Consider the following 70409-nt stretch of genomic DNA (forward strand, 5'->3'; position numbering starts at 1 on the left):
ACGCCTCTCGCCCCCCCCCCCCCCCCCACATATATACACACACGCTTTTTCCTTTTTCCTCCTACTTGGCTCCTGTGTTTCCCCATCCTGGCTTTTATCCCAAGCACAAAACTGTGGGAACACTGATGGGGGTAGGAGATTAAATTTGGACATGAAATCTGGAAAGACTTCAGGGAGGAGGGAGAGTTTGTCCCAGGCCCTGAAAGAGTGACAGATTGTGAGGCGAGGGGCATTCCAGGCAAAGGAAACAGAATGGGCAAACTCCAGAGATGGAGTGACACAGGCTGACGGGGGGAGATGACAGAGAGCGTGGGAACACCCGGAGAGAGACCTATAGGGGGACGGGCCAGGCAGTGTGAGAGGAGGATGGAGAGGGGTGGATGGGAACCTGGGCAAGGTAGGGGAGGGGCTACCACGTGACTGGGCTTCTAGGAGGTAAGGCTATTCAGGGCAGGGGAGAGGAGGGTGCTGGTGACAGCCGTGACCTTGGAGACAAACAAGCTCCCTGCTCTCGTGGAGCTAACCATCTATACATTCAAACCTTCCTACTGGGCATCTTCCCTCTGTCTGCCCACAACTCCTTATGTCCAGCTGCACACCCACAGCCCTTCCACCCACTTTCCACTCATCCGCTTGCTTGTACACCCAACCTCCCAGAAGGCAGAAACTCAAACTATGCAGGATGTTTAGAGCTCCACTCACTTGGTGAGCAGACTTGGTTATCAGGACTTTGCTGATCCTATGCTGGGCATTGAGGACATTGAGAATGAGTAAATGTCGCAGAGCAGAAGAGACTGGGGAGGTGGGATAACTAAACGCAATGTGGTAACCTGGACCCTGGAGTGGATCCTGGAACCGAAAGAGGACATGAATGGAAAAACTGGTGAAATAGAAATGAAGTCTGGAATCTCGTCAACAGGAGTGTGCCTATGTGAGTTTCTCAGCTTTGACAAAGGTACCCTGGTCATATAAGATGTTAACACTGGGGAAAACTTGAGTGAGGGGTCCACACGAACGCTCTGCTATCTTTGCAACTTTTCTGGAAATCTAAAGTTATTCCAAAATAAGAAGTTTATTAAAGTGAACCCATCTCCTCTTTAATCACTGCCATCTGCTTGAGGTGCTCCAGCAGCCTCACTGAAATGACAACTTGCAAGTTCAAGGTCTTTGATGAATGACTTCCAGGGAAGTTCGTAAAAATGGAACACAGATGAGGTGTTTCTTCGGCTAAGCACACACGTGCACACCAGGCAGACAGGAGGAGCAGAGCAGGGGTCCACTCTGCCACCCTCTCCTCCAGAGCCTACGTGCAGCCCCTGCACCCCTACACCTTCCAGCTGATGACTGAGCCCAGAAGCTCTGTGTCTAACGCAACGTATTCCGCACTCGGCTGGCAGTGCCTCGGTGCTTTCTGTTCCTCAGCCCCAGCTCGTTGCTGCCTCTGTGTAGATAGGAGGGGTGGCGGGGTCAGGCAGTTCTCAACTGAAGCCCACAAACTCTTTGCCTGTACCTGCCACATCAGACCCCACACCAGAGCCAGGTAGAGTTGAATCATCCTTGCGGTCACTTCCTGAATATATACCGTGTGCCAGGAACTCTGCACTGGAAGGAAGACCCTTTCCGCATTTTGCAGATTAAAAAAACTACATCTGGGGAAAAGGATTTAATTTGCCCAACTAGAGAAGCAGAACTGACCTCAAAGCACCCTCATTTCGATCCCCTGCCTCTCTTAAAGAAAGGCCCTTGAATATCAATTAGACAACCTGCCCATTTTACAGATAGGCAAACCAGGACACTGAAAGGTAGGTTTTGCATGAGGCCACACAGCCTATTCTGGTCTAGTCAGAAAAGAAACTCAGCCTTCCTCCTCGTACTAATCCCAGTCTCTCTCTGCTACCTCTGAATTCCTGAAAATTTCAGGGCACCTCTGGTCCATGCCTAGGAAGTCCAGATGGTCCCAGACCAGACCAGTCATTCCTCCCAGGAAGGTACAGATTCCCCACCCCCACCCCCCCTACCTGGTCTGGTATCTGCAGGCACAGCTCAGCAGGGGGTACAATTACCATCTGTGTGGCTAGAGTCTTCACAAAGGCATATTTAAGTCTCTGCAGTACTCATGGGAGAGAGCAACTAAATGGGCAGCACAGCAAAGCGTTGTAGCCAGCTGCAGGTCTGAGCGCACGGAGAGGGCACCAGTAAGTCAAGGCACTACTATAGGGGAAGAAAGCAAAGGAAGACAGAAACTGCATCCCCTTCTTTTCCGATGTTGCCAGAGGTTGTCTCGCTCTCTGAACGATGCTTGCTCCAATGATGCAGGGTTCCACCAGGGGTGAGAGGCAACCTCCACAGGCTCCTCTGGGACAGTCAAGTCCACGTCACCCTGCCAGGGTATTGACGGAGCAGAAGCCAAGAGCTAGGTAGTCAGAGGAGGAGAATGCTTGGATGCAGGCGCTTGCGGGTATCGGAGGGGCACCTGCTTCCGTTTCCCACCACAGGGCCCTGGCAGGGGGACGCGGTTCCATGAGCCCTCCACACTCTCCCTCCTGGTCTCCCTGATGGTCGGTAGAACCCGCTGGGCCATTGTAAGATGGCCAGGCACAAACATGGATCTGTCTGTGGACCCGAACTGGAGGAAGCAGTCTCTGAGTTCTTGGGAAGACACATGGTGACTGCTGGAGTTCATTAAAAATATGTCATGCTAGGCACATTGCATTTTTAAAAAAAAAAACAATTAATTATGTATTTAATAAATATTTAATGGGCATGCCGATGTGCCCAGAATAAGCTAGGCACGGAGGAAACAGTTCTGAACGAGATAGAAACTCGCGTGGCTTTGTGGGGGCTGAGAGGGGGCTGGGAAGAGAAGACAGACAATAAACAAATAAATCCACAAGGTGAGGATGGGGCAGTATGCTTTATGCAGCCTGGGAAGCGGACAGGGAGGCGGGTGCTTCAGCTGGGACGTCTGGGCAGGCCTCCGGGGAGGCGACATTTGAAGGACAAGAAATCCCCACAAGCCTGTGGATCGAGAGAGCATTGCACAGGTGGTATTTCTGGATTGTAGCAAAGCCTTGGGAGAAAGCTCTTCGTATCATGTTTACTAAAAGGCATTACTTGGGTACCCTGCGGCAGACAGTGTGCTCTGAACTCACCAGGCATTTTATCTGATTGTCACAAAAGCCCAAGAATGGGTGTGTTTTCTCTAATTTGCAGATAAAGATGGTGAAGGCACACACCACTTATTGTGAGTTTTAAGTGAGACCACGGGCAGTAAAGAGTTTAGGGCCAGCTTCACCAGCACAAGAACTGTGCAGAGCATGGGACCCGTGCTCAGAAGCGTTCCGCACTGGGTTTAATGTTCTGTTCTTGTTTCTTTAAGTTCTTATTCATTCTTGATCAAAGGGCCCACATTTTCATTTTGCATTGGGTCCCACAAATTATGTAGCTGGTCCTGGAGAGGACTGCAAAAATCAAAAATGTACAGTGGGTTATTGTTGGTGGTAATAATAGCAACACATCCATTCACACTCTGACAGGGACGTGAATGGGGTTTTTTCTGCAAGCCAGTGACACCCCGCACTCCCTGTGCCCTCTCCCAGTTCCCCCGAGGACTCCAGAGCTCCCCACCTTCGTCCCAGGGAGGAGGGCTGATTCTCCTAATTGGGGCACTTGGCCTGACAAACTTAAGCGCGTCCCTTTCCCTTCTGGGTGCCCCTTGACTGATTACATAAAGCGGAGCTCCAACTGGTCTCCAGGCTAATCCTCTCCCGGCCCGCCCTCCACCTGTTGAAAATGGTCTCCTCTGAGCCTTGCCAAGCTGCGCTGCCCCTAGCGGGAGTCGGAGGCATGAAACTCCCTTTCAGGAAGACCGGTTTCGAGCCTTGCCATCGCATCCTACTCTCGCAGCCTCTGCTGGTCCACAGCCTCCGGAGCATCTCCGCAGCCAGCCCTGGGTGAGGGCAGGGGCCACTGATGCACCTGGCAGGGCAGGGGTAGCACTGTGGCTTGGGGGCTCCCGGGGAGCAGGGGTGGGGCGTGGAGGGGAAATCCTCAAGGTTGGATCCAGCCCTTATTTTAAGAAGGGGATTGTGTACAGCAGTGTGGTTGTACACCTGTGTGTCTGTATCAGCGCCTGTCCGCCTCAGTGTGTGTGTGTCTCTGTGTATGCCTGCAGGCCAATGCCCAGTACGACTCTCTGTACAACAGTGTGTCTGTCAGTGGACTCCGGTGCGTGGGCGGCTATACCTAGGTGTGGATTTGTCACCGTAGGTCTGTGTGGGGCAGTGTAGTAGCTGGCGGTAGAGTCCTGAGTGTGTAGGCATAGGAGATAGTGTCAGTGTATTTGTCTGTGGGGTAGTGATTCTGTGGGTGACTGTCTCAGACAGCGGTGTGTGTGTGCGTTTGTGTGTGCATGCGTAAGGATGTGGGTGTCAGTGTCTAGCTCTGCATGGGACAGTGATCCAGTGTGTGTCTGCTTCTGTGAGTTGGTATCAGAGCGCTACAAACTGGGTGGCTGGAGGTACAGGTGTGCCTGTCATAGTGCCCCAGCAAGACAGAGCCCAGTGTGTGTGTGTGTGTGTGTGTGTGTGTGTGTGTGTGAGTGTAGGTGTCAGGGTGTCTGTGAAGCAGTGATTTAGTGTGTTTGAATCAGTGTGCGTGTGTCCTCGAGGGTTTGAGCGAGTGTGGCGGCGTGCTCGTGCCCTGTGTGCTTGTGTAGACGCGTGTTGGTGTGAGCGCCAATGCATTCGCCTGGTGTGTGTATTTTACGGAGAGCGAGGCTCTGTGTGTGTGTGTGTGTGTGTGTGTATGGGAGTGAGTGTCAGCGTCTCTGCTCCCCAGCAGCGCGAGTGGCAGCGCCAGGTGGGCTGGTCCCCAGGACCTGGGCTGGGGGTGGGCGCCGCGCCGCCCCGCCCCGCCAGCCGCGACCCCTCCCACGTGCGGCGGGCCGAGGGCGGCGGTAGCACGGCCGCCTCTAGGACCCGGCGGCGGCCGGCCGCTGTCCCCGGGCCGCGCGAGTGAGCATGTGCAGAGCCGGGCGCCCGCTCGCCCGCCGCCCGCCGCCCGCCGCCCGCCGCCCGCCGCCCGCCGCCCGCTCGGCGCCCGCTTGCTCCGCCGCCGCGGCTCAGCCCGGACGTCCGCAGCCCAGGGAGCCAGGTGGCGGCGCCCTGTGCCCGGGGCGCGTCGGGCCGCTCCTCGCCGCGGGCCGCCCGGGGGCTTGCGGGCGCCAAGGGCGCCTAGGCTCCGGGCACTGCGGGGTTGCGGGCTCGGCGCCCCAGGGAGGCGGGCGCGTGGCCGCCGGAGCGGCCGCCCCAGCTGGTCGCGATTGCGGGGTGAGTGCGATCTCCGGGTGCCCCAGTCGGGACCCCCGCGCGGGCTGCGGGCAGGGTTCCCCCAGCCGCGGGCCAACAAGTTTGTGTAGACGCGGCCGGGAGCGCGGCGGGGCTGCACCTGCTCCGGCTCCGGGGCGCGCTGGCGGGGGGACGCCTCTCGCGGGGCCACGGCGGCTTCGCCCGGGAGTGTGTGCGCGTGGAGCCGGGCTGCGGGGCTGCTTCGGCACGAGCGGGATGGGGCGGGGGTGCGCAAAGCAGTTTCCCAAGCCGCGTCCGCCTCCTGGAATCCTCAGAGACCCTCCGTTTCCCCGGAGAGAGCCGTGGATCTGGGGAGGGGGCGAGGACAGGCTTTGGGGTGCGCACTGCCTCTTCTAAGAGGAGACGGTGGCAGCTCCCTCTTGTTCCGCCACCACGCCAGGCTTCCGGTCAGCGGAGGGTTTTCTCTGTCTCTTGGTGAACTTGAGGCACGGGTAAAGGCAAAACGCACGTATTTCGTCCAGAAAAATTACTCCAAGGAGAGCTCTGCATTCTCCTAAGAGTAGACAGAAACTCACGACTGGAGGCTACTAATTGCGTTTTTCATGCGAAGCCTCCAGGGGGTCTTCTGCCTCAGGGTAACCAACCTCCCGGGGGTCTGTTTTCCTGAGCATCTGTGTCCACCGATGATGCCTGCTCGGTGCTGGCTAGCCCGTGGGGAGGCGGGGGAGGAGAGGGAGACCTCTGACCCTTCTCTGAGCAGTGGGAGGGCCGGTTGTAAGGGTTCCAGCCCCCCACCCCGTCCTGTCCTGGGATCCCGCTGCTGCCCACGCTCGCCTGCTCCCCACCTGCTCCCAAGATGGACAGACTCGGAACTCCTCTCTACTTTTCTAACAGCGGTAGACGCTGTCCTCCCTCTTGCCGCTGGAAGGGCGTGCTTCAGTTTATGGAGCACTCGGGTTATCCCATGTTGGGACGCCGTGATTGGGGTCAGGAGCTGGGGGGGCCTTTTCTTTCTCTCCTCTGAATAGCCTAGGTTATCGGGCACAGAGAGTGAGGGCTCGTGGTGAGTGGAATACAGGAGGCAGAAAGCTGGCTGGCTCTGCTCTGCCTGCAGCCGCCCCTGCCTGCTGGTTGCAAGGGCTGGAGAGAGGGCAGCGGGGAGGGCAGCGGGGAGGTTTCCCTCGAGTATTCCCCTCACCGCCCCCAGCCCCACGCCATACCCTTAGCTCTGGCCTCAACAGTCCCTTGGAGAAGATGCCCCGGTGGGCCATCAGAGCCCAGCAGTTCCATGGGGAGGAGCAGCCGTGTTCATCTCTGATGCACACTCGCTGAAGGAAGCGTGGCAGGCAGCTGGGCTGGTGCGCTGAGCCCGGCAGCCTCATCTTCCCCCAGGAGAAGCCCCCTGGCCCTCACCTGCAGCTGCATCCCCCTGTCTTCAGCAGGACCATTGCCACAGCTCCTCTGGAAGAATGCCTTGTTTGGGGGGGGAGGGGATCCCTTATTCAGTGGGCGTTGGAGCCCTGCGGGGCACTGTCCTGTGGCCTACAGCATGTCTGGCTAGGAGTGAAGAGACGCTAGGATTAGGCAGAAGGCCAGACCCCGCCCCTTTCTTCCTGTCTGCCTAACCAGGCAGAAGTGGATATTGTGGGCCACCAGTTAGTCGGCTACTAAAGCCTGAGCCTCTGAGCGCTGGGCAGTGAGTTGCAGAGCTGCTTGCCTGTACAGTCTGCCTGAACAGGCAACCCAGAGCCTCTAGACCAGGACTGAACCATGTCTGAGCAGCGCCTCTCAGGAGGGCGTGTTTCTCTTTGTAGACACGCGCAGCTTGCGATCCTATCTGGCTCAGACCCAAGTCAGCCTTAGTGAGACCAGTGCCCCAGACCCAAGTCAGCCTTAGTGAGACCAGTGCCCCAGACTCTCCCTCCGGAGCTACACTGAGGCCAGGGCAAAGCTCAGTGTTATAGACCTTCGGGGTCTTTATCCATAGGATGTGAGTGATGATCAGACCCACCAGCAGGGGCAGAACTGGGTTGGAGGCAAGCGCTGCTCATCTGAGGCGTGAGTGCTTGAACGTGGCTTTGGACTACCTTCTCCCTGGGCCTCTTTTCATACTGCGGCTTTTAATCTCTCTTCCTCGTGGTTTTGACAAACAGCATGTTGACGTATCACCTGGAAAGTTGTTAGAAGGGTGGCACTTTTGGAGAACGTATTTAGGGAGGACCTCTATCTCCCAATGCGGAACTGAGAGTAGTTGGAAGAATGGGGTGAATTAATTGTGTACATCATAAAACACTGTGTGCCTCTTGGTAGCTGTTAAGGCTTTCCTCCTCCACTTTGATTCTCTTTCTCTTGCTCCTGGAAACTCATGAGGGGGCCAGGAGGGTGCTGAGGACAGGAAGGCGCAAGGTGTCTTGGCCTCCCCCACCCCCGGCATAAGTCCCCCATCCCAGTGACCTGAGGCACGGCGGGCACAGAGCCAGAGAAGGGCGAGGTTCACTTTGGCTGGGTACTCCACCCACTTGCCCAGATTTATCCAAATCACTCAGCGGGGTTTGGACAAACCTCGAGAGTTTGCCACTCCATGGGAGAAACATACGAACACATGAACAAGATCGGGTTCTACTAAAGAGGTAGGCCAGAGATAGCCTAAAAGTGTCTGTGATTGGCCCTTGCAAGAGTGGGTTGGGCTCCAGATCAACCAACTAAAAAGGCGAAATGCCTTTTAGCGCATTTGGTCGTATTCTGTCTTTCTTTGCAGCCCTGGCCCCTAGAGGGGTGCCTGGAGGCATCTCCATCCCTGGAGCTGAACAGATGAAGACCATGTGATATGGTAGATGATGCCACGGACCTGGAATCCGAAAACTTGAGTTCAGTCTAGCAATAGCTATTTGTCTTTGGTCAAGTTAATTTGCCCTCTGTCTTCCTCAAATTCTGCATCTCCACGATGGAGATGATAATGGTTTGACTTCACCAGTTCATGGGAAGGTCATTCATTCATTCGATGATCTGTTGATACATTCAGCACACTTGAGAGTGTGTGAAAGTACCTTGCAATCTCTAATATGGTCCATAAAGATTTATTCTTATTTATATGAACCCCAGCACTTTGGTTTGCTGGCGGATTCCCCCCTCCCCCCACCTCCTTTGCATTGAATGGAGTTTCAGCCTTACTATTATGTTTTATACCTTTTTAGCAATATTTCTTATTTCGGACCTTTTAAGTTCTGAAGTTCAGAAGACCAAAAGATTTGCCTCCTCAAAGGCAGGGACCCCACCCCATTCCCATTTCCCAGACCTTGTCCCACCCCAGGGCCCAGCAGATCTATATTTAGTGGGCCCTTTGCTCTCTTTCTGAATCTCCAAGAGCCAGAGGCGTGGGACCCTGGGATGAGGGCAGCATGGCCCTGAGCCTTGGAGGGTGGCCAGTGGGCACAGATTTCTGGGGTTTGCCCTGTGCCCCACCCAGAGGTGGACAGAGGCACTGCCTGTGTCTGTGAGGGGCTCATAGGCTGGGAGGAGAAGTGGGCAGCGTAGCCGGGACTCAAGGCAGGACACGTCGCCCAGAGCATCCAGCCTCGCCGTCGAGCGCTGGGGAGTGGCTCTGCTCTGGGGATCAGGAAACCTTCCTGGAGGGGGTGGCGTTAGAGCTGAGCCTTGGTAGCCACAAAGCCTTTCAGAGCCACAAGATGGGGCCCACGTTGGCATCCCTGGCCGACGGAAGAGTATGTGTAAGGGGGCATGAAGCATTGCACGCTGGCCAGTGGGGCGTCGAGTTCTGGAAGGAATACTGAAGGGAAGTTGCTGGGAGACTGAACCAGGAAGGGCCACTGAATGCCAGGCTGAGGCGCTTGAACTTGGTCGTCTGAGTCCTGGGGAGCCACTGCAGGCTATAGCATTGCTCGTTCTTGGTGTTAGAAAGATCTCTTTGTTATGATGCTGGGAGGGGACAGCGTCTCGGAGAGGGGGCGGGGTCCAGATGACAGGGACTGAGCCTGAGCAGGGCAGAGGCAGGGGTTGAGGGTGGGAAGAGACAGGGGAGGGCTAATTCAGAGCACTGAGCCCAGCTGGAGGCTCCCCGGTGTGGCTTTGCTGAGGTCCTGAGGCTGAGACAGCCGCCTGCCCCGACCCCAGCTGCCGGTCACGCAGGCTGGGGCTCCCAACTGCTAGAGCACGAATGCCCACCTCCTTGTCTGGGGAGCAACACGTTGGCCCCTGTTCCTTGAGCTTAGGGCTCTCACCCTGCTAAGAGCGCACCGCTCTGAATCCCCAGAGGGTTGCAGCCCTCACCGCAGTGGCCGCAGTGGCCGAAATGCTTCTGGGGCAACTGGAGTTGTTCTCCCCTCACCTGCCTGTCCTCTCTGGCGGGGGGCTGAGGGGTGGTGGAGTCATATGACTGAACCCCAGTGGCCACTGGTGAGGCCCAGGCCGTCTCTGACCTCTTTCTCCAGCCCCCAGCCCCGAGGGTCTGCCTTCTCTCCTCTCCCGGCTGTCGCCACCCCTCTCCTGTTCAGTCCCTTGGAAACCCCAGCCTGGTGCCATCTGCCCAACCCTCGCCCCTTCAGGCTGAGCCGCAGCTGCCACCTGGGGCCCAGATAACAACAGAGTAACAGCCAAGGGCTCAAGTTGTCTAAGTCCCCAACTGAGACCCCCAGAAGCCCCTCCGTCCCAATATTCTCCTCTCATTCCTGGGAAGAAACTGAGGGGCTCCCTCCCCTGGGCCCTGGCCTCCTCTGGGGTGACACCTGGGCCTCTGGCAGGCCGCCAGGCAGGACAGCTGGCGTCCACCTTTGTCCAGCCTGAGGCTCAGTGCCTCGCTGGTGCCTCCCCCCTCCCGACAAGGCCGGAGCCTCAGGTAGGGGTGGGCCCCTGCCCCCCATCGTCCCCCTGAAGCACTTTGCATGATTCCCAGACAGGCGGTGTCACATGGGAAGAATGCCTGGGGGAAGAATGGTCTAGACCTGCAGAGGAGGGGAGGGGCCCAGGAGGCTGTGACGCTGACCACATGGCAGCATCTGGGAGGTCTGACGGGGTGGGGCGAGGGGGGGTGACACCGTGTGAGGCACCATGTCTGGGAGCTTCATCCTGGCATGTTTTCAAAAAGGTGGTGATGGAGGCACGCTAAACCCCTTTCAGGAATCAATCTTGCCTCGTGTGAAGCTGGTGTGGGGAGAGAGGCGGGAAGCTTAGTGGGCATGGGGTGGGCTCTGGGAGCAGGGAGCCAGGTCTGAATTCCGGTCCTGGTTTGTCTGGCCTTGGCCAAGGGGCTTCACCCAGCTGAGCTTTAGAGACCGGGGCTCTCGGATGGGGGGTGATCAGGGCATCTGCCTCGGCGGGAGATGGGAGTAAATGACGTGGTGCACCTCGGCGGGAGATGGGAGTAAATGACGTGGTGCAGGTGAAATACACAACCAGTCTAGTTGGATTATTTAGCGCTGCCAAGGGCTTCATAAACGGTGGCATTGAAAAAGCAAGCAATTGCTAGCAGCTGTCTTAGCATGGGGGCAGCTTCAAGTAAGCCTGGGTTAGTGCGCCCACCCCAGGGAGTTGGAGGCTGAGAGGAGGTGTGGGTGGCTGACTCCCCCCACAGCTCAGCTGCTGCAGGCCTCTCTCCAGCGTCTCCATGTTTTTGCCTCTTTTGCGCTGGTAAAGCTGAAGGCTGCAGGTAACGGAAGACTTACTCCCTGATTCGCTCCCAGGACAACACCTACTTACCCCCATTTAGCATGAGGAGCCTGAGGCTCTGCCCTGTGCGGTGACTTGATCAAGGAGGATTTGCTCTAATGGAGGGCCTCCTGGCCTCGGGGTACAGCCGGCACAGCTGATGGGCCGCGTCTACATACGCGCCCCAGGCACTGGCTGCTCCCGCTGTGCAGCTGCCTTGTGGCTTGGCTGTGAGCCCTTGTGCAGATGCTGCACGTAGCCCAGCCCCCCACGCCCACCCCAGGCCTCTTTCAGGTTCAGTCACTCAACAAACACTTGTACGGGCACTGCCCTGCCGGCTGTGTGCTAGGATCTGGGGATGTGGCGAGAATGTGAGAGCGGGTGTCATCTGTGCCCTGGGGGAGAGGTGAGCGTGCTAGAGAGTGGGGGACGACTGACAAACGTGATATCAGTGGGAAGTGGGCTGGAAGTCGGGGCAGGGGGACAGGTTCCTGATGTGGCAGGTGTTCTGGGCTGGGAATCGGCTTCGCGACGTTGGAAGTTCAGAGCGGCAGCCTGCCTTATAGGAGGCCAGGGTCGTTGAGCGCTGGCGTGAAAGTAGCTGCCCCCTGCCCCCACGTCCAGTGCCCACCTCCCCAGACCAGGGGAGGCCCCTCTGGGAAGGGGTGGCTCTAGAGAGGACTTGGTTGGCGGGGGGGGGGCTTGGGGAACCCGGGTGTGATCGCCCTGACATTGCTGCATCCCACTGTGCCCTTTGTAGTGTGCTCCCAGAGCCTGTATACAAATGTGTATGGAGTTCTGGCCGGGTCTTGGCTTCAAAATTCTGAACAGCTGATCCATTGCCCACCTTGTGGCTCCATCTCATCAGAGCCTTTCTCCCCACAGTAGGCGTCCTCTCTCCCCTTATATTTTAGTTTTATAGGATTTTTCACTGATAGAATCCCAATCTTGTAACCAGAAGCCTTTTGCAAGCAGATCCAGAAACCTCTCTTCATAGAATGACACAGGAAGGATAACATATAAAGCTCAGGCACCCTTATTAATTTCCGTGTATCTGTAAGACCTGAACTGGTGAAGCGGTGTCCTTTGTGCTTACGTATTACTCCATCTGCCGTGTTTCCAGCGAGGCTTCCACAGCTCTGAATAACTGGAATTTGAGATTTCATTGCCCTGACCCCCACAGGAGGAGGTTTCTGATATCATGTTTCGCCTATTAATGTTATCTTCTCATTCATTTTTAAAAAATGTATTCAGAAACAGAGATGGCTGAGCATCTATGCTGCTGGGGCTCATGCTGGGGGCCAGGGTTACTAAAATGCATAGGGCATGACCTCTAGCCTTGAGTCAGTCACAGTCCTGCAAGGATGATTGACAAGTACAGGGACAATTAAAATCATCTCGGGGTGGTGAATGCTGGGATGGGGGTCAGCATCCCCATGGGAAGACAGAGAAATCTACACCAGTGGGTGGGTGGTGGTCAGGGAGAGCTTCTCGGAGGAAGTGGCACCTGGGCTGATTCTCAGAAGATACACAAGGATTCACCAGGCAAAGAGGGAGAAAAAGACATCAAATACATTGTGTACAAAGGCACCAGGGCAGATGTGCTGTGTGGTCGCTCTGCTGGACTCTGTGTGTGTGTGTGTGTGTGTGTGTGTGTGTGTGTGTGTACACGCACATGTGCACACGTCATGGGGAAGCAGAAGGGAAGGGCCTGGCGAGAGGTGAGCTGGTTGGGCTGGATCAGGAAGGGGGCCTCGTATGTCATGCTAAGGAGCTTGGAGTTTATCCCAAAGCCATGGGGAGCTACTGAAAAGGGTTTTAAGCAGGGGAGTGCCATGATCAGATTTGTGTGTTAGTAGGATCACCCTGGTGGCCTTGCAGAGCATGGATTGGAGGGGCCAAATCTAGAGGCAGGGAGATCAGTCAGGATTTCTTGGCATTTTCTCTGCAGTTCTACAAATCTGACGAGGCTGGCTGGGGTGGGCCTGGCACACACCAGCTTAGAGAGAAAATAAAAGCTCTGGAGACCCGTCTGGAAGGGCTCCCAGACTCAGTGTTTAATTCCACCTTCCTTTGCTGATTCCCTAGCCTGCCACCCCTGCCCCAGCCTAAAGGACCCACCGGATCCCCATATTCCCAGATCCTGCCCTCCCCAGAAGCCTCAGAACCTGGCAGCTCTCAGGATTGAATCAGAAAGGGTCATGCTGGTCTGGGCCCCTCCTGGGCCCCTGGAGTGCCAGGCCGCAAGAGCCCAAACGTTGTCTTTCCTCTCACACCCAGCCGCCGTCCGTAGGGCACAGAGCAGCCATTGAGGGGCCGTGGGGCCCTGGCGGAGGTACCGGGCCCTGTTACAGGCAGCGGTTTAGTCACGCTCCTAGGAGTCTTTCTCCCCGGGACAAGCCTGTCCTTGTGTTAGGGGCCGTCCTCACCCAGCAGCCCGGCTCACAGCAGCTGTGGGACCCCCTGCGAATCCGCGACAGTGCACTTCAGAGGCGCCGCCAAAGGAAACCAAAGCCCAGCGTGAGAGCTGAGTCCTGGGGAGCAGAGGGGCACCCGGGGCGGCTGCTCGGAGAGCCCTCCCCGCTTCACCTCACCAGGTGCCCAGCCCCGCTGGCAGGTGCATGGCCTGGGCACTCTCCTGCTCTGGCCTCCCGCCTTCAGGAAGCCTGGAAAGACTATGCAAGCCCACTCTCTCCCCGTGTGCCCTCTCCTGTGTTAAAACCGATCCACGTCTGCAGAAGCATTTCCGAAAGACAGTTTGCAGCCCCAAGGCACCCGGGGAGTCAGCACGCATGTATTGAGCACCTGCTGTATACTCATGCCTTGGGCTGGGTGCACACGTAGGTGGTGGGGTCTCGTTATAGGCTGGGCCACGTGTCAGTTCAGAGTCCAGGCTCTGAATGCAGGCTGTTCCAAACCTCGGTCCCTCTGCTCACCAGCTGTGTGACTTTGGGAAAGTTACGTTGGCCTCCTTTTGCCCCAGTTTCCTCATCTGTAAAATGCGGATAGTACTATACAGTATCCACCTCGCTGGGCTGGTGTGAGGATTAAATGAGATGATACATAAAGCGTTTAGATCAGTGCCTGGCATGAAGTAAGGATTCAGTACAAAGACACTGCTGTGGGTTTTATGGGTTTTTTTTTTTTTTTTTTTTTTTTTTGATGGGAGTGGAAGGTGTTTATTTCTTTCTTTTTTTCTCCCCCGACTCCCCTCCCATCCAGGCTGCCACATAACATTGAGCAGAGTTCCCTGTGCTGTACAGTAGACCCTTGTTGGTTATCCTTTTTAAACATACTCTGCTACTGTTTTTCCTCCTTACCGCTATCATTATTGGATCTTCCTGCCGCTCTGGGATAGAGTGTTAGCCCCCTTTTACAGGTGAGGAAGCTGAGGCCCAGTGAGGTGAAGTAACCCACCTGATGTCACACAGCCATGCAGTGGCAGAGCTGGGACTGGAACCCAGCTCTCTGTCATGTGCTCTTGCAACACGGCGGTTCCCTTTGGTAAACAGAGCCCCGGAGTGCAAGGTGCCTGACCCTGGGGCAGCGGGAGAAGTGGACCCTCCTATGGCATCTAAGTGCCCTTTCTCTTCTTTTGCAGATTTATAAGCTGGAGATGAGGGTCGCTAGAGCCCAGGGATGGCAAAGTTTGTGACACTCGGGCAGAAGCTGCAGCTGCAGGGTCCGGGCCGGAGTTAAGTGATGGTGTCATGTGAGCACCTGCTGAAAACCAGGCGGGAGGAACAGTAACCCCAGGAGAGCACAGGCTGCCGCTGGGATGCAGGGATGACGCCTCCGCAGGCCCCGGCCTCCCTCCCGCCTGGGTGCTAGGAGCCGTCCCTGGGCTCCAGCCGGGAGCCCTGCCGCCCAGGGGCATGGCCAAACCTTTCTTCCGACTCCAGAAGTTTCTCCGCCGGACGCAGTTCCTGCTCTTCTTCCTCACAGCCGCCTACCTGATGACCGGCAGCCTGCTGCTACTGCAGCGGGCCCGCGTGGGCCTCCCGCCAGGCCCCCGGGCCCCCGGCCCCCTGCAGGCCCTGCCCGTGGCCGCCGTGGCGCTGGGCGTGGGCCTGCTGGACAGCCGAGCCCTGCACGACCCCCGGGTCAGCCCAGAGCTGCTGCTCGGCGTGGACGTGCTGCGGGGCCCCTTGGCCCGGCCCCGGCCCGGCCCCCGCTGGCTCCGCAGCCGCAACTCAGAGCTGCGCCAGCTGCGGCGCCGCTGGTTCCACCACTTCAAGGGGGACCCCCAGGGGCCACCCGCCCTGGGCCCCGAGGCCCGCAGGCCGGCCGCCAGCAGCCAAGGTAGGTGCTCAGCCCTGGGTCTCCTTGCCTATATGGGAGCTACTCCCAGGGGCCCCATTCGGGGCACAGGACTGGTGTCCCCTCTCTCTGGCCCTGGCGGCAGCCCAAGAAGTAGGCGCCGAGAGCCCAGGGCCTTCCCACACCGCCCCTTGCCCCGGCTCCGAGGCAGACAGGAGGGGCCTGGGAGGGGAAGCCCTTTGGAGTTTTGCTCGCTCCCCAGCTGGGCTCGCACGTGGCTGGAGGTTGAGATGTGCGAGCATCTTGGAGCTGAGACAGACCTCGGCTTGAATCCTGGCTCAGCTCCAAGTTTGTCGGGTGACCACGTCTCTTAATTTCTCTGGGCTCCTTGGAAATGGAGGTTGAGATACCTGCCCCAGGGTTATGGTGAGGATTAAATGTGATCATACAGGGCAGTGGTTTGCGAAGCAGAGTCCCAGACCAGCAGCCTCAGCATCACCTGGGAGCTTGTTGCAAGCGCAGGTTCTCAGACCTACCGAGTCCCAGACTCTGGGGCGGGGGCCGGCGGTCTGGAGCAGCAGGGTCTCCAGGTGGTCCTCGTGCACGCAAAAGCTGAGGACCGCTGGGCTAGGCGTCCTGATGTATTCGCTGGCACTCAGGAACTGGCAACTCTTATTATTTAAACTCCCCCAAGGTCATTCTCTTAGTCTGGGTTCCCCGGAAGCAAACCCTGAAATCAGGATTTAAATGGACTTGGTTAATTTGGGATGTGATCCCGGGAATACTGGTAGGGGAGTGGGAAGTGAGGCAGGGAAGAGAAGGTGGTCAGTAAAGGGTACATTAGGGAGCACATGGGGGCTTGGAGCGAGGCTAGAACATGCGTCTTAGGGTGCAGCCTGGAGGCAGCAAGGCCGCGGGGACACGGGCGGGACGCTGATCAGACCGCCAGAGTCATGCAGCTGGGACTCCATCATGGGGTCAGCCTGGTTCCAGGTCGGGACTCTTTATACCAAGTTATCCAGACTATGCAGGGCCCAGTTGACTGAGCCTGTGTGAAGTGAGCACCCACCGAGTGCCACAGCTATTGTTGGGTAGTGACTGATCTCAGCCAGTGTCCCAGCATCCCTGTCACCACCCCATGTGGTCCTGTACCACAAATCACAGGAGAACTGCTATCCTGAGTATAAGAAGTATAGTTGGAGCTTAGAGTCCTCGGTGGCAGGATATGGAAGAAGATGAGGCAAGAGCCTTATAGGAGGATGAGTCTGGTGGCCCAGTACAATGAAGACTGGAGGACTCTGCCTTCTACAAGAAAGAAACTTCCATGGAATGAAGTTTCATCTGAAATCCTCTAGGTCGTAGCCCTTGCGTGGGATTCCTCAGCAAGGCTTCCACGTAAGAATGAGGGAGAATTGAGGAACTGGTTCTGTAGCTCATTTCATATAGATACAATTTCTGTAAACTCTCCCCAACACATCTAGAAGCTGGGTCTCTATGCAGGCTATACCAGTGTAACTCATTTAGACTAAAGTGTAAGTGACTAAACAAAGTTGCCATGGATTTCTTGGAAAGAAGGCATGGAAGGAGCACAAGTTTTGAAAACAGACCTGGGTTTCTCTCTTGGTATTGCCAGTTATTGGCTCTATGACCTTGGGCAAATTAGCCATGATTCCTCTTTTTATTTCTCTCAGTCCACACTTACTGAGGACCCACGTACGAGTCTCCGTGTGTGCTATTCACTGTGCACTTGAGGAGCTCAGTCTGGTGGTGGAATCAGATGTGCACCCAAATGATTACCCCACAGTGTGACTGAGGCATCATAGAGGCACGTGCAAAGGGCTTGGGGCTCATTAGACAGAAGTGACAGGTTCTTTATAACCTGGCTTCAGGGTGACTGGGCAGCAGAGGAGAGGACTCAGGGTGACCTGGTTATAGCCCTGTGTATAGAATACGTATATCCAGGAGAACCAGTGGGTACCCCTTAAGTCATCATTTAGAGAGGCGATGGAAGAGGCTGCCATGAACGCTGAGGAGATCATGGTGAGATGTAAACAGGACCGATCGTCACCCATTATACACCACCAGTTTCTGCCCTGAGCCCCTGAGTGCCCTCCACACTCTGATGCTCTGGCTGACCCTCCCTGGTGACCCCCAAACCTAGCAAGTGAAGGGTTAATGCCTGGTACAGCGGGAACAGTCGGTTCCGGTTCCGGTGTTGAATGGTGATAATTCTGACAGGTTGGTGCCCCGCCCCAATAGGTTATTCAGTATTTTGAATATCCCCCAGGATTGGAGGAAGAATTCGCCCTCTGGGAGAGGCCGTGGTATCCTGGCTGGAGATCTTCAGAGAAAGTGGGGAGAGGCAGGCACTGGCCTGAGGGCCCTCTGGGAGCCCCCTTCCCTTCTTGGGGCTCTGTGGGCCCCGCACAGCCAGGGGGGCCTCCCTGGTGGCGGCTAGCTCGCAGGCCAGCCCTCGGGACAGCTGCTGGGGTTGCAGACAAAGAGAGCGTCTCTTTGCGGCCCGGGCAGCCTGCCATCCCCCTGTAAGGGGATCCGGCAGGCAAGCCTTGGAAGCTGCAGGAGGCCCCATCAATCACTGAGCATTTCATTATACCTTGGACAACATCCATAATGGAATAAAATGTCAGTAAGTTTACTAGGGGAAAAATAGTAACTTCTCCATAGCCAGTTTGTTTTTTATTGATAGTAATTTGCAAAGACATTGCAATATCTCCAAAGCCATCGTTAAGAGCCTCACGGCTTGTCCATTTTGATGTGCAAATGAGCAGATGCGGAGTCACAGACAATAATATATCGCCTCCGTTTCAGCCGAAAGTAATAAATCCGTCTCAGAGTGTGTCCCAGTGCATCCCTGGGAAGTCCTTTCTTTTTGCACATTCTCTCTTTCTAACTCTGTCAGGGAGTTAGAAAAGCCATTCATTATTTTTCCAAGAGAAGGGGCTCCTCTCCTCCTCACAAGCAGAGGGGGAAGCGCCTGCATCTCAGGCCTTTGCTACAAACTGAGATGGGACCAGCGGGGCATGGGCGTCCCCTCCAGATCGGTCAGTTCCACCCGATGGCCAGCTGGTAGCTGGTTAGCCTCTTCTTGTTTTTGAAGAACCCAAGCCTGACTGCTCAAAACCATTTCTTTCTCTCTTATTAATGTGTTCTGCTAATATTTACGGAGCCGGGACTTCCCTGGTGGCGCAGTGGTTAAGAATTCGCCTGCCAATGCAGGGGACACGGGTTCGAGCCCTGGTCCGGGAAGATCCCACATGCCACGGAGCAACTAAGCCCGTGCGCCACCAACTACTGAGCCTGCGCTCTAGAGCCTGGGAGCCACAGATACTGAAGCCCGCATGCCTAGAGCCTGTGCTCCGCAGCAAGAGAAGCCCCTGCAATAAGAAGCCCGCGCACCGCAAGGAAGAGTAGCCCCCGCTCACCTCAATTAGAGAAAGCCCGCGCGCAGCAACAAAGACCCAACACAGCCAAAAATAAATAAATTAAAAAAAAAAAATTTACGGAGCCATTGTCACACTCGGCCCCCAGGTTAGAGTGTAGGATCAGAATAATTACAGCTGTTACTTATCTGAGCATCTGTGATGTGCCCAGATGTACATCTGTTATTTCATTTAATGTAATCTTTGAACAGCCTTAGGATGTCCGCGGTGCTATCACCATTTTAATGACGAAGGATTTTGCATTTCAGGGAAGTATAGTCATGTAAAAATATTTATTGTTAATAATGACGTATAAACAATAAAAACAGTCACCACTGAGCCTGTACTACATGCCACGCCTGCATTAGATACTTTCTGTGTTATCTCGTGGAATTCTCACAACCACCCCATGAATTCCATGAGACCATATCCCCATTTTACAGATGGGAAAGTGGAGGCTCAGGAAGGGGAAGCTGCACATGCCAGGTCACGCAGTCAGGTAGTAGTGGAACCTGGATTTGAATCTAAGGCAGCCCATTCCCTAAGGCTGTTTCCCCACTCTCCCTGTAAAATGTGTATGCGCCGGTCTCAGCCTTCAGGGGTCTTGAGCCCAGGCACCTTTAGAACCTTCTGGTTAATTTCCCATCAACGGTGATAAATGTTTAGCAACCCCTGAGCTTGTTTTGGATGTTTACTTGAAAGTTAGAATTTCTTCTTTGCTGAACAACACACATCAGAAATTTCTTAAATGCTAGTTTTTTTTTTTTTACTAAGTAGGCAGGCTAAGGAGAGCGATTGATTCTCACGGACCTGGGTGACAGCTTTCTGGTCTTGGTAGTCCTGAGATTTATATAAAGAGAGAGAAGCTTGTGGGGACTGGGTGTCTGGGGTCCCGAGTAGAGGAGTGGAGCCTGTGTCCATGGACAGACACTGGGTGTGGCCACGTGTGTGCTGCTGGGCATCCGTGATGAAGGTGACCTCAAGAGGTTCATAGCCTGGAAGGGGGAGAGACCCTTTGGCAGACATTGGGAAGGTGACTGTTGCTCTCTCCTCAGCCCCAGGTCCTCTAACCTGAGGTCTCTGGGTCTTCAACTGTTCGTGGCATGGCAGAGAGTCCCATCTTCCAGCATCTTGGTCATCTTCCTCTTACCTTGCCTTTCTTAACCTGGGGCCCCCCATCTTGGGAATCACACATTGGTACAGCCAATGGGACCAGCGCCTCCTTGCATCTGGGCTCTCTGCTCCCCCTCTCGCACCCTCGCAGGATGTCAGTGTGGGTTTTAGGAGCTCTGACCCACTGTTGGCATCATGCCTGACCCTGCGCGGTGAGTCACCAGCTAAGGGGAAGGTGTGGTCCCTGCCCTCAATGAGCCTTAAGTCATGGTACAGAGACAGGATACACAGGTGTACACGATTTTTAACAACAACAGTTAATGATAAGGATTTGGGTGACAGCAAGGTTTTCAGACACTCACTGTGACAATTCAGAGAAAGGAGAGGCCATAGTGGGCTGGAGTGGTCAGGGCTGTAAGTTGTCAAGGACAGGTAGGAAGTAAAGTGTGGACATGCGGGAGGGAGCAGGGACATGTCCAAATGTGGCAAGAGGAATGAGCTTGGGTGGGGTGGTGGGTTGCATTTATGCATTTGAAAGTTGAGGAAACTGAGGCACAGAATGTTGAAGTGATTTAGTCAAGGTCAGAGGTGGATTTAAATGTGCTGTTGACACCCAGGAGAATCACTCCCTGATTTGGGCCCCAGGAATGAAGGCTGGCAGACCCACTCCTCCAAACCACTCAGCAGGCGGCCCTGAGCTTCTGCTTTGGGCCAGGTTCTTGGCAGCAGCAAAAGCCAGTCTTGCCTGAACAGGGAGCTCCTGGACCGGTGGATGAGATCGCTACTCCTCCCCGCAAAGCCGTTTGGGAGCTGGCAGGCTGTTGGGAGGCCTTGGGTGTGCTGCTTCCCAGAGACAGCCTAATTTCCGGAGGCTGCAGCGTACCGCTCAGGCGCCACTTGAGACATCCTGGAACTGAGTGTAGGCGTTCCCCTGGAGACGAGAAGCATCTTTATCACGGGTGCCTGATCCAGATCTGGGCACAGCTATTGAGGGTGTGCATTCACAGCTCGGACTACGTGATGGCGTGTTTGCAAACTCCCAATGCACAGTTCCTTCAACGCGCTGCGATGCACATGACATTTACACACTTGACACACCTGCTTAGTGCTCGAGTTCTCCAGGCTTTGCTGTTCATTTCTGGGAGGCAGCTCCCTCTCTTGAGGTGACAGGTCAGGGCTGTTTCCCATTGACATGTGCACGGTTGGGTCAACACTGTCGCTGCTTTGTGGAGTCTTGTCCCCTAGTGTCCCTTTGCAGGGATGTGCCACAGATGCCCTCACTGGGGAGGGCTCAGCTGTCCCTTGGTCGTAATGATTCCCACACAGGACAGCTCTCTTACATGTTAACAGATACTGCTTACACACCTGCAGTGATGGGGGCTTACTCCCTCCTGGGGTGGCAGATTTTCTTCTTGATATAACTCTCCCTGTTTGCAAGATCTTTATGTTAGCTAAGATCAGACTTTCCATAACTCATTTCTTCCCTCTGGATCACGAGGAGGTGACAGAACCTGCCTATCGAGACATTTTTGGAGGCAGAGAGACCTTTTCCAGCCTAGGAAGGGGAGGGATGGGGAGGAGAGGGGTCCAGGGGAAGAAATTAAACGAGCCAGACTCAGTGGGTGCGGGTCAGTGGAAGAAAGTTGTATTCTGGCTGGTGCCAGGCTCCTGGCAGGGTGTCTGGAGGGACAGTGGGCCATTAACTAGGAAAAGGGGGAGGACGAGAACAATGTGGAAGTGTCCAGAGGCGCTTCAGGGAGGGTTGGACCACAGCCTCATCCCCTGGGCTTCTCTGAGAAGAGCCTTAGCCAGGAAGGGCAATGCCAAGGGTGGAGCCAGGTAATCTTCCCTCTCTCCGGGGCCTCTGAGTCTCTGCTGTTCTTCCCCGCCTGCAGGCACATACATGGGATGCTTCAGTGACGACGGCCAGGAGAGAACTCTGAAGGGGGCTGTGTTTTTTGACTTGAGAAAGATGACCGTCTCCCACTGCCAGAATGCGTGCGCTGAGCGGTAAGTGTGGGACCCTGACCATCAACTCCACTGGAAATAAGGTCCAGAAAGTGGAAGTGGTGTCCCTGAGGGGATGCGTCGGCTTCCAGTTGGCTGTCATAGTGTAAGCAGAGCTCGACCGATCAGATCCCAGTTGTCCGGAACAAAGAAAGTTTACTGACGGGACGGCAGGGCGTTATGGAAAGAGCTCTGGGCTCAATGTCAGGAGACCCGGGGTTCACTTCCTGCAATGCCAGGACTCACCCTTAGCCTGGCCCCAGACCCAGCTGCCATTCCTGGAACCAGACCTCAGTGCCCTGGGCCAAGGTCGGGACTCACCCCAGGCCCCACTCTGCCTGCAGGTCCTACGTCTATGCCGGCTTGGAGGCCGGGGCCGAATGCTACTGTGGAAACCGTCTCCCAGCAATGAGCATGGGGCCAGAGGAGTGTAACCATGCGTGCAAAGGGGAGAAGAGCTCCGTGTGCGGGGGTGTGGGCCGTCTCTCCGTGTACCGCGTGGAGCAGCTGCAGCCCGGCTCCAGGAAGCGTGAGTGTGCCAGTCTGTCCCTGAGCTCCGTCTGTCCCCTGCTCTGCCACCACCCCCGCACCTGCAGCCCCTCATCCAAACCACGTGGGACCGAACCTGTGCTCCGCCTTCCTCACCACCTTCCCCAGACAGGCTCGCGGCAGGGGTGTGGGGTTAGGCTAAGTTCGCTCGAGTTCATGACCGAGGCACATCTTTCCTTATCCTCTACAGGAGAGAGAAACTGATCAGGAGGCCCAGGGCCTAGGTCTAGGTGTGTCTCAGACATGCTGTGTGGCCTCAGGCAGTTTGCTTCCCCTCTCTGGGTTCCAGTCTAGTTTGTGAAGTGCAGAGGCAGACTTTGATTTCTAGCAAGGGGGCAGACCAGGTAGTCTGAATGTTTCCTAGCTATGAAACACCTAGAAATGCTGGGTAAAATTGTTTTAAATGCACAGCTGAACTAACAAGAAAGTAAGGAAATTCCTGGCTCCAGGAAAGAAGTGGGAACTAGGAATCACAGTGGTGAGATGAAGGTAATCAAGGATGCTGTGCAGCTCTGGGTCTCCGCCAGGGGAAGTTGGTCATCTTGGTGATCACACGGCTTAGGTTTTCATGTCCACAGAGGACAGAAAAGGAGGCTTTGAGCCTGTCAGGGTAGGGAGTTGGATTGAAACTTCTGTATAAAGTTGGATCCAATTTCACTGAAGTATAAATCAGTGAAATTTTAGATTTAAAAAAAAAAAAACTGCCAGCAATAGAAAAACTTGTCTGTTTTGACCTGAGCTTCGGGTGAAAAACAATTTTCCTAAGAATTTATAATCTAAGAGTTTATAATTGCAGGCCTGCGTTTGTATGAGCTTTAAGGTTCAGATTTCTGCCATCTGCCTGGTCCTGAAAGCTCCAACATGAAATTTGGCTCTGGGCCATCTGGAGGTACCAACAGAGGCACATGCAAAATTCTCTCTTGGGAGCTGTGCCACCAACCCAGGTGTAAAGGGTTCCTGTAGCTAAATTCCCACTGAAGATGAGTTTACAATTCAAAATTATAGAACTCAGGGGGAAATAATCGACCACGAGGGAGAGTAAGCTGATGCATCAAACAGCAAGACTGAACCTCCCAGAATTTCACCTGAAAGTGCTACCAAACAGAGATGACAACTGAGGGGGCCCAGCTAGATGTTTGTGAAACTCGGATTTGTCCTCATTGCAAGATGAGCTGCAGATCCACTTGTTGTCATTATAAAAGGCCCTTTTATAAAGTAATATGTCTGTGTACATTTGCACATTTGGGGAGCCATCCTCTTCCTGACTGGGAGGGGCCAGGCTGGGAAACAGTCAGAGCGTGGGAGACCTCCCCCCACCGCTGGCGAGTGTGGGACTGCAGGTGATGGAGGCACAGCCCGGCATCCAGGAACATCAACTCATGAACTCAGCCACCTCTGGCCATGGACCAGGGCTCCGGGAGAGCTGATGGATTAGTTCGAGAACTGGACAGAGCTCAGAGAAAGGTGTCAGGTCAGAAGCGAAGACTGCAGAGGGGTTTCTGGGAGAGCTTTCCTAGGGACGAAGGAGTTTGCTAAGCAGTCCAGAAGCCCAGCTCAGAGAAGCATGGGTGAGCTGCAAAGCCAACACTGGCTACCATCTATGGGGTCAGAGTGATGGGGAGAGTGGCTCAGTGCTCAGACCCGGCCAGCTAGGCTATTCCAGTGCTTTCTGTATTCAGACAGGATTGTCTGGGAACCAGGGCTCCAGATGGGGGAATGCGGACAGGGGTGGAGACCCTGACAATGCACTCTACGGATTCACTAATGAGCCATTAACTCAACAGATACTCATTGACACCTACTCTGTGGCAGGCCCTGTCCTGGCTCAGCAGTTTGCCATGGTACATGGGTGTATCAAGTCCCGCCCTGTCATCTGGGCATCCACATGGGCTTCCTGAGGACCAAACTGCTCCAGGAGGGCTTCTTGGACCTTTGATTTTCCTGGGTTCAAACAACATTAGCCCCCCTGACTCCTCAGCCCTGCCCGCCAGGAGGATCAGGTCTGTATGTGGGCTCTGGGCTGCCCTGGCAGCTCGTCCTGCCTGCTCAGCCACTGACCCTTAGAGATCAGTACTTGGCTCTAGGTTGCCCACTGGTTAAGGGTCAGATGGTCCAGTCATTCAAGCCAGCCTCAGATCTCAAGCCGGCTAGACTTGTTGTCGTAGTTAATGTTGAAACGGTGGAACAGCCACCCCTTGCGGCAGGCTGGGGAGCCTGCACGGCTGACCTTTGCCGGCCTGCTCCCCTCTCAAGGGCATGAACCGACAGGATCTCTGTCAAGAGGTGACCAGGTGACCGGCCATCTGAAATTTCAGCTTCTCACTGGCAAGGAGCTCTCACAGGAGTAAGAGCCGTGAAGGTGCCCCCCGGGTTGGGACCAGAGGGAGGTGCAGAGCAAGTCATCAGTGGCTCCATCTTGGAGGTATCTTTCTGCCCTAAGCGCCCCTGGAGCTGTCACCTGGGGAGCGGGAGAGAAGGGTGTGGAATGGACTGCCCTGGGTGACAGCCTCTTCCCCGACAGTCACAGCGGTGAAGTCTAGAGGCAGCTGATACTGCACTTCTAGCAGCATCCTGACCTGTTACGGCTTGTGCCGCGCCCTCACCTGCCCTGTCGTGCCCAATTCCTTATTCTGTCGGCACATATTGGGCACCTGCTGTGTCAGGGTCAGGGCCGGGTGTGGGGAGCATTGGGGTGACCCAGATGCAGCCTCCTCCCAGGCCGCAGGGAGGTACTCACCGGAACGCTGCTCACCCTCCCTTGCCATGTGGCCCGGAGCCTGTCTCCCTGGAGTCTGTCCCACCCCAGTGCAGCTGACCGAGGACCACAGCCCAGTCCATCTAGATATTTGGTCCTTTGGGGGCCCAGTCATGCCACAGGACAGGACGGAGTTCTGTGGGTCCTGCACAAGTCATCACCCCAGGCCCTTGCACCAAAATCCAGGGCAGGAAAGTGGCTCTGGGAGATGCAACCCCATGGGGGCTGGCATGTGGGTGCATGTCATCCCTCAGAACAACTCTAGCTGCCAGGCGTTACTTAGGTGAGAAAATGGAGAGTCTCTGAGTCCATGACACGCCCAGATTGCTGACTGAGTCCCTGGCAGTGCCGGGGCTTGATCCCAGGCCGTCGTTAGGACGCTCCGCCTGGACTCTTTTCCCAGCACCAAGCTGCTTTCCTTCATCTGTGCCCTGATAGGTCCGTGCCCTGACGCCCAGACCACTGGTGCCATGGTCGATAGGATGGGCTTCCAGACCCAGAGTTTGGTCCTGCTTTGTCGTTTTGCGTGGAGAGAGCCTCCCGCCATGGTGCCGGCTGGCTAGAGGGTTTCTACTCTCTCCAAGAGGTGTGGCAGGCGGAGAGAACCGGGAGAGATGCTGAGCCCCGGGAGATGTTGAGTTAAAAGGAGCATGGGATGAGAATCAGGACGCTATCCAGAGAAACTCTGAGGAGTCTGGAGGAAATAGGAACAGTTGGTGCCGGAACATTCCAGAAGGTTTGTTCCCCACACCAAGGAAGCCAACTAGGGAGCTGAACTTCTCCACCAGAAGGTCTGTAGAACAACTTGGCAGCCTGTGTACCACGGGCTTGAGGAGTATTCCTAGAATTTGGCGGGAGTTCAAGATCAGAGAAAGCAAAGTAGTGGTGTGACTCGACGGCACAGCAAGAGGGAGTGTGGCAGGATTTCAGGTTTCCAAATCGACTTTTCTTTTCGCGCGTGCGTGGGTAGGACAGAGTTTTCCAGAGTATCAATCTCTTGGGTCACCTAGTGCAGAATCTAGCACAGAATGGATGCACAATCCCGATTTGTGGAAGGAAGGAAGGAAGGAAGGAAGGGAGAGAGGGAAGGAGGAGGAGAGGACGCACACTGTCCCCCGAGGGCTGGCAGGAGAAGCAAGACATGAGTTCAGAAGCTTCAGCCAAATGGTCCCTTGTCGGAGACCCCGGCGACCAAGGCTAACGAAGGTTCTGGTGCCTGGTTTCTCTCAGGGGCTTGGCTTGACCACAGCCTCCACGGGCAGTTTGCCCTCTCAGATTGGAAATCTGCCTTTCCTGAGTGTATTTCCACCTGTTTCGGCCTCTGAAGCCACCGTTTTCCTCTGTGACAGGCACCAAGAACGGTGGGCACCATTTCTCACCGGAACCCCATTTCCTTCCCCACAGGAAGGACCGTCACGTACCGGGGCTGCTTCCGACTGCTGGAGAACGTCACCCACGCCTTCCCCGACTCCCTGGTACAGGCCAACGTGACCGTGGAGACGTGTTCGGGATTTTGTTCCCAGAAAGTAAGAGCAATTATGATCTCACAGCCCCGTCCTTTAACCATCCAGCCTGAGCGGTGGTCTCAGGGAGGGGCAGGTGCCCGTGCGGGGCTGCGGCTGTCTGTCCGCGGAGCCTGGGTGGGAGCTGAGGAGGGAGGTGTGGGAGGGCGGTGGGCGATGACACAGCAGAGTCGCCGAGGATGCCAGCAGGAAGCCCGCTAACGAGGTGATCCGGGGCTGGGTGGGGAATTGTCAGAGAAGGTTGTAAAGCTGAAAGAATCGTGCCTTTCCCGATGTGAGCTCTTGGCACGAGTGTCAGATGTTCAGTTGACTTGGTTTGGAAACAGGAAGATGCTGGCTTGGGACTTGGGGAGTGCAGATTTTCTGTTATTTGCGCTGACGGCGTTGGGCCATGAATCTGACTTTCGGGGGCTGTAGTCACTCATGTGCCTTTGGTTCAGCCTGGGCTGAGGACTGGAGTGTGACTCTGTGCAGGGGCTGGGCTGGGCACCAGAGCCTACTGTCCCTGCATTGCATGCCAGCTCCAGGGTGGCAAATGTTGATCAAGGCCACGTGGGGCTTGCACAAAGCAGGACCTGGGACGGGGTGTGAAGCGAGGCTGGCGGGACCGGCGGGCCGCCCAAAGATCTTTGAGAGCGGGGGCTGGAGACCCGTGGTCTCCAGATTGGGCTGGATGCTGGCCCTGGAAATAGCCCCAGGTGGCAGTGGGCTTGGATTTGGGGCTGCTCCGATGTGCTGGGGTTCGGTAGCCTTGATGGGACTGTGATACGTGGCAGTGTAACAGAGTAGGGCTAGGAGAGAGGAGGGCCTTGGCAACAATGATGGTATTTATCAACAGAAGCTAACAGGTATTGATCATTTATTCCAGGTTCTGTTCCAACTTTACATGGGTTAACCCATTTAATCCTCTTGACAACCATAGGTGCTCTGATAAACTGCATTTTGCAGGTGAGGAAACAGAGAGCTCGGGCATCCTGCCCGAGGTCACACGGCCAGGAAGGGGGAGATCCAGGATTTGAGCTCTGCCTAGCTCTGTAGCCTGCTGATTGTTAGAAGGGTATAGGGCGTGGGCCTCAGCCAAAGCACATGTAGTTGGACACAAAGAAGCACTCCCTCCATGGGGCCCCGACCCACAGGGAGCTGCCGTGCTCTCAGCCCTATTGAGATGCTTCCCTTGGAGGTGGGAGGAGACAAAGTCTTTTTCCTACTCGCTTCCCTCTCGCACAATCGCGGCCTTTGAAGTGGCTCTCTGACATCTCCGGCATTTCCAAAGCCACTGCCAAGGATGTCTTAGGCATCAGGGCTCATGAGACACAATTCTGGGAGCCGAAAAGACTGTTTGTTGATTCACAGACATCTGGCCTGGGAACCCCTTCCGCCCCTCTCCCCCTGGTGGGATCAGAGCCAGTAGAGATGGCAGGGACACCTGCTCGCCCAGCAGGGAAGCAAGCCGCCCTCTCTGGGCTTCCTTCACACCTGCAGTTCAGAGCGGCTCCCTGGAGAGCCACGCACTGGAATCAGAGGAACTCAGCTGATCTGGGCCTGCTGAAGGCGAGCCTCCCGGTCAGCAGACACAGAGGCGTCTTCCTGTGTGCCGGGCGCTGGGTTGCAGCCTTCCCACTGGTGGTCGGCTCACGGCTCTCAGTGCTCCGTGAGCGGGGATAGTCTGACCCCTGCTTGCTGCGGAGCCAGTGCAGGGTTTGCAGGAGTGAGAGCTGTCACACGCAGGCACAGAGCGACGGGGCTTTACATCCCACTCTCGACACCATGCCCCGTGCTTTTCACGCTGCTGCCGCCTCTCGGTGTGACATCGGCGGGGGAAGGGGACAGGCGAGTTAGCCGGAGGAGATAGGAGACAGGAAAAGAAACAAGACGAAAGGGAGCGGGCAGCATCACGGCGCTGCCTCTTTGATGTTTTAAATTATTTTCAATAGATAACATGCTCACGTGGAACACAGTAAAAAGACACCAAAGGGGGTCGAGGGGAAAGTCTTCCTCTCACCCCTGTGTGTCGTCCACCCAATGTCCTTCCTTGGACGCAGCTGACGGACCTGACCTCGGCCAGCCACTCTCGGAGAGATTCTATGAATATTCAAGTGGTTGTTCCTTTACAGAGTCACGATGCCTTTACAAACCCCACAGATGGTAACGAGCCACACACAGTGCTCTGCCCCGCGATCCCCTCCTCTCTCTTAGAGATTGCTCCACGTTGGCACAGAAAGTGCTTTCCCACTCTTTTATTCAATTACATGGATGTCCTATAACTTATCTCACCAACGCCCCGCTATTAAGCATTTAGGTTGTTTCCAGTCTTTTGCTTTTACAAACAAGGCTCTGATGACTATCCTTGTAGGTGGGTTGTTTTGTGTCGGTGGTGGACCTGCCAGATGAAATTCTTAGGAGGTGCCAGGTCAAAGGCTGCCTGTCCTTGTCCTGTGGGTAAACTTTGCCATGCTGCCCTCGGCAAAGGTTGTGTTAATTTTACGCCCCACCAGCTCTGCATGAGAGGGAAGCAAGGCATCCTTGTGCCTCTTCTTTTGGAGAGGATGACTTCAAAGCAGCATCCCGGGTAGACGGCCCGGTATTCTGGGGATGCCTCCCCTGGGGCAGCCCACAGGGGCCCAGAGAATTCTGCCTTGTGGTTACAGACACAGAACTTGAAGATTTTAAACTCTTCAACTCCCATTTCCAGCCATTCTTCATATTTACTGACAGAAATCCAGGTCACTGCAATCTCACATTGCAACGTGTGCCAAAAGATACCCGAGGGTTGTTGACAGCTTATGCCGTTTTGCACCTTTGCATTTTGTATGTCTCCCCTCGAGATGCGTTTCAAGGTCTGGTTACTTGCTTGACTCTGGGCAGCGATGCTGCGAATTGTTGAGGTCAGAACAAGGATGAAAGGGCGTCCAGGGTCCTCAGAAATGGCCTTTGCCCTACAGGCGTCAGAATCTGTGCTGACAGCTTGGCGCATATCCTGGCCTCCCCTGTATTGTCAGATGGGGCAGGGACAGTGGCTGTTTCCTTGAATCCCATTGTTTCCATCCACGGAATGTTGCAGCTGTGAGGATCAGAGTCACCATTTCCAGCTTTCAAGTTGAAAGCAGTTCTTGGCGGGACATACCTGTGGGACAGGGGCCAAACACATACACTGACACTTATGGGGGGGACGCCAGCTGCCCCAGGAGATAGAGCTCACCCCTGAAGAAGGGCTAAGACAGGAACTGGGTGATTCTGACGTACAGCAGAGGAAGGTCAGTGCCTGATGGGGATGAAGGAGGCTTGGAGGGAGGCTTCAGTAGGAGGGCTGCAGCTTTTTGGAAGGGTTAGAGCTGGAGGATGTGGGGCGGCGTCAGCGGGCAGGGGAGGGGCGTGAGGAGTGCATCATAAAACTAGGCAGTGGCTGGGCAGGGGTGAGGTAGTGGGAAGGCAGCCGGCCCGCCCAGGGTGCAGGGCTCCGTGGTGTCATGTGAAAGGTAGGACGGGGACAGACTGCAATGCCCGCCTCCAAGCCCAGATGTTTTTCGGCGGGTAGGAGGGAGCTACTGATGGTATGGCAGGGAGGGGGCGGTGTGACTGGTGTGGGGCTTCATAGCTGTGGGTAGGATGCTCTGGGGTGAGGGGTGTTCTCTGTGGATCCCTTTGGGAGACAGCAGTCCTCAGGGCCACCCCCAGAGATGCCTTGGCAAGACTGTGACTGAAGTCCACCTGTGACCTGGCTCTGGAATTAGGAATCCCAGGTAGGGCAAGGATGCTGCCCCAGATGTCATGCTGGTGAGCCGCTGGTTCCCAGAATGTCCGTTCCTCGCTTCTCCCTCCTTCTGCTCTGTGCTTGTTGGTATGACTTATACTCAGGCCTTCCGATGATCCCTGTCAGCTCTCAGGTTCCCAGTGGGAGCTAGGATGGGACCCTGACCTCACTCTAGGGCAGCTGTTGACATTTCGACTTGGATAATTGTCTGGGGATCTGTCTGTACATTGTAGGCTATTTAGCAGCATCCCCGGCCTCTACCCGCCACATACCAATAGTACTCCCCACTCAGCTGTGACAACCCAATCTGTCTCCAGACATAACTAGGGGTCCCCTCCAGGGGACCCACTGTCCCAGAGGGCCACCTGGCATGTGTTGGCTCAGCCATACCAGGCCCGGTGCACGTTCCCCACGCATCTGAATCCGGGTGGTCGATTCTTTTACAGCTATTTAGGGAGGATGGAGAAGCAAATTCCGCCTCCAGCGTTGAGGTCTGGTGGATACAGGAACAGGTGGAAGTTCAACTGACCCAGGCCTGCAGAGGCCAGGGATCTGTTTGCAGGAAGGGTCTTCCCTCTCCTCTCCTGGACGTTGAGGGTGAATGAGAGAGGTGAATTTGGAGATTTCTGGCTGTACTTTCCTGACCGACGTGCCAAGCGCTTCCTCTCCGGAAAGGCGGGTGGCACCGAGGCTGCAGAGACGTCCCAGTGGCAGCTTCATCTCATCCTAATTTGGCTGCAAGACAAGCTCGGATGTCCCACGATGTGGGAATGGTTGCATTATGCCACGGCCATACAGTGGACTATAATACAGCCATTGAAAATGTTTTCAATGACTTTTATGATGGAAAAGGCTCACAGCAGACTGTTAAATGGGGCGGAGCTAAACCTGAGGGTGGGGACAACAGGCTTAATTAGGGCTGGCTGGGCAGAGGGGCCGGAGGTGGGGCACGCAAGCAGGAAAAGACGGGGAGCCTTCTTTGTGCCGTGCCCCGATTTCGAGTACCATCAGAGATTTATTTGCGGCTCCCGGTAAAAATCTCTACTGTTTTTTTGCTAGTTCGTTACAACGGATTTGGGGAGCTCCCAGAGTGTAGCTTGACAGGGAAAGAACATTTGGGGCCACGTCAGCATCTTAATGATCTGGCTGTCTGCCAGCAAGGGCGACTTGACCTGTGTAATGTGTTTTGAAACACAGTAAAATGATCTTGTCTGATTTTCTGCGATCGTGCTGGTGATGGAAGAAAACCTGCTGGCCTCTAGGTGTTATCACCTCCTTCGCTGGAACAGAAGGTGAAAATGATCTTAGATGTTTGCACTGCTGCCCATTCGGATGCGGGGTCGTTAATTTTGAAGCCCCGTATTGCTGTTCGAGTAGATAGGCCATTCGTGGGGGTGTGCCGTTCCTGCGGCGGGACTGATGGGTGAAATCTGGTACCATCTGCAAATAGATTACTAACGTGTGAAACTTCGGCTATCACACCTTGTGATCCAAGGCTTGCTCTCCCAGCAACTGCTAGTGGTCCTACCGAGAAAGGCATCGCAGGGAGAGAGGTGTTAGCCTTTCTGCCTGCCCTCTTTTGGCCTCTTTGGGGTGTATACGTTCTTCATACGGAATAGTTATCACCTGGATGTTTTCCCGTCGACATTTCCTCTGAGGTTTTTCCTTTGTCCGTTTAAAGGAGGCACTAACCCAGCTGCCTGTGCGCATTAATGTGGAGCAGGCCTGTTCTCTGCTGGGCGGCGGCTCTGGCCACGTCCCCTTGCATCCCGATAGATGCAGTCCATCCTGCGTGGGTCTGAGGTTTGCGAATTACTACCTCTGTCTGCTGTCTGGGGCTCCAGTTTGCGGAGAGCCATCGCCCAAGGGGACATCCCCTAGGGGCCCCTGGAGACACTCTGACATTTAGGTCAAAGTTATCCTGAAGCAGCACCTTTGAGGCTGGACATGTGGAAGAGGGCTGGTGAGTTAGCTCTTCCTGCGGAGAAGAGTGAATACAGAGAGATGGCCTAATGCCCCCACCCCATGCCTTTGGCCTCCTCCGGACTCGGACCAGCCAACTTGCTGAGGGTCTGCTCTCTGAAAGGCCCCGTAATAGTATAGCTTGAACTGCACTTGTCCACTTATGTGTGGGTTTTTTTTCAATAAATTCGTACCACAGTATACATCATCAGCCATTGGTTGAATCCACGAACACGGAACCACAGCCTTGAGGATCCACGGATTTGGGTATCTGTGCCAGGTCCTGGAACCCATCCCCTGCAGATACCAAGAGATGAGAGTATTTCATTGCATCCTAAAATCCCCCTTACAGCTGGAGAAATCAAGACTCAAGCCGTCTAAATTTAAACTCACACCAGAGCCCTTAATCATTAAGCTATGCCCCTTTTACAGATGATAAAACCAAGGCTCACAGCTGCCCGGTAGCTTGTCGACAGTCACACAAATGAGATTCAAAGCCCGGGATTCCTGACGACAGGCCTCAGTCTGGGTCCACCTCCCGTAGCTGCCCGTCCAAACCACACAGCCCCGCACCTGCAGTCAGATAAGAGGGAAACATGCTCTCAGTTACAGGATCAGCGGACGGGTTTGCATTCAAACTGACATTCGCCGGAAAGCAAGCGTCGGTCCTTTCATCCTCATCCGCACATCCCCCTTCGTGGGCCTCTCCTCTCCTTTCCGTGTCTTGAATGTTCCCCAGTTCTGCTTCTGGAGGCAAGAGACTGGTCAGAGGCAACCTCCATGCTGGTTCCTGAATTTCGTCACAAACCCACCGCATTCATGTTTTTGCCTCCCAGGGGCTGAGTGTAGTGTGTGGCAAAGCCCCGGACTGGGAGTCCGGAAGGCTGGCTTCTGCTCCCACACACCCTGATGGTCTAAGGTCGTGGGCTGCTTGCCGCCGGCCTCCAAGCCTCAGCTTCGCCTTCTGAAACCAGAAGTTCTCATCTCGGAAGTTTTGGTGATTCTGTGTAATCCTGGAGATCCTGAGAAAGGTGCCCAAGGAGGAGCGAGGATAGAGAAGAGGAGACCCCAGTGGGGGTACTTCTTGAGGCCTCGCTCCTTGCCTGTTGCAATGTCCGATCCTTGACCCCTTGGCCATGGCCAAGCCTTGGTGTGTGGATCCCCGCCGCCCGGAGAGCCCAGCCCTGGCTGTATCGTGACCCGGCTCCAGGCTGAATGCCCAGACATACTGCAGACCCAGTCCCCGCCTGAGCCCCCATCCTGGACACCCAGGCTCAGGCTGTAGAGAAAGTACTGGGATCAGGGTGTGCACCCATCCTGCCCTCGGAACTCCTCATCTGTTCGAAGCAGTATCACACCTGTGTTCCTGTTCTGCCTCGTCTTGGTTCATTGTCTCCTCTTCTCTCTCTCTGTGCTTTCGCTCTTGCTTTTGTTCTCTCTCTCTCTCTCTCCTTGCAGCTTGACGTGGAGGTGCCGGGGAGCAGCAAGGTTGGCAGAGAGATAAGATTCATCAATATTTAATTTTTAAGGAAATCATGTCTTAGAAACCCCCAAGGGGCTGAAAATTGTTCTGTGTTTTCAGAATCCAATGATGTTGCTGAAGAGGTCATGTTGTAAATAAAACCACATTACTGTCCGCAGCTCTCCCGTTGCTCTGCAAACACCCGGGAACTTGACAGTTTAATCCACTCAAGGAAGCAAAAAGGTTCGGGTCACTGGTGGGGGCAGCCTGGCCCCCCAGCCCTGGGATACAGGATTGTGAGGTATCGACATCAGCCGTTACCTCCGGGGAGGGAGACAGACCCAGCCTGCCCTGAGCAGACTTTTTTTTTTTTTTTTAAACTGTGTTGGTGAAATGTTCTTGTCTGAACAGGAATCTCAGGATGGCGGAGTCCCCTGGGGTTCCTGTTGTCAGGGAGGGTTTGCTTAGATGGAGCAGGCTTTCTTCTCTTTACTCATGGCACAAGTGACCAACAGAAGGCTCATATCCAAGTCTGTTGCCAACAACTCTGGGGGGAGTTGGGATCTGGAAAGGACATTCATTCATTCATTCATTCATTCGTTGGTTCATCCATCCAACATCCGTTAAGCATCCACCATGTTCTAGACTTTGTTCTAGGTACTGAGAATGCGTCAAAGCACACCAGACACACAAAAGTCCCGCTTATGTTCTCGTGGGTAAAGGCAGATAGTAAACCAGGTAAAATATATAGTACGTTGAATGGTGACAAGCACCGTGGAGAAAAATGAAGCAGGAACCTTACATATTTACCCATTGGAAATGAAGATGTGCATCCACTGCAAGTCTTGCCCAAGGATGTACACAGCAGCATTATTCGTAATAGGTAAAAACTGAAAACAGCCCAGGGATCCATCAAGTGAAGGAGTCCACAAATTGTTATGTCCACACACGGAATGACACTCAGCGATAAAAAGCAACAGTCCACTGCCAGACAAAACAACATGGGTGGACTTAACAAATATTTTTCTGAAAGAAACCAGACTCACAAAAACATGTGCTGAGTGATTCTGTGTATAGGCCATTCTAGAATAGACAAAACTCATCTGTGATGATGGAAGTCAGAAGAGGGGTTGCTTTGGGGGAGGGGCGTATGACTGGGAAGGGGCCGAGGAAACTGGTGTGAGGGAAATGACGTGTATCCTGCTAGGCATTCATCAAAACAGACTGGGTGGTACATTCAGGGTCAGAGTGTTCCATCCAGGTAAGTTATACCACTGAAACAAAAGCAGAAAACACAGCAAGGGATTGGGTGTATCGGTGATAGCAGGAGGGATGTTGCAGCGGGTGGCCAGGGAAGGCCTCACAGAAGAGGTCTTGCAGAAGGTGAGGGAGAAAACCATGAGGGTATCTGGGGGGCTTCCCTGGTGGCGCAGTGGTTAAGAATCCACCCGCCAGTGCAGGGGACACAGGTTCGAGCCCTGGTCCGGGAAGATCCCACATGCCGCGGAGCAACTAAGCCCGTGCGCCACAACTGCTGAGCCTGTGTTCTAGAGCCCACGAGCCACAACTGTGGAGCCCGTGTGCCTAGAGCCCGTGCTCCGCAACAAGAGAAGACACTGCAATGAGAAGCCCACGCGCCGCGACGAAGAGTAGGCCCCGCTCGCCGCAACTAGAGAAAACCCGCGTGCAGCAACGAAGACCCAGTGCAGCCAAAAATAAATAAATAAAATTAATTAATTAAAAAAAAGAAAGCCGTGAGGGTATCTGGGAAAGGACGTTCCAGGCAGAGGGCGCAGCAAGTGCAAAGGCCCTGAGGTGGGAGCGAGACTGCAGTGGCCAAGGACTGGTAAGAAAGCTAGTGTTAGTTTGCGCGGCCTGTCATAACAAATTGCCACAGACTGCTGGGTGGCTTAAACAATAGAAATTTATTTTCTCTCAGTTATGGAGGCTAGAAGTCCAAGATCAAAGCGTTGGCACGGTTGGTTTCTTCTGAGGCCTGTCTCTCTGGCTTGACAATGGCCTTCTCCTCCATCTCTGTGTGACTGGGTCCTAATCTCTTCTCGTAACGACACCAGTCAGATTCGATGGGGGCCCGTCCTAATGGCCCCAGTTTAACTTAATTGCCCCTTTAAAGGCCCTGTCTCCAAATACAGTCATATTCTGAAGTGCTGGGGGTTAAGACATCAACATATGAATTTTAGGGGACACAATTCAGCCCGTAACAGCCAGCGTGGATAGAAGTGTGGGAGACACAGACGCAGACAGCTGCGTGCTCTCTGCTGCCGCCGTGGTACCCAGGCCGCTTGTTCCCTCTGCTCGCTGTGATGAAGGTATTGAGCTGGGACGAGACAGGATGAGGGCTTTTCGGGAGAGGATGGATAGCAGTGGGAGAGGCCAGAGGTTGCAGTTCTTGTGACGGCTTTTCACTAACTCACATCAGCAGGAGAACTTGCTTCCAGAACGCCAACGACATTCTGATTGAGGTCAGGACACAGATTCGCTTTCTGTTGAGAAATGACATGGGGGCCCCAGGGTGGGTGGAGTCTAGCCAGAGGTACTGATGGGGTTTGTCCAGCCTTTTGTCCCCTCACTCCAAGCCCAGCGGCCCCAGCTGCCTGTGCTGGACATCACCGCAGCTCTGACAGTGACGGCAGCTGTGGCTGAGTGGGTCCTGGTTCCAGGGTTAGGGCCCCATTGTGGCCACTGAGCCCTCAAAGCAATTCTTTTCTTTTTTTTAATATATTTTTTAAATGTATTTTTTGGCTGCATTGGGTCTTCGTTGCTGTGCACAGGCTTTCTCTAGTTGCAGTGAGCAGGGGCTACTCTTCGTTGCGGTGCACGGGCTTCTCATTGCGGTGGCTTCTCTTGTTGCAGTGCACAGGCTCTAGGCGCGCAGGCTTCAGCAGTTGTGGCTCGCAGGCTCAGTAGTTGTGGCGCATGGGCTTAGTTGCTCCGCGGCATGTGGGATCTTCCCGGACCAGGGATCAAACCCGTGTCCCCTGCATTGGCAGGCAGATTCTTAACCACTGAACCACCAGGGAAGTCCTAGCGATTCTTTTCTTTATGTGTCTGATCAAGATTAAGGATCACAAGTGCTGCTTGGGGGAGGGACTTCCAAGCTTTGCTTGATCCTGAGCTTTTGGGGCCTTGGAGGGGGAGCCAGAAAGAGGAATTTTAGGAACCAAACTCTCAGGTACTCTGCATGTCAGGAGGGTGGTCTGGGGCCCACCTCTAGTACAATTAAAGGTCTTAAGAATTAAGAGTAAGGGAGCCCTTACTGTGTGCTGGGTCCTTTTCATGCATCATCCTCCCTTCACTCTCCCAGCACTCTATGGTGTGAATATTATTGCCCCCAGATGACAGATGAGACAGCCAGGACTTGGGGGGCAGGTAGTGATTGGCCCAAGGTCATACAGATATTCAGCCGTGGCCCCGGGATTCGAGTCCAGGTCTGTTGGATTGTAAACCTGGTGCTTTTTCTCCTACCGGGTGCTTCCTCCCTGGTGCCTCTGGACATGAGCCCATGGACACCCGGAATGACTGCCTACCGCTAGCCCCCTGTCCTGGGAGAAATTTGCAACTCAAGCCTCGTCCAGGAAAGGCAAGGGGGTAAATGTCATAGTCTCACTGGCCCTCACGGTGGATCAGAGGGAGAGAAATGAGATCTTCTGACTCTTCCAGGCAGGACAACTCAAGCAATATGTCCATTTTACAGATGGAGAAACTAAGGTTCCAAAAGGGGAGGTGATTTGCTTATGGTCCCATAAATTTCTAATGCCAAAGTGAGAACTGAGCTCTGGAAGCAGATTTTGTGTGTGTGTGTGTGTGTGTGTATGTAGGGGTGTGTAGTGTAAGAATAGTGAAAGCATCCTCTCCTGTCCCCACATGGCAGCTCAGCCCCGAGAGAGGGATGTGCGGCTGGCAGAGGCAAAGCTGCCCCTGAGCCTTGATGAAGGAGGAGGGGGATGGGGAGAGGCCTTCGTGGGGGCTGTGAGGCCTCTGGGAGAGCATCCCACCTACGCTTAGGAGAATAGGCCTCCACTGGCGGCAGCCTCCCCTCCTACCTCCTAAGGGACCACCCGGCCCCAGGCTCTGCATCGCCCTCCCCTGGCTGGGACACCATCCACTGTCTTTTCTGAGTGCCGAGATCCTGGGCTCTGCCAAGCCACGCTCAGAAGACACTATTGATTTTCCTTTATTTATTTATTTATGAGATTTTTTTTTTTGCTGTGGGCAAAAAATAAAAAGGTTTGTTCAGCGTTTCCCTTAGCAGCGAGAAGGTTTCTCTGCCCACTGCTTCCCTCGCCCCCAAGCACTCACCCGATTGACTCCTCTCCTCTCTCTGTGCTCCAGGGGGCCTTGCATCTCCTGTTTGCAAGATGCACAGAGAGGCAGAGTGGAGATGGGGCTGAGTGTCCTACCTGGTGCCTGGTACATAGTAGGTGCTCAAGTAAAATGCTTGGGAGAGGTGAGTGGAGGAATTGCCCACCAGGGAAAGGAAGCCGAGGATGGCCTGCTCCTCTGTGAAGAAAGCACCTACTGTGTGCTGGGCCCAGTGCTGGGCAATTTGGACCTTTCTCATCTAGTTTTCACAACCAATGTGCAAGGTGGGTTTTATTCCCTTTGTTCAATGGTGAAATTCAGAAAGGTTCAAGGTTACCCAGGCTGTGAACCTGAATTCACATTCAGGCCTTCCCAATGCCAGCGCCCCAGCTCTCGCTGCTGTGCGGTGGGTGCAGCCTCCTCCCCAGAGGGAACCAAGAAAACACATGTAAAAAACCGCCAGGAATTGGCTTGGCCTTCTAACCCTGGCAGGGCCCCTCCGGTTTAAGGAAGCCCCCATCAGCCTGATCACCTCAGAGTGGTCAAGGCCTGACCTTGCCCACCCCTCCTGTCCTGGAGAGATGCTGTGTGGGAATCTGTCACGGGCCCTGCACCCCACCCCGCAGCAGGACTACAGAAGCAGGGGTTAGGTCTGTCTCTTTCCAGGGAGGGTTGGTGGGAATTCCAGACCTCACTGGGGGCTCACAGTCTGTTGGTTAAAGATGTTGAATGCTGAGCTGCCCTGGGTGGGCCTTTCTGTCCCATTCTAACCCAGACACATGTGGTTTCCCCACCTGGAATGCTGTTCCCTCCCCGGCACTCCTGACGACCCCCTAGATGTCTCCAAAATCCAGGTCCAGTCCCCCCAGTGGAGTCACCCCTCTGTAGTAGCACCGGTGCTATTAACAGTGGACTTTTCTGGACTTCCCTGGTGGTCCAGTGATTAAGACTCCACTGCAGGGGGCACGGGTTTGATCCCTGGTCAGGGAAGTTCTGCATGTCGTGTGGTGTGGCAAAAAAAAAAAGTTTATACACACACACACACATATATAAAGAATGGGTAATAGAAGAAGGTAGTTATAAATACCAGCTACGACTATGTGACCAGTTACATAAATAAAGACTGTAATTATCATAAAAAAGAAAACCAAACAGACAAACAAACAAAAAACAGTGGACTCGTCACCGGCCAGGGATGAGCTGCTAGAGGGCAGATGTCCTGTCTCATTGAGCTTTGTCTCCCCTGGGTTTGGGCCCAGAGCCCAGCGCTGGAAGGATGGACAGACACCCCTGTAGATCCCATGCAGCTGGCAGGACATCCCCCGTGCCCACCCTGGTCCCTGAGCGGTGGGGACGTGGCCCCTGCACTCGCCCAAGATGCTTCTCTTTCTCTCCTTCCCTGGCAGGAGTTCCCCTTGGCCATCCTCAGGGGCTGGGAGTGCTACTGTGCTTACCCCACCCCCCAGTTCAACCTGCGGGATGCTGTGGACAGCTCGCTGTGTGGCCAGGAGTCTGAGGCCCAAAGGCTAGCAGAGTACTGTGAGGTCTACCAGACGCCCGTGCAGGGTGAGTTCTGCCCCGGGGGTGCACAGGCGTGCAGGGCCCTCCTCCTGTGTCTACCACTGGTTGTGGCACTTGGTCTGGGGGTTCGGACCGAGTGTGCGGTCCTGGGGCGGGGAAGGTGTCTTGGTGGGTGGTCCTATCTTGGGATAACGGGAACAGGAGGCCTCCACCATCCCTGGAGGCAGGACACAGGATGCGGGGCTCGGTTTGAAGAGCGCCTGACCTTTATCTGAGTCTCTCTGGGGGTGGTGGTTTGAGGATGAGCAGTGGCAGGGTGGTGGAGCTGGGTGACATGGTAGCCCAGTGGCCATGGGGGCCTCCCTGAGCCAGTCCAGGACCCGGGGACCAGTAAGTCACCCAGGCTGTGTACCCAGGCTCCAGCATCTTCCTTGTGTGAGAAGCAGGTCTGCCCCAGCTGACCTTGGGAGTCTGCAGGACGCTGATTCCCACCAGACTGTTACACTGGGAGGCCTCGTCATCACTGGGGCTTTCTCTGGCCAGCCGTGGACCTGTGCAGCCAAGGTCCAGGTGGCAAATCCCTTCCCCTTTTTGGGCCTCAGTTTTCCCATTCATCTCCCAGTGGGAGTCGTGGGTTGGCATTTCCTATCTAGGGAAGTCTGAGAGAGAGTCTGGGAGTCGCAGTGGAGGTGGGTAACCCTGAGACGACTTCTGGACTTTCAGATACCCGGTGCACGGACCGGAGGTTCCTGCCCACCAAATCCAAAGTGTTCGTGGCTCTGTCAAGCTTCCCGGGAGCTGGGAACACATGGGCACGGCACCTCATCGAGCACGCCACCGGCTTCTACACAGGGAGCTACTACTTTGATGGAACTCTCTACAACAAAGGTTAGTGCAGGCTGCAGGGCAGGGAGGAAGGCGGTTCCCAGCGCCCAGGCTGCAGCTTCTCCAGCCCAGGTCCTCCTTGGAGCACTAGAGCTGTGCTTCTCAAACTTGAACGCGCGTGTCACCTTGAGGGCTTATTAATTCAACATAGCTTCCTGGTTTGCACGCCCCCCCTCCACCAAGAGAGTGTGATTTAGTCGATCTGAGATGGGGCCTAGGAGTTGGCATTTCTAACAAGCTCCTAGGTGGTGCTGACACAGCCAGCCCTAGGACCACACTTTGAGAGAAAATTCACAAGATCTGTTCTGGATTCAAAGGGAAAGCCTAGTAGCTTAGATTCCCTCTCTGTAAACATTTCTTGAGTTTTCCTTAATGTTTAGAACCCTCAATAATTAGGGGAAACTGACTTCATGTGTTCATTTCTTTTTTCTTTTTTTTTTTTTTGAGGCAAGTGTAGCTTATCAAAATACGATTTTTTAAAACGAGGTCCAAAAATCTTCAAGAGTTTAATGATTTCTAATATTTCTCTTGTAGAAATAAGAGGCCTCATTATGTCAAGTAAATGAACTTTAAAATGGCTCAAATCTGTGCACTGTTTAAGACTAAGAACCTCAGATAAGCCAAGCGGGATCTATATTTGCTGAAATATATTTCTCTGTTGTCGTGTTAACAACAGTTTCTCTGGGATTCTTAGAGTTTGGTTGAGGAAAAGAGGTTACTATCTAACAGCCTGGAGAAAACACAAACTTCCTGAGGTGGGCAGCGGGTTCTAGAATCACCCACAGCAATCTTGGTCTGGTTGGGAAAAAGCCAAGGGTGTCCATGTAACCCAGTTTCATCACCCCTGGGAGTCTTGAGTGTTATGGCAGCTACAGGTGAAGTGACCAGATGAGGCACATGGACCTGCCCACTCCGGCCTAGTCCCCTGGGAACCACCTAATGTGTACAGGCTGCAGCTCCCCACCGTATTCATCTAGAAAGAAGGCCTTTCCCTTATTCAAACAGCTGGCTGTCTCAGTCTACAAATGGCTAAGTGGCCCAATGGCTCCATAGCTGGGCATAATAAGGATTGGGTCGACACTGCCTCAGAATGGCTTTAGAGATTCCCCGATGCATCTTTGAGCCTTACGAGACTGGTTAGATGTAGCCACTGGCCTCAGAGCACTGTCAGAGCAGTCACACACACACACACACGCGCACACACGTGCACACACGTGAAATTCGCAAGGAAGCTCCAATGCCCAAATGCCAAACCGTCACGGGTGAGCATGGTCTGAGTTATGCGGAAAAGTGGTACCTGTTGAAATAGGCCAAGGCAGTACAAAAGGCACCCTGGGCCGCAGGGTGTCAAAGACCAGATCTCATGTTTACTTGGCTCATGGTTTGACTCATTCTTTCCTGGAACTTCCCAGCTGTTTGACAGAATGAATCAAAGCAGAGACTTTTGCTGTTTGGCCCGTGGCAGAGATGAATTTGAAACATGTGTTGAGTTTCAGCTGGTGACCCCAGACTTACAGACTCAAAGGACACTTGCATTTTCCAGGCATCAGAGACTTGCTGTAGATACAAATACTTCGCAACCATTCATGAAGGGGGGTGGGGGGTGGGACTCATTTATGTTTCCAAGAGCCCGAGGCAAGCTCATGGGCAGTTTTGGAGCTTGTCGCCAGAGCTGGATGGCTTGGGCTACGTTGAGATGTGGCCAGGAGACCAGGTTCAGGGGACATCTTTCCAGGAAGCCTTCTGTGACATCCCACTACACTCCCAAACTAGTCCGCCTTACTCTTTGTTCCCATAAGCCCCTGTGCTCTGTATTACACTTGGGCTATCCCCCCACTAGACTGTAAGCTTAAAGACAGGGTCTGAGTTTTACCCCTTTGTCCCCTAGTGTAAAGTCCAACACAGAATGGGCACACAATGATATTTGTTGATAAATGTGTGACTCTGTGTAGGGATGGGTAGAGTCTCCACGGATGCAAGACTGGAGCCCAGTTGTAGGACTGTGGCATAAGGTCAGAGGGTGGGGCCACAGCTGCTGACTGCCCTTCAGCCTGATGATGGGGATCCTGCCCCTTCTGTGGGGAGGCCTCGCAGGGACACACAGAGCCACGTGGAGAGAGCCCTGGCTCTGATGCTGTGGTGCTGTGTGATCTCGAGCCAGTCACACACCCACTCTGAGCCTCAGTCTCTTCATCTGGCTATGCCTGCCGCTGTGGTCAACTCACAGGGTTATTTGCAAAGCTCATGTGACACAGCCATGCAGATGCCCAAATGGATGTGTCTACAGTGTCTAGAGAGAGGGCATGATCGGGCTCTGCCCGCTGACTTCTGGGATCTACGGGAGGTGCCTTATCTTCTTTCTCTTGCAGACGCCATCTTTCCCCACTTAGATGCCTCCTGCCCTCACTGTCTCTTGGGCAGGGTCAGGCCCTATCGGCCATCCACAGGCCATCCCAGTGCCCTCTGCCGTGCCCCCAATGTCGGCTCTCCCTCAGGGGTGCAGGTTAGCGTTCAGACCTGTCTGCTGCCGTGGCAGCGGGGGCTCCACGATGCCTTTCTCCCGGGCAGGGTTCAAGGGCGAGAAGGACCACTGGAGGAGCCGGCGCACCATCTGCGTGAAGACTCACGAGAGTGGCAGGAGGGAGATTGAGATGTTCGACTCGGCCATCCTGCTGATCCGGAACCCGTACAGGTCCCTGGTGGCCGAGTTCAACAGGAAATGTGCCGGGCACCTGGGCTACGCAGCTGACCGCAACTGGAAGAGCAAAGGTGAGCAGAAGGGGCCGGCGGGGTGGGGGAAACGGTTGCAACTTTATTCGTGGGGTCAGTCTGCTGATACAAGCTTACTGAAGTCCTACTATGTGCCAGGCACTGGGCAAGGCGCCAGGAGCCCAGGCTACAGGGGTCACAGTCTCTGCCCTCAAGGCACGAACAGTCTAGCCTTTGGGCAATGAATTAAAGAGACACAAGTCAGGATAGTGAGTGATATAAAATGAAGCCATCAGAAATACAGCTGTGTCCAGCAGTGTGGGTGGCATGATGAGACACGGGGCCTGAGGCTGGGCAGGCTTTGCTTCCGTCCCTGTGTGACTCCGGATCACCTGAGGCTGGCGGGTGTCCCCGCCTTTCCCTATCACCCTCCTTCTAGAGCAGCCCCCGTCAGCCATCCCTGCCCTCCTGCTGACTCCCCTTGAGGACGCAGGCAGGCTGAGCTCTGATCCCTCCTGGGTCTCTTACCAGCCCAGTGACCCCAGGCAAGCTGCAGACCTTGTCTTCTGAGCTTTGGTTTTCTCACCTTAAAAACAAGGGTGGTCCCATCTCATAGGGTCGTTGTGAGGGTTAGAGAAAGCAGATGCTTCCCACAGCATTTTAGGTGTCTTAATAGCCCAATTATGGAAGTGATTTTTGTTGGGGTGATTCTTGACATTTGCACCCTTCTCCTCACTTAAAAAAAAGACCCACCGAATTTCTAAATTTGCTGAAAACAAACCTCATGGAGCAGATCACCTGCCAGAGATTGCAGCGGCCCCGTCTGTGGCCTCCTTGTACGTCACTGGTTAAACCGGCAATTGTACCCACAAGACACAAGAAGCGTCAGTTAGGCACCCCATTCACGTAGCTGTGTAGGAGGCCCTGGGACAGGAAATCCGGCCTGCACAGCGTCTTCACCTGACTAGGAGGCACAGAAGCTGCCCCCGCCACACTGCTCGGCCCCCATTACCCAGACTGGATGCGCAGAGCTGCCAGGGCAACATCAAGGTGAACCGAGGGTCATCTCGACAGAGAGGCCCTGCCTCGGTCGTCTTTAACTCCACTGTGTCCCATAGGCCCGAGACCCCGGGCTCTCGCCACGAAAGGACAGTCCCAGAGGGCGAGGTCCACCAGAGAGAGAACCAGTTCTTGGAACGCACAGTCCCCGTTCGTCTTAACTTGGTGTGTTTCCGAGGAAACTGCTGGGGGAAGGTGGACCTGAGGTCACAGCTCCCAGGCGGGCTTGCAGCGCTTCGGAGCCCAGCCTGATAGTAACCCCCCCCACCTACACGAGGTCACCAAGAGGGCCTTCCTCCGTGGGAGATCGGGTGGGTCACCCTGGGTGGTGGACGATGGCGCATCCTGGCCCCCAGGAGGCCAGCAGCCCCACCGGGCCCGGGCCCTGACACGGCGCCCCTTCTCTCCCGCCCAGAGTGGCCGGACTTTGTCAACAGCTACGCGTCATGGTGGTCCTCGCACGTGCTGGACTGGCTCAAGTACGGCAAGCGGCTGCTGGTGGTGCACTACGAACAGCTGCGGCGCAGCCTGGTGCCCACGCTGCGGGAGATGGTGGCCTTCCTCAACGTGTCCGTGAGCGAGGAGCGCCTGCTCTGCGTGGAGAACAACAAGGAGGGGAGCTTCCGGCGGCGCGGCCGGCGCCCGCACGACCTCGAGCCCTTCACCCCCGCGATGAAGGACCTGATCAACGGCTACATCCGGACGGTGGACCGGGCCCTGCGTGACCACAACTGGGCCGGGCTGCCCCGGGAGTACGTGCCCAGATGACAGGCCCCGGGCCGCTCTGCCCACCCCGCTGGGAGCTGGCCGCCCCCGCGGGGCTACGCATGTGCTCCAACGCTCGGGTGCCCCCCCGGGATGCTCGGGTGCCGATGCCACCTGCGGGGAGGTTCCCCACCCGCCCCCAGGGCTGCCTGCCTCCCGCACGGGGAGACTGGACGTGAGCCCCGGCCAGGCGGACCCGATGTCACAGGATGGACGCGGGGGGACACGCATTCCTAGCCAGACCCGCTTAGACCTGCCACTCGCTGCTCACGGCGCCCTAACGCGCCTGCGCCACCACCCCGGCTGTGCCGGACGCTCCCAGACTTGCAGACGCGAACGTTGATGGAGGCGTGTGGCGTCTGCACGTTCCTAGGGGCCGCCTGTCCGTCTCTCCCACACACTGACACACACGTGCACCCTGGGCTCTCGGAGGCCCCGGGCTTCCTGTTTCCAGCCCAGTGCAGGCTTGCTGCTCAGGGGCTTTGACTGGGGGATACTGGGCCGGGTGAGCTTAGTGCTCTGAGGACCTGGGAGCCCGGCCTGGAGATGGGCTCACAGCCTGTGCCCGCCGGGCCGGGCAGCCCTGACGGTGCACCTGCATCCCACAGTGTGTGTGGTGCGATGACCGGGCCCCGCCAGCGCTGCGGCCCTGCCTCTCCCTTCGCCGGGGGTGGGCTGGTGGCACCACAGGTGGAGCGGAGCTGCCCACACAAACCCCGCACCTCAGGACCGGCCACAAGTTCTGTGCACCCCCGACCCCCCCGTCCAAAATCAGCACTCCCTGGAGTGGACGCCTCTTTGCCTGGCTTCTTTCTCCGACTGTCCCCATAAAGCTGGGGACTTGGGCCATGTCGCAGAAGCAGGGTGTGGGGGCGAGGAGACAGCAGGGAAGGGGCTGGGCCTCCAGGGGAGCCCGAGACCTGGGGGCCCCGTACACCAGCAATGCCAGCGGAAGGGGGCTTGGGGTGGGCATGGGCAGAACCGGGACGGATGAGTCTTGGGTGCCACTGGGGCTGGTTGTCCCCCGTATCTTGATGGGCCCCTGCTCTCCACGGGGTCGCCCCTGGGTTCATGAGGAAGGGGGTGGCCTGTCAACCAGGCTGCAGCTTCTCTCTGACCCCCACTGGCCCAGCCCTCTCTGTCTGTCTGTTATTCACCCACCACTTCCTGTCACTGGGCCTCTTTGTCACCCCCTCTGTCTCTGTTTCCTGTGAAGCTATCTTTCCCGCTCGTTCATCCAAGAAGGGGAAGGGAACTCCCGGGCACTGACGCCTGCTGCTGTGTACAAGCCTACGGGCCTCCTGAGAAGGTGGATTCATAAGGTCCCCTCCCCTCACTGTCTAGTGGGGATTGGGGAGGGGTTGTCACAAATGGGAGTGAGAAACCCAGTTAAAGAGGAGTGTGTGTGCCGTGCGGGCTCCCAGGGGGTCAGGGGATGCATCACAGCGGCTTTGAGCTGGTCTTGAGGAACCTGTAGGAATTATTCCAGCCACGCAGAGGGGAAGGGTAATTGAGGCAGAGGGAACGGCATGTACAAAGGCTCAGAGGCTTGGAAAACCCTTGTATGTTTTGCAGAAGAGGTGAGTGGGTGTGGGCCGTGTGTCTGAGTCTGTGCAGCAGGAGGACGGGAGTGGGTGGGCGAGGACAGAGGAGGGGACACAGAAAGGGACCCTCCTTGCAGCCATTTAGTGCTCAGCCTGGCCTCTCCCGTTGCGGAGCACAGGCTCCGGACGCACAGGCTCAGCGGCCATGGCTCACGGGCCCAGCCGCTCCGCGGCACGTGGGATCTTCCCGGACCGGGGCACGAACCCGCGTCCCCTGCATCGGCAGGCGGACTCTCAACCACTGCGCCACCAGGGAAGCCCGCTAATTACCTTCTTGGGTCGCCCTTTGCTACATGTCTTGGGCTCAGAAATGAGGCTGCGGAGACCAGGGGGCTCAGGTCTGGAGGGTGGGGTTGAGCCCAGGAGCACAGCCCAGGACAGCTGAGACCCAAGGCGGGCTGTGGAGAGCTCGGCTGCACACTGACCCCCGCGAGGGAGGAATGTGGGTGGCCATGAACTTGGGCAGCCCCCGAGCCCCTCTGCAGCTTCTCCAGGCCTGCACTGGGCCTGCTGGTCTGACTTCTGCATCAGCAGGAGAAAAGGGAGTGAGGGGTTTGGCAAAGCCGGGCAAGGGTATGTCAGACCCTCTGCTCCCTGGCTGGCAGTGGGAGCTGAGGGCCACTCCCAGTGGGGAAGGCAGGGCCCAGAGGCCTGGCAGACCTGCCCTTCTTCGGAGGGAAGCCTCCCACGCCTTCGGTTTTGCCAGTGAATGGCCTTGAGTATCTGTTCCTGGTGGCCTCCAAGTTCTTCCTGAGGCTCCCCCAAACCCACACCGATGCCGACGCTGTTTTAGATCCTCCTAAAGCATCACTCAGCTCAGCTCAAAGCTGGAAACACCAGGGTCTTTATAAACAATTATTGATACAGCATGGCTCGGCGGCCAAGTCTGTGACGGCCCCTGATGAGGCCATTCTCCTGAGTTGTAGGTGTAACTGAAACCCACCAGGAGCTTCCACGCTGCCTTGGAAGGGGGGCCAGGGGATACCTGCGTCCCAGAGCAAACCTAAAGCCTCATAGGAGACCGTAGCACTGAGTGATGGAGAATAGGGAAGCCGGCCTCCTCTGGAGAGTGGCGTCCTGGCCACCCAGATGACCTCCAGGGAGGAGGCTCATATGCCAAGGAGTCTGTGAAGGGCAGTGGAGTAGCTGAAGGACCGACCAGGACTGCAGCCAGGGCCTGGCCCCCTGGGCTTCCCGCATCGCCCCAGGGGGTCAGGAGAACAGCGGCACCGGCTCCTTCTTCCTGGAAGATGTGTGAGTCCGTTCCCTGCTGCCAGGTACCCAGAAACCTCCTCTCCTTGCAGGTGGAGGGGCACCTGCTCAAACGGCCTTGTAGTTTCCTTTGCACCTTAGCCAGGCACGCAGATGAGAGGGATGATGGGATCAGGGTGCATCCAGGTCTCGTTGAGTCAGTCCACCCAGCAAGGCACCTGACCCCTGGTACGTGCTCCCAGACACTGGGTGAGGAGGTGCTAAGGCCCTGTGTGAGGAGGTGCTAAGGCCCTGAGTGAGGAGGTGCTAAGGCCCTGTGTGTGGAGGTGCTAAGGCCCTGTGTGAGGAGGTGCTAAGGCCCTGTGTGAGGGGGTGCTAAGGCCCTGTGTGAGGAGGTGCTAAGGTCCTGTGTGAGGAGGTGCTAAGGCCCTGTGTGAGGGGGTGCTAAGGCCCTGTGTGTGGAGGTGCTAAGGCCCTGTGTGTGGGGGTGCTAAGGCCCTGTGTGTGGATGGTTCTCGGCAGCTGCCGCCCAGCTCCTGAGAAACACAGGAAAGGAATTTGTCCTTTTGGGAAAGTCCACTTGTCTCTCTCCGCGTTAGGTCTCATCTATAGCTCTTAGCTTCTCCATGAAGAGGATACTGTCCCAACCAGTCACACAGTAAAAGAGGCTCTGTATGTAGAAGCGTGACAAATGCATCAGGAACTAATCAGACCAGAACAGGAAAACCCTGACTGTCTACAGATTCCAACTTTAATAGTAAGGCTGTGGAGTTACATAAACCTGTGTTAAAACACGTAAGTCTCATGGGTTTCACCTCCCCTTGTGGATCAATTTGGAAAAACCAAAATATATAATTTTTAAAAACTAAAATTCATTCTGATAATCCCAGCGATGTGTAAGTGAGAGGAGAATAGACAGGCTTCCAAACCCTGGTTAGAAAGCTGCTTAATTATGTGAGCATCTTATAATGAAGTCTCTTACAGCTAAAATTAGATTTTGAGCACATGAATATGTGGTAATGTTTGCATACCATGATGCATTTTTTTCCCTTAAAAGTAGCAGGAGCCACTTGGTTCTTAGGGGGTCCCAAGGGGGGAGATGGAAGTGCTGGGATTCATCTTTGTGGCTGCAAGAATTCTTGGGGCTGAAGTTTGGGTTCTTTTGGCTGGAAATTTGTTGGAGGTGTTTAAAATGCGATGCCTCCGAAGTAGTTCATTAGCGTTTAGGGAGAAATTGATTGGTCTGAACCCACGTTGATGACCACTCAGTATTTGCCGAGTTGGCCTGAACAAGGCTGTTGGTTGCATCCCCGATGTTCATTCCCCCATTTCCTTTCCCAGCAGACCCTGATGTCTGTTGGCAGGGGCGGGTTATGATCTGCTGGAGCTGTCTCTACCGTCACCTCTGGGGTGGGACGCGTGACCTAGACTAAGCCCACACCACCCCCCATCTCTCTGGCTACAGTGATGTGTTCAGGTATGGTCATGTGAGCTAAGGCAATGGAACCAGATGGAATTTCAAGACTTTTTCTGGGAATGTTTTTATGCACTCTGCTGGATGTGAACGAGGAAGTAGGTGATCCTGGGTCTTGATGGCACCTGTCTTGCGGTCCTGGGGCAGGAACCACTCCCAGCATGAAGCTGATAACTGAAGGGAGAGTCAGGAGGGAGGGAAACCAGGTCCTTGGTGACACTGTTAAGTACAGGATCTAGCTTTGCCTGTGATTGGTCCTGCCCGTGGATGGTTTTGTTGCATGAGCCAATATAGTCCCTTTATTGTTTAAGTTGGGTTGAGTCTGGTTTCTGTTACTTACAACCCAGAGCTGTGTACAAAGGGCTTGGGTTGAGAGGCCCTGGGGTTCTGACATTCTCTGTCTCTATGGCTGAAGTAGATAAAGACGGAGGCTCAGACAAGAATGAGCTGTCAGATTAGGAAGTTGCTTTTTACAGGAATGGGGGGTGGGTGTGAAATCCTCAGTAGGAAGCTGTGCTCTGTCAGCCAGGACAAGTAGCATCTTTAAGTCAGTACATTATGAGGTCACCTGCATATCCTGAGAAAATCATTCCTCTTGATTGCCCAGCCCACACTGGAAGTTGTCTCCTTTAATCCTTAACCAATTCTATGTGATTATCTCCACTTGACAGATGAGAGGACTGGGATAGTATCTGTGATGATTATAAAACCGTGGTCCTGTTCTATTTACCATAACTCCTTTCATGGAGAATATGATGTCGTGTTGGAAGGAATGCTGTGACGAGTTACTTGGATTGAGCGTGAGACCCCCTTTGAGGGACATGTTCAGGTGACAGCTGATGGGCAGTAAACTGGAGGCGGTAAACTGGAGGAGGGTAGGTATGCGTAGCCCTGCCGCTTCGGTTTGGCTGAGTTGGACACGCAAGCTTGGGGCAAAGGTGCCATTGGTGGAGAGGTGGGATGATGCCACTGAGAGGTCCCCTCCTCTGTTTTAACCTCTTTAACCCTACTGTGTGCTAGAAATTGGAGGGACAAAGGGAGTTATATGTGGCCCTTATCTTCAAACTCTCCGTGGAAAGTCTGACCATAATACAGTGTGCAGGACAGAGGTCCAGAAAATATGTCGAGGGAGTCCAGAGTCCCAGGAAATCGATGTGAGTATATTTGTGCCCAGGACTCCCTTCTGTGACTGATGATAGATTGGGGGCCCTCCTGAGAACTTCTGCTATGCAGAAGCATTGCAGAAATCTGGGTCCCTGCCATGGGAAATACGAGCACATCTACCCAGATAACAAACATAATCGCTTATATAAAATGAGGAATCTTGATAACAAAAATGAAAACAATTCCAGTTGATGCTGGCTGCGTAGGCATGAGCTGAACGAATGAACCTTCCAAGGCGTCTTCGGTGCCTGCGACATTCTTTTCAGGTTGAGACAGGTCCATGGCTTGATGATGTAGCCAGTGATGGTCAATTACAGTAAATAGTGTTCTTACAGGTCAGAAAGTGTCACAGATGTCACCCCACATGTGCCTCAGGGAGGTGGACATTATTTCCGTTTGCGGGGAAGAAAAATTTAGTTTCTGAGACTGAGTTCAGTTTCTGAGACTGAACTTTATTTGAAATAAAGTTCAAATCCTTTATTTTACAGATAAGAAAAATGAGACTGGGAATGGGAACGGGTTTCCTACGAGGTTCGGCTGAGAGAATGGGTGGGGCAACTAGGGCCGGAATGTGGGCTCCCTCCCCAAAACCACCTGACTGCCCCCGTACTGCATCCCCATCACTCTTCAACAAGTTGCTGAAAAGGAGGCAGGTGTGCACGTTCAGCTCATTTGGAAGCGACTCCATTCGTTTCACTGCTAATTCTTTGCCAAGATACTTTTTGGTGGGCACCTGAGTTCAATGTTAAGGGCCATTTATCAAGCATCCCCAGTACTTGAAAATCTGCTCAGAGCAGCACTTTTCAAAGGACTGGGGTTAAAGAGAGGCACCGTGATTGGCACAAGATAGGAGCCCAGAGTTTTCATCCTAAGTTACCAGCACCCGAGGCAACAGAAAGGTCCTGCTCCTCCAAGCTATTAATAGATAGGCATCTTTGGTGGACCTGAGCCCAGCAGTCTGTGTGTTTATGTATATGTGTTTGTACAGGTGTGCGCTCCAGTTGCTGACAAACAGCTACCCCTTTGAATCACATGCCAGCCATCCTGACCGTATACAAGTGACAAGAGCCTGGATACCTGAGAAGCCAGTCTTCGTCAGGTCTCCTCCAAAATGGAAAAGAGGAAAAATAAAATCCTCTTAACATCAAATAATTTTTGTTTATTCCTTCCATTCTTCATTTTTTTTAATTTGATAATCAATTCACCAACATTTTTTCGTTCACTTGAAAGGCTATATTTATGTATTTTTTCACTGGCTTTTAAACCAGTGAAGACAGGAACAGTATCTATCTTTGTAACCTCAGCCCTTAGCCCATGACCTGATATGCGAGAGGCACGGGAAACATTAGTGGAAGGAAGGAGGATGCATGAAAATCTTAAATCGCCTGGCTTGTAAAGTTTCCAGGAAAGTAACATCTTCCTGGAAAATAATACCTTTTTCTTCCTATTTGTGAGCTGAGGAGATGTTGCTGAGACACTTGGTGAATTTTTCCATGCCCTGTTTTTTGAGACGCCTGGGGACTGGGTTGATCTATGAGCATTCAGTGCCAGGGGTAAAAAAAGTGAAGAAATATGGCAGCCCCCAAATTCCACTGGAGAGTTGTTTTGAACTGTTGCATAAGTTCTCAGTCACCCATCTGCTCCTGACTCATAGAGAACAGGAGACAAATTGGCAGGATTCTTGCCAAAAGCTCTTCCCTGGATGTTCAGGTAAATGGTCTAATGGTGTCATCCCCACCTTTGCTCCCCACGGGAGCCTCCACTGCCGATGGACGCCATTCTTGTTTGCCTTGGGACTGGTAGCTTCTCTACCTCCTCCAGATCTGCAGCTCATTCCTTAGAGTTAATCATTAAACCTCTAGCAAAACTTTTTTCTTCTGAATAAAAACCTCCTTTCTATAGGAGGCTCCAAGGTGTAGCACACAGAACACCTCCTTCACCCTTCCTTTTTCTCCTGAGAGCAATAGAAGAGGAAGAGTGTGTTTGGATGGGTGGCAAGAGAGGGAAGGATGGAGGGGATATCCTCCCTGGACCGACTCCCATGTCCTGGCTCAGGCAGGAAATGAGGAAGGTTTCTCTCCCTGCCCCACTTCCCAAGTTAGGTGAGGTAGAGCCTTTCTCTCTATGAGATGGCGCAAGGGTGAGAAATGCAGAGACAGAGCAAGGAGAGTCTGCCTCCTAGGCAGCCTGGAGCTCCTTGACCCAGCAGCCTTACAGAGTCTAAAGCTCACTGTATCCATTACCCGTCAGCATGTGACAAATTACCACCAAATCTAGGCTTAGCTTAGAGCCACAACCTTAGAGAAACATTCATTAACTAGGAGTTCCTCTGGGTCAGGAATCCAGGCCCTGCTTAACGGAGCTCTGCCACTCAAGGACTCTCAGGAGCCTGCAACCAAGAAGCTGGCTGGGCTGCAGTCTCTTCTGAGGGTTCAGCTGGGACAGGACTCAGTTCCAAGCTCCTTCATGTCGTCATTGGCAGAATTCAGTTTCCCACGGGCCGTTGGACCGAGGACCTCCGTTTCTCACTGGCTGTCGGCCAGAGGCCACACTTGGCTCCTTGCCATGTGAGCTTCTCCATAAGGCTTGATTCATCAGAGTAAGAATGTGAGAAGACCTAAAGAGACTGTGAACAAGAGAGAAGCCACAGTTTTTTGTAACCTAATCTTGGAAATCACATCCCATCACTTTTACTGTATTGTATGTGTTAGAAGCAAGTCAGAAGGTTCAGCCTACATCCAGGGGAGGGGAGTATATAGGGGCATGAATACCAAAAGGTGAGATCATTTGGGAGCCGTTTCGTAGCTGCCCGCCAACTCCAGCAGAGGACCTTCGACCGTTGAGTCAGTCCCTTCACAGTCTGCCCCGCGGCTGCTTCCGCTGGCTGTCTCCCCAGCACAGAGCCACACCACAGCCCTCAGCACCCTCCGCAATGCTTCCCTAGACCCACAGGCTGGCGGGGCTCCTGCCTACCACTGTTAACGGTGAGGGCTCGTTTCCTGCCGTCTCCTCCCTTATAATCACAGGCATCACTTCTTGATACCAAGGAGAACTGTCCTGGTCCCCACATTCAGCCTGGCAGGGAAACAACAAGTCAGGAAAACTCTGGCCAGACATCCTAACGGGATGGCCCACTCCTTGGGCTCACCCGTGAAACCAGCTCTTAGCATAATCCATTACTCCCTGTTCCGCCCAGGCTTCCCCTGTTCCACGGCCACATTAACCTCCATCAGATAATTAAGGGCTTGGCTTTCCATGAGAGGCCTTAAATGTCACCTTTCTGCCATCCAATACGTCTTTGAATGACACAGACGCTAATGAGATGTTCAAATATAGAAAACTGAATGACTCCTTGCCTTCATTGTGACATTTATTCAGCCGGAGTGATCTGACTACCCCACTACATTACTTATAATTTTCCCCTGACCTTGGGTGGTGGAGTGTAATCTTTAAGGAAACTACCCATTTATTCTCCCTCACCTTATTAGCATTTAATTACTAGGACACATTTTCAGATGTACCAAGCATGTTAGGATTATAATTCAATTTTCCCTTCCAACGGCCCAGTAGCCAAGGACAGTGGGACCATCTCGGGCACCACTGAGTTCTGACTGAGGAAGCATCCTGGACCTGACTTCGTCTCCTGCCCCTCAGAGCACCAAGCAGGGCTTATCCAACCATGGCTGCCCCGTCCAAGGACCCTCTGCCCAGACCTTCTCTCTCTGTCTTTCTCATCACTGGGCTGAGGTTGTTTTGCTGCTCAGGGTCAGGCCAAGTCATGGGGCCAGGAAGAGGATGCTGGATGCAAAGGATGCCAGCAAACCCTCAGATCTGACAGCTGCACTGGGCAGTGGATTCCAAAAGTGAAACGTTTTATGCAGATTTCTGATTGCAGAAGAACAACAGATGGAAATAATCCAGAGACGCGCTCAGCTATTCTCACTCCTTCAAACACCCACACGCTGTTTCTGTGAATTACTCTGCCATTTCCCCACAGAAATGCCCTGTCTGATACCTCTTGCGTGTCCTAACCCCATAGGTCACTGAGCTAGTCCTCGGATGTGGAGAATAAGACAACTCTGAGGAGAGGAAAGCTCACCAGACCTGGGATCTGCAGAATTTGGGCTCCAGAACTGTCTGGGCCACTAACCACCCATGCATCTGTGGAAGATTCCGTCCCCTTCTCTATCACTCAAACATGGCAGTGGAGGTGACATCTGGGTTTAACCTCACGACCTCGTCTTCCCAGCCACAGTTCATTGGGACTCTCTAACCTGAGCTGGGGTGATCCTATTCTCTCTTTCGGTCACTTGGACTTGGGCCTGAGAGACAAGCCTGTCTGCCAGGTGTGTGAAATGAAACCACGGGAGCGTGGACCCCAGTATGCACAAGGTCTCTGCAGAGAGAACAATGGGTGACGTCATTGTCCTGGGAGAAGGAGAACCTAGGAGTAAATACCCCAGAGGGAGACGAGACGGTAGCTGTTAATATTAAGGTTAAATGAAAACCAAAACACAAGACAAAAGTTATGCACCTAATCCAATCACTACCCTCATTTGTCCATATAGTTTTCTAGTCCCTTATCATATGCTAATTTAATTTTTTACCTATGTGAACTAAAGTAGACTTTTACTTTCCTCTTTACTTAGCATTATATTACGAACATTTTCCCATTTTGCTATAGTCTTTTTTATATCTTCCCCCCCCACCAATTTCCTTTCTTTTCAAACCTTCCTGTCCTGTCCCCAATATAGTCCCAATAGTGACAGCCTGGTGTAATCCATTCACACCCTTCTCTATATTCCTATGAATATGTAAAAGCATGTGTGTGTGTGTCTCTACACCTATATCCATACAGCTGTATCCATGAACATAGTGCATCATTTAGTGGAAGATAAAAAGGAAGCACATTTTTGCAAAATCAAATGATGGGTCCCAAAATTCAATTCCACTCTTTTAGGAAGGTAGCATAATATTCCCTAGTAAGGATCTCCAAAACAGGGTGCATACACCCCATTGGCACAAGGAAAAACTATTCAAAGTTTTATCTCTCTTTATTTTTATCTCACCTTTTTAAAATTTCTATTTTGTATTTGTTTATCCTACACTTAAGATATTCATACATGCAAATAAATATCCATATTTGAGAGGTGCATGCTATCACTAAATGAGCAATCAAAAATACTTAGAGGGCTTCCCTGGTGGCGCAGTGGTTGAGAGTCCGCCTGCCGATGCAGGGGACACGGGTTCGTGCCCCGGTCCGGGAAGATCCCACATGCTGCGGAGCGGCTGAGACCGTGAGCCATGGCCGCTGAGCCTGCGCGTCCGGAGCCTGTGCTCCACAGCGGGAGAGGCCACAACAGTGAGAGGCCCGCATACCGCAAACAAAAATAAAGACAAAAACAAACAAACAAAATACTTAGAGACCACCAGTCTACAGAATCAGAGAACAATTTATCCACACATCGCCCTTTGGATGGATATCCAGGCAATTCCTAGTTAGGGCCACTACAAACTATGCTGAAAAAAGCATCACTCTACATATGCATTTCTATACGAGTGCTTTTAGATCTATAGGACAGATTCCCAAAAGTTAAATTGCTGGTTCAAAGGGTGTGTGTACTTATAATTTTAATCAATACTGGTGGCCTGCTCTCAAAAAAGTCCGTAACAATTCACATTCCCGTCAGCAACGTATAAAATGCCTATTCCCCTGCGTCTTCATGGGCTTTGGGAATTATCAGTCTTTCTCATGTTTGCCAGTCCAGTGGATGGGTTGAGAAATGGCGTCCAATCTTTAAGGGCCCGTTACGTATAGGTGAGGGCATTGGATGAGATGACCTCGAAGCTCCTTCCAGCTCAAGTGTCCATGCTTCTCTAATTATCTGTTTTCAGAGCTTACCTGCTCCAGGTGTGTCTCTAGTCCCCACTGACTAGCCGTTTGTGAATCCCAGAGACACCTATGGAACAGTTGCTAGAAACCAACGAATCCAGGACTAGAAAGAAAGCTAGCTGAATGCCGTCCAGAGGGTCATCTTGACAACTAGGCTAAATCCCTGCAATTTCATCCAGAACAAATACTAAAAAGCAGTGTGTAATATTTCTAGGATGAGCATATTCATAGTAGATAGTTTAAGATCAATGGCTGCACAAAATGGTTTTCCTTGGAGTTTCACTTTCCAAATGGCTTTGTATCAAAAGTGAAATTTCAATAAATATTCATGGGGAAATCCATTGATGTGTTTTACCATTTACAGCTAAAATGTGTAAGGTTCTGGGGGGAAAAAAGATGTATGATGTGTATTTTACCCTCTTAAAAGTGGTGAAAAAATGCATGATATGCTTTTGTTTTCTCTGACCATAAACCCTCCAAGGCAGACAGCTGTGCTTTCCCACTCCTGCTACTCTCCAGCCAGTCCTGGGGCAGTTTGCAGCCTGGGCAGAGAGGAACTGCAAGAAGACCTGACAGAGAAAGGGGTGGTGGAAAGTGGGGAAGGCCTGTGTGCTGAGTCTTTTCAAAGTTCCCCAAAGCCCCTTTTAACATCTACCGTTTGATGAGCACTTACTGCATACCTGGCGTGTGCTTAAAACTTCCCGTACATTCTCCCACTGAGTCCTTACCACGACCTTGTGAAATGGTCACCATGATTCCCATTTTACAGATGAGGAAACTGAGCCTTGGCAAAGTTAAGCAATTTGTCCCCACGGTCACACAGCTAGTTAAGTGGCAGAATGAGGATTCAGACTCAGGTCCATCTGGCTCTAATGTGCTTTGCCCCTCGGTGTCCCATCTATAACTTCCCCAGATTGCCAGGAGCCCACTGGGGCCGCAGGGATTGGAGGAAGCTAGGCGTGGTGCTAAATGCCTTCCTGTTTACCTCCCCTGCCTCACGGTGCCTGGTAGGCGTCATTTGGCTGCCGGTTCTGAACACGAGGCATCCCACAGCCTCTGTGACATCATTCTTCTTGGCCCCCTTGCCTGTGGCAGGAAGCTAACTCACACAGGCAAAGCGCTGAAAATCTGGCTACTTATTCCTGCCAGTTTTCTCAGAGTCTCAGGTGAACGTATTTATTTTTATAACGGCAAGTTGTACCCTTGGCCAAGATCAGATCCCATTGTTCCTTTGCTTAAGATGCTGGAATCACTTCCCATGGCCAATAGAATAAAACCCAAATGCCCCCAGCCCCTGCCTTGGCTTGGCATTGAAAGCTTTCTGTAACCTGGCCACATGACCATCCTCTTCCTCGTCCTAGGATGCTCACCTACCCTAGATGGTTAGCTGTCCTTTGCCCATGTTCGTGGTCTTCCATTTGCCTGGAATGTCATTCGTCCACCTCTCTGACTGTTAGCATCTTAAATACTCTTCAAGGCACACTTGAACGGACTTGCGTCCTCCGAGTGGCCTTCTCTGTGTCCCTAGGCAGAGTTCACAGGTCTCTCCTCTGCAGTCCCCACAGTCCCCTTCAGTCATTCTGCCACTGACCCTCACTGGCACTTTTCATATCGGCCTTTGCAGCTGGGCTGTGAGCTTTTGAGGGGCAGGGGCCATGCTATTTATCTCTGTTTCCGCAGCATCCCACTCGACATTTGGCTAAAAGTAATAGTGACAATGACAACATCAATGACAGTAATAGTAGCTAACATTTATGGAGGATTTAAAACGTGATCTTACTGAATCCCTCAGAACCACCTCATGACGCTGATACTATATTTACTCCTAGTTAGCAGATAAGGAATTGGGGGTTTGAAAAAACTATGTGGAAGTGAGGGAGCTGCCATTTGAACCTAGGGTGCCCAGTTCCCGAGCTAACTTCTCTGACCCATTGGCTTCATTAGGTGTTTGTGAAATGTTTGTTGAATGAATAATCAAACACATCAATGAGCAAATGAGTAATGAGGGGAAAAATCACACAAATATAGAAAAATTATCCACTCCACTGACTAAAGCAAGGCATTTCCTAGCATCTAAGTAATGATCATAAACACTTTCCTTCATCATGCAATGGTGGCCCCCCTGCCACTCGGGAAAATTCCATCAACACACTTATTATAGAAGCCACACCAGTGGGTGTCATTCCAGACATATTCCTAAGGGATATAGAGAAGAATGTCTCATCTTTTTGGGTAGAGGACAATGCTGTGAGGATCCCCAGGAGGACAGGAACTTAGAGCTGCACCCAGGACAGGAGGGGTGGGTGACTCTGGCTCATTCACAGCCCCTCCCATGATCCTCCGGGGACAAACAGTGGTTTGAAGACTGCTACATAGTGTCAGAGAGTGGTACAGGCAGAAAGTGTTTGCAGAGCCCAAGAAAGCCAAATGGGATGTAGGAAACAAAAGGGTGGGCAGATGGAGAGCCGCCAGGGCAGAGCAGACACCAGGCTGCAGCTGGGGCTTTGCTTGTGGGGAACCACAGGTGCCAGCGAAATGGAAGTCATGGTGCAGGAATGTGGGAAGGATACCCCATGCCTTGGTCTCAGAGACACCTTGGGTGCTGGGTGGGCACATGGCAGACAAGCTTAGCTCAGGGAGGAGCCATATTCACCTGGGGTTCAGCCGGGAGCAAACACACGGACTGGGGTGTGGCCCACCGGCCTGCTGGCGGCCACCCAGCCCTGCCTGATGCTCGGAAGTAGAGGGGCAAGCCCTAGAACATTCTCCATCCTCCCTTCTCCCACCTTCCCCCCCACAGGAAGAATTCTGGAGACATGGGAGCACACAGACTTACACACACACACACATACACACATGCTGGGAAGGCCGGTCAGGCTTCCAGCACTTCACAGCATGAGCCGGTGGATCTTGTTTCTGGAGAGAAACCAGTATGTCCGGAAGGTCTCTGAGCTTCCTCCCTCTGAGAGGCCGCCAATTGGATTTTCAGTCTCCATTTTCATCCATGGCGATTTTCTGGCCTTGCACATGATAGGAAAGTGAACCTAGAGGCCAAGGATCCGACAGGGGCCGGAAAACAAAGTTGCACAGCCAAAAGGAACAAGGAGGAAAAGAAAACACATTTCATGCAGAGGACTGAATTTCTACTTGGGAAGACTGACACAATTTCCTAAGGTGGTTTTGGAAACACATGAAAGCGTTTTCCTTTCTGAACATGAGAGATGGATCCCGAGGCTGTAAGTAGCTCCCTGGGAGCTCAAGGTTCTGGTTCTCTTTCCATAAGAGCTGGGAACCAACGGCAGTGAGATACATATATAGTCTCTGCAAGAACCACAAGGAATGAGATATGGGAAGTCCCATCCAATTCAGTGGAATCCATCCATCCATCCATCCATCCATCTAACATTCATTCATCCAGACAGCCGGCCAGCCTAGGGTCATTCGCTCATACAGTTAACATTTATTACCACCTGTTTCGGGTCTACCTTTAGCCTGGCCCTCGAGTCCAGTTATCCTGAAAGGACCTGGAGTCCCCTCTTGATTATCTATGGAAAGGAAGGGATACTAGTGACAAGGACTCTTCTAGTTCTAATTCAAAGGCAAAACAGAGGATTAAACCCTCTCAGGTGTGAAAAGTCTCTTGGCTTGAGGACAATGCAGTAGTTCATCTGGGGCCTGGCCCAAGCCAGATTCTCGGGAAAGACCTGTTAATTCAGGGTAACTTGGACCACTTGTTTAATGCCCTTGCTGAACTCTACACTTTCCATCTTTGAAAATCTTTCATTAAGGTTTCATAATGGGAGAAGGCTGAACGATTATGTAAGAGTGGGGGTTTTTTTGCAACAATTTTATGGATATATTTTGAAGGAAGCAAACATATGCCTATTAAACAGGGGGAGAATTATCAGTGAATGCTTTTAAATGACCAATAAAAATGAAATTATCATTGCTCATTGTTTTTTTTGGAACGTAATGTGTTTTTTTTTTTGTTTTTTTTTTTCTGATGGAAATATCCAACAAACTCCCCTCCTAGACGCCGGCCGCTAATTACACAGTTAGCACACAGTAATCCAGGCAAGTGGGTTCTTGCCTGTCGTAATTCATCTTCATAAAGATAATTGGCCCAGTGAATGAGACCACAAAATAATTCTGCAAACAGGAGACAGATTCAATAAAAACGGATTTTAGTCTTCTCTCTTCCAAAACGACAAGTTTGAGAGAGGAGTTTTCAAGAATATATCAGATTTCTCCCCAGACTGCCACCCCCACCCCCATTTGTTTATTACCGAAAGATTTATGGAGGACCCACTCTTTTCGAATCATTAGCTAAATAATGGGGAAAAGCAAAACTTGGACCAAATTCCCCATGACAAGGAATGTGCAGTCAGGTAAGGGAATACACAAGCAGCAGACAGAAGTAACATGACACATGGTGGACAGTCAAAAAATGCTCCAGAAGAGATGTAGAGAGAGGGCTACTGGAGTTCAGAGGCAAAGCGGTTGCTTCCGGCTGGAAAATCGGCAAAGGCTTCATGGAAGAAGCAGCGTTTGAGCTGAACGCTGAAGGGGTGGGAGAAGGTGGGGAGGTGAATGGCCATTCGGACAAACACGGGAGCAATTTCAGTGGAGCACAGACAGGTGACGGGAGGAGAGATGGAGTGGAAAGATAGGTTGAAGGTTGTCGTGAAGTGGGAGAAGCAGATTTTTAACTTTTTAACTCATGGCTGTGCCCCTTCCCCTCTGCATATGTGATAGGTATTAACTTGACACAATCAGTAGAACACACCCGCTACGTGCCAGACCCCGCGCTAGGGCTGTGTGGGAGACCCAGATGATTTAGCTACAAAACCTCCCCTCAGAAACTCAGAGGGGGGTCAGAAATGTTGATGTGGCCAATACTGGCTGAGCTCGTGCCTGAATTTATTATTGGAGGCGGCAGGAGGTGTGGGTGGGGGTCACTGTTCAAATGAGGCAGGAGGCCCCAGATGAGCCTACCATCCATCCAATTCCATATCACAGCAGGCGTTAGCATCAGGCTCTAGTTGTTTCCAAGGCAAAAAATTTTTGGACTATTTACTGACAAATACTTCTTTTCTCTATCTCTGTTGCCAAAACTTCCCTCCTTGAAAATTTGAAAGAGTCAGGAAAAGACAGCAAGAAAAAAATGTTCAGGGAGATAGAGGAGCAATGCAAATGAGAATCACAAAGCAGAATCCCAGGGAATGGGAATTTCAGGAAGGGAATTGTTGACAGTGTCACATGGTGTAGAGAATTAAAAGGAGAGCTGGCAGGTGTCTGTTGGACTTAGCGTGGAGAAAATCATTGATGAGCTGGTGAGAGTCACATCAGAAAAGTGGGGCCTGGGGAGCAGAAGCCAGGTGGCAGGGGCGTGAGGAGTGAGCTGGCTGGTGTGGGGAAGGAGTCACACAGCTGGTACAGGGTGGGCTATTGACCTGACCACCATCTTACCTCCACTTTGCTTTTTGGTCTCTACTCTCATCAACAGACCTAATAACTCTGAGGAAATTACAATTTTACAGAATAAGTTATGTGCCACTATGATGTTTTTACATTGGAAGGTCTTTGAGATGGCCTTAGGAAGTGTCCCAAGCTAGGGAATGCCCAGCCTACTGTAGTGGTTCTTACCCTTTCATGGTACTAAAATCTTGACTCAGTTACCTAGATGTATCACAGACTTTCCCCCTGCTCTCTCCACTTACATCCCATCCCAACTTCTATTTATTCTTTCTGCCTATCACCTCATTTATCCGTTCTCTCCTCCTTACTCCTATAGCTTCCATTGTGGTAGACTGAATTTTTGGTTCTAACTCTTCACTGCTCTGTAATAAATTTTACCCGCACGCCCTTTCCATGGCCTCCTGTTCTTCCTCACTCCTTGACCTTTGGGTGGACCATATGACTTGTCAATAAGATGTTAGTAATGTGACACAATCAGAGGCCTCAAATGTTCTTGTGTAATTGAGTTTGCTTTTTTGTACTGAGAAGATTATGTGCCAGGTAGATGCTGCCACTTCTGACTGGGCCCCAGAAGAATCACATGTGAAAAAGACCTGAGTCTACCCTGTAGCCTGGAGCTGAGCCCACCCTAGATCAGCCATACTATAATCAATCTGCAGATCCAAGATTGTGAAAATAAATACTTACTGTTTTAAACCACTGAGTTTTGGGGCGGTTTGTTATGCAGCATTACTATACCATTATCTCACTGATACAACCTCACTAGTTCAAGTCCTCTACTCTCACTCCTTAAGTCCAACTGCCATATAGACTGTTAGAAAACCTCAAACACTACAAGCAATAAAATCTTCCCCTTCAGGGTTTTCAGTTTTTCTTCCAGAAGGTTTAGTCCTTTATTCATTTTGTTCATACACTCAATAAATGGAGACTTGTGCTAAGCCTTAGCAAGGGCAATGGGGGGGCAAGCAAGGGGAGGTTATAAATTGGAATGAGATGTATTCCATTTCTTTAAGTGAGAGACAGACATGAAAGCAAATAATTACATCCCAAGGTGTCGGCCATATTTATCCTAAAACAAACCAAGTGGGGATAAAGTAATCATTGCTGCAAATGCCCTTGCTTATACTTAAAAGCAATTATCTGTGGGTATTTTAAAAAATAAAATTGATAGTAATTATGAGTTTGCCTTTTTGTTTTTCACATTTCACATGAGCCAGTGAGGGAGTGGAATGCAAGATAGTCTGACCATATGTCAATACCAAATACATTCCCTTTCACGTTTGCTTTGCACATCTGTTCTGGAAGATGGGGAATGAAATGTACTTGTAGACAGACACAAATGATTCACAGGATCATGATCACTTTCCATCAGCTGCATCAATTATATACAGCAATGGGACTTGGTGAAATACATTTACAACTTGTTAAAAACACTCCTCGAAACAATTCAGACCTTGTTAAGTCCTGGTGTGCTCAGCCAAGCATGGGCTGGCAGTCGGCAGACCATAGTCCTTGTACCAAATCTGAGCTGACCTTGGCCAAGAGGAAAGCATGTCAGGATGGAGTTTCTTTCTGATCTCTCTTTGCATTGTCATGAGATGGAAGACAGGGAAGCCAGCTATGAAATGAGTACAGACTTTTATTAGGTTGTCAATAAAGCACCCAATCAGTCATCAAACCAATTAATACTCTGTCAGGTGATGGGGATAAAGTAATGCAAGTAAAAGGATAAATACATGGTCCTGTCCTTGGGTCACTTACAGTCTCATAGGAGTTTACCATTTCCAGCTCCTCCTACTAACTATGTAATCTTAAAAAAAATTCACCTAAATTCCCAGTCCCTCAACTTCCTCATCCATAAAATTACAAAAATAATAATTAAGAATAATAAAATTACAAAAAGTACATCATGGGATTATTGTGAGAATTAAAGAAATTAGTACATGGTATGGCAGACACAGCCAGTTGCCTACCCAATATTCATGATCCCCTTCTTTTTTTACTAAGAGAACCCTGATTTTGTTGGAATGACAAAGCATCCTGCCAAAATACTCAACTTTCCAGCCTCCCTTGTAGCTATGGTAGCATGTGCCTCAGTTCTAGCCAGTGAGAAGTAGACAGAAGTCTTGGCCAGGGCATTCCTTCCTGAATAATTAGGACAAAGTTTCATGAGAGACACTTTTCATTCATCTTCTTGTTAGAAACACATATATGGCACATCCAACCACTTTGAGACTCTGAGGATGAAACTACATGCTTGGGATGGTGGAGCAGAAAACGGGAAGGAACTTGACTTCCAAATGATATCCTTGGACACCTGCATCAATTCTATTCCACTTACTTCCAGACTCGTCATAGGAGGAATAGTTCTTGCTTAGGCCACTTGCTTGCTGAAGTCACTCTTTGTGTGTGTGTGTGTGTGTGTGTGTGTGTGTGTGTGTGTGTGTGTGTGTGTGTGTGAAGGGGTTCTGTTCTACACAGGTGAACAAATTCCTAACTGCAAACAAGTAAAATGCCTGGCATGTGGGAAGCACTCAATAAATGCCATTAGTTTTGTTAATGTTATGACCACACCATGTGATGGTGGCATGGTGAGAACACAGGGAGCTGTCAGACCACTTAGGAGGGCTTCTAATCCAGACCAGGTGGGAAATTCTTGGAGAAAGAGATATCCAAGCCAGACCTGAAAGGCTGGATAGGAGTGCTGTCAGCTCTAAGTCTGAAAGGTCTTTTCAAGTGGACCCCTCTTCTCATTCCCACTGTCCTCCTACTTCACGAAGGCTCTACTTTGGACATTCCAGCAGGCTCTCAATAGGACTCCTGCTTTTGATCTTGCCCAGACCATCTTCCCCCGTTTTTTCCAGAGAAATCTTTCTAAATGGGTCTGGCTATATCACACCCCGAGATGAAAACCTCTTGAGAGCAACCCCTCTCCTACACAGGGTTTCTCAAAATTTCCATCAAAGGACCCCTAAGCAGCCTGTAACCTCCCTGGAGGCTTTGGCAAGACCTGAAAAGGTATGAAATTTATTTGAACTTTTCTAATTCAATCCTTAAAAAAATCATGTAGCTTTTGAATTTTTAGTTTGTAATATATTCTTGTTGGTTTTAATATGTGGGTCAAAAATTCCAGAAGGGCTCAGCTGGGCAGTTCTTGCTTGGAGTCTCTCAGGCAGTTTGCAGTCACATAGCAGCTGGGGCCGCAGTCATCTCTCTGAAGGCTTGACTGGGCTGGAAAGTCCAAGGTGGCCCCCTCTGTGGCTGGCAGCTCATGCTGGCTGTTCGCTGGGTGCTCAGCTGGTGCTGTTGACTGGAGGGTCTGTGTGCAGCCTCTCTAGCCCGACGTCCTAAGGTGGTGGCCTCCCCCAGAGCAAGTGTCCCAAGAGACCAGGAGTAAGCTGTATACGACCTCACAAATCATGCAGTGTTCATGTCCAACCACATCATACTGGTTACAAGTGAGTCACAGGCCAGCAGAGATTCAAAGAGGGGACTTAGACTACACCTCTTGATGAGGTCTCATTATAGAAGAAAGAGTGGGATGGAAGCTATTGGAGCAGCTGTCTTTGGGAAACACTGCCTAGCGTAATAAGCGTCTCAGCTCTGAGCCCAATTTATGGCGAATGAATGAATGAATGGATTTTAAGTATTCTGTGAACTGCCACCATTCCCAGGATAAGATTTTGACATAGAGGGGAAGTGACATCTCCCTCTACTTTCCTGTCCAAACCTTCTTTTCTCTAGGACCTCCTGTGCCTCTCCCTACCTGAGGATGAGCGTTGAGGCCAGGAGATGTAGAAAGAGGAAGAGAGGGAGGGAGAAAGAGAAAGAGAGAGAGAGAGAGAGAGAGAGAGAAGGGAGGGGAGAGAGAGGGAGAAAAGAAGGACGGGAAGGAAGGGGGTGAGAGATTTCCAACTCCGGGGAAGGTGAGAAATAAATTCCCCTCCCTTGGTGTTTCCAGCTCCCATAGCTTCCGTTTTTCTTGCCCTCCCCAAATAGGAAATGGAGTGATTGGGAGTCATCCTGAACATAAATCAGCGGTTGGGAAAAGCTTGAAAATAAATCAGACTTGATATTCCATTCGTCCCCATTGGAATCATTTCTGCCCTTCTCCCTCCGGGCCTCAGCTTCCTCGCCTTCCCATTAGAACAAGGAGGGCTTTGGACCAGCTCATCTCCTAAAATTCCTGCTGCTTAAACCCTGTGATTTCACATCAACCACCCACACCCATCCTAGCAGGGTATCAGCCTCCCGGGGAGAGGCAGCCTGTCATTCAGAGCTCCTTCTCCAAAATCTAATAGCCCCTCATCTCCCACTGCGAGCTCAGTTATGGGAGCCTTCATAGCAGCATAGCAGGTGTCATTAAATAGACATTAAGACCCAACAGGGCATGTTTTATGGGACCATTACCACATGCCTGATGTTTGCTGTGACAAATGGAGATCCAGCCAACCACACCATGTGATAATGGGCAGGAAACACCCCCTGGGGTGAGGTAATGTGACTAGGAGATGATGCACTCATTGTTTAATGCCACACATCCCATCGGAAGAGGGCTGCTTCCTCTCGGCTGACTCGGTCTGGAAGTCAAGCTTCACCCCTGTCTTCCTGGGTCCATCAGGCACTTGGGCCAGGAGAGATGGAGCCCACCGTCGGGCCAGCATGGCCAGCCTGAACATGTTCCAAGGAGATCTGCCTCCTGATTTAAAGACAAAGGGCTACCCTGCCTCAGTTTCCCCCAAGCTGATTGGTCTCTGGAAACCAGGGGCCCAATAGTAAAAGTGAGATGAGCTAATTGATCCTTCTGCCCATCGGGGCAGGAAGTCAAGCCTGTTGGGACACGGAGAACTCACGTCGATCTAAACGTCACCTCATTACAGGTGACTGGACGCTCCTACTGTGCTCTCTTCGCCGGAGCCCTTTGTGTCCTGGAGGTAGCACAGTGTGGGGAGTGCACCCGAGCTCCGGATTCTGACCTCCCTGGGCTTGAACTCAGCTCTGCCGTTTGGTCTCGTAAAGACTCCCCTTTCCCATCTCCTATGCAGAGATGTGATGATAACTTGGGAAGACTCACGCAAGTATTCAGGGCCTCATTTAGCAAACGTAGTTTTCCTAACCCTGCACGTTTCTTCTTGCTGTGGCTATCCCATTCTTGGTCTTTCAGAGAATTAAAGGCCTGGGATCCCAGGGTCTAAGACCTGCTTGTGCCTGCTGCCCCCCGGGGAGTGGAGGTACCCAAAGCCAGACGCCCTCAGCTGCTGACTTACAAACTCATGCCCCACGCTCTGCAGACTCTCCACTGCCTGCCCGCTCTGGATCACACCTCAGTGACACCGCTTTGCTGGGGACAGTCCGCAAACCTACCAACCCGCTGACTGAGCAGGCCTCTCACTCCCCCCGCTAACATGTCCACCTCCCGGCCAGAGCCTGGGGAGTGATCTTTGCAGTTACTATTACAAAAAGATTATGACTCGCTGAAGGCTTAGATGAGCTCAGCATTTTTTAGCAATGAAGTATTTTTAAAATTAAGGTATATACATTGTTTTCTTAAAGACATAATGCCATTGCATACATCATAGATTATGGTATAGTATAAATATAACTTTTATATGCACTGGGAAACCAAAAAATTCATGACTTGCAATATTCGCTTTATTGCTGTGGTCTGGAACCGAACCTGCAATACCTAGAAGGTCTGTCTGTATTTAACATACAGGGCTGTTCATATAATCAGCTGATATATGTATTGATGGCACTAAGCCTCACGAACTGTTTGTAAGTTTTGGAGACTAATCCCTTGTCGGTCACATCATTTGCAAATATTTTCTCCCAATCTGTGGGTCATCTTTTAGTTTTGTTTATGGTTTCCTTTGCTGTGCAAAAGCTTTTGAGTTTACTTGGGTCCCAGTTGTTTATTTTTGTTTTTATTTCCATTATTCTGGGAGACACATCAAAAAAGATATTGTTGCGATTTATGTCAGAGAATGTTCTGCCTATGTTTTCCTCTAGGAGTTTTATAATGTCCAGTCTCACACTTAGGTCTTTAATCCATTTTGAGTTCATTTTTGTGTATGGTGTTAGGGAGTGTTCTAATTTCATTCTCTTACATGTAGCTGTCCAGTCGTCCCAGCACCACTTATTGAAGAGGCTGTCTTTCCACCATTGTGTAGTCTCGCCTCCTTTGGAGAGGAGATTACTTGACCACAGGTGCGTGGGAGCTGATTCGTGTAAAGAGCCTAACGCCATGACTGGTGTGTGGTGAGTGTAGTCATTATTATTATTACTGCTACTGTTTTTCTCTCTCTGTGACAAGAACTAGCAGACATGCAGATAGGACTTGCTGGGAGTGTAGAGGAGCCAGGAAGAGGCGGTTTGGGAGCGCCTCTGGACCATGGCTTAGGAGTGGATATGGAGAGAGGGAGGGAGGACGTGGTACTTGGGAGAACATACCAAAGAAGGAGATGGAAAAGACGGAAGTTTGGAGCTATCCTTAAGTCTGAGGCTTTATACAGATCCCAAACACCTATGGTATTAATTACTGCTCTATTACTGTTTTCCTCCCTATGAGTTTTTTTTTTTCAATTGAGCCAAAAAATTCACATAACATAAAATTAACCATTTTAGAGTACAATTCACTTACATTTAGTACATTTCCCAGTATTGTACAACCAACGCCTCTATCTAGTTCTAAAACATTTTCATTATTCCCAAAAGAATCAATTAAACAGCAAGAGATTATTTTCACAATTTTTATTTGGGTGTAATTTTAGATTTACATAAGAGCTGCAAAGACGGCACAGAGAGTCCCCTTCACTCAGCTTCCCTGATGTTAAAAGCTCCTTGTGTAATCTGGGTACATTTATCAAAACTGAGACATTAACATTGGTACAAAACTGAACTACACACATTTATTTGGGTCTCTCCAGGGTCTCCACGAATGCCCTTTTTCTGTTTCATGATCAAACGCAGGATAGCAGCACACTGCATTGGGAGAGATTGTTTTTGAAACCCAAAGAATCAAAATCAAGTCCACGATTCCTTGGGCTTGGAATCGTTCCTTAGTGGCGGTTTGCATCATTCCCTCCCTGAGGGCCCCTGAGACTCACCTTGATCCAAAGGACAGGTTTCCATTGGGCCCACGGGCTATGAGCCCATCACATACCACCAAGGGCCGGCAGGGGAGCAGAGCGCAGTGTGTCCTCTAAGAACCACATCTCATTCAGGGTCCCTAATATGGTCAGCGTTTCCCCTACACTGATTCCTGGGCACCTTCCAGCCCACACTCTCTCCCTTCCTCAGGGTGTCACTCTGGGGAGAGGCCAGGTCATGCTGCAGCTACAAACAACCTGGGAATCTCAATGGCTTAGGCCACCAAGGCACATATCTCACCTGCACGTCCTGTACGCCAGGACCATCTAGACACTGTGCTCGATACCCTCCTCCTCAAGACCTAAGCTGATGCGTAAGCACTTTCTGGAGCTTTGCATGTATGAAAAGGACCCCTCGTGGGTCTTGCACCAGCATTTAAATGTCCCATCCCCAAACTGAGACACATCACACCCATTCAAACTCATTGGTTGGAACTAGTCACACAGCTGCATCCAACCAAAGGGAGCCCAGCAGTGTGACCCCACCACGTGCCCGGAAGCATGGAGGGTGGACTGGTGAGCAAACAGCACCAAAAACCATCACTCCCAAAGATGGCATTGAAAGGCGGGTCTGCAAACCTGCCTCCCCAAATTCAGGGTGACTCTGGGGTCTGGGGAGTCTGTGTGCCTCCTTTGGGGTCTTGGAACCACTCGCAGGGTGGGTGGGGGACCGGGCTGAGGCGGACACGAGTAGGCAGAAAGAAGGAGGCAGGGCTACGGCAAAGATGAAGAAACCATACTTCTAACCTCAGACCCTCAGCCTGATGCAAGAGACCACAAACAGAATCAAATAATCAGGGTCCAAAGCGCTGAATAAACTAGGAGGACTCCTGCCACTCCCTTAGGACAGGGTGTAACGGCACCATTCGTGCAATTTCTTCCACAGATAATTACCAAGTCCCGACCACACACCAAGCCCCACGCCTCCTAGAGTCATCTAAGATTTACCAACTGTCTGCAGGGCTTGGTGCTTTTACATTTATAATCCATTTCAATGATGTAGGCATCAGACCGGTAGTGAGTTGACTAGTGGCCCCCAAAAGATGTGTTTACGTCCTAACCTCCAGAACCTGTGAATGTAACCTTACTTGGGGGAGGAAGGGTCTTGGCAGATGTAATTAAATTAAGAATCTCAACATGAGATCATCCTGGATTATCCCTAAATCCAATGACAAGTGTCCTTATAAGAGACAGAAGAGGAGACACAGACACACAAAGGACAAGTCCATGGAAGACAGAGGCAGAGATTGGAGCGATGCAGCCACAAGCCAAGGAAGCCTAGAGACATCGGAAGCTGAAAGAGACAAAGGGGGATGCTAAAAATAACACTTTCCTCCCAGAGTTGTTTTGAGAGTGAAAGGAGTGGGTGAGCGGGGGCTATG

At 52.6% G+C, this 70409-nt stretch overlaps 1 protein-coding gene across 2 annotated transcripts; it reads left to right on the top strand.

The window, feature by feature from the left end:
- Positions 1–5192: 5192 nt before the first annotated feature.
- WSCD1 (WSC domain containing 1) lies at positions 5193–45845 on the top strand. Of its 2 annotated transcripts, XM_032618097.1 has the most exons (9): positions 5193–5330; positions 14572–15272; positions 21679–21793; positions 22135–22319; positions 26499–26620; positions 39522–39681; positions 40360–40524; positions 43090–43290; positions 44705–45844. In XM_032618097.1, the coding sequence occupies exons 2-9, from the start codon at positions 14846–14848 to the stop codon at positions 45055–45057; spliced, it is 1728 nt and encodes a 575-aa protein (XP_032473988.1). In that variant the 5' UTR covers positions 5193–5330; positions 14572–14845; the 3' UTR covers positions 45058–45844. The 2 variants fall into 2 exon arrangements, with proteins under 2 accessions (XP_032473988.1, XP_032473989.1); XM_032618098.1 differs by lacking the exon at positions 5193–5330 and having other exon boundaries at positions 14587–15272; positions 44705–45845.
- Positions 45846–70409: the final 24564 nt, after the last annotated feature.

Source organism: Phocoena sinus, chromosome 20, assembly GCF_008692025.1.
Source record: "Phocoena sinus isolate mPhoSin1 chromosome 20, mPhoSin1.pri, whole genome shotgun sequence".
Lineage (NCBI taxonomy): Eukaryota > Metazoa > Chordata > Mammalia > Artiodactyla > Phocoenidae > Phocoena > Phocoena sinus.

What these genes read in the sequence shown, in the direction of transcription:
- WSCD1 (XM_032618097.1), top strand. Translation starts at nt 14,846, where the DNA reads ATGGCCAAACCTTTCTTCCGACTCCAGAAGTTTCTCCGCCGGACGCAG. An exon ending in CGGGATTTTGTTCCCAGAAA is followed by an intron (nt 26,621 to 39,521) that starts GTAAGAGCAATT and finishes CTTCCCTGGCAG; the next exon opens with GAGTTCCCCTTGGCCATCCT. An exon ending in CTACCAGACGCCCGTGCAGG is followed by an intron (nt 39,682 to 40,359) that starts GTGAGTTCTGCC and finishes CTGGACTTTCAG; the next exon opens with ATACCCGGTGCACGGACCGG.